This window comes from Chelonia mydas, chromosome 14 (assembly GCF_015237465.2).
Source record: "Chelonia mydas isolate rCheMyd1 chromosome 14, rCheMyd1.pri.v2, whole genome shotgun sequence".
Taxonomy (NCBI): domain Eukaryota; kingdom Metazoa; phylum Chordata; order Testudines; family Cheloniidae; genus Chelonia; species Chelonia mydas.
The window spans coordinates 23999916-24060863 of NC_051254.2; the positions used below are offsets into that span (position 1 = coordinate 23999916).

Genomic DNA, 60948 nt, shown 5'->3' on the forward strand with positions numbered 1-60948 from the left:
ACTTGCGACTGACCTTCCAGTGATGGACTGAGCTGGAATTTAGGAATCCGCAGTGGCTGTGGTAACTGTTCTGAGTTCCAAAACTTTCTGTAGTTGTGTTGTTTTGTGAAGGTTTGTTTCCCTTCACTAATTGATAAGTAGTTACATCCTAATTCCCTTTAACAGAGTTTTCCTTTTGCCTGGGAAGCAGCTGCAGAACACACCCTTGACAGCTTTCCTTTTAACCTCATTTCCAGTGCTGTGCTCTTCTTTACCCATAAAGCGCACACATCATTTACTGTTATTCTGTAAGTAACACTCTGTGAGTCAACTCAGACTTATTCAATTTCATGCTGGAGCAAGCTATTTATTCCCAACTCTATTTTCTTATGCGTATAAATCAAAATTTATCAAGGTTAAGCATTGTTTTAATTTAGAATAAAACACGGGGGGAAACAGTCTGAAAGAAGCATGATCTGGCTTCAGAGAGTTATCCTCTGAGTTTGGGCTCCAAGTATTTTGTATAATTTGAAGTACTATTCACATGGGGACTGGCTGCAAAGGGGATGTCCTACAGCAGCTCAGGCTTCCCTGAAGTAGTGACCTGCGATGCCGTAGCAGGATTTGAGTTGAAACGTTGCAGTTATTATTTACTTTGCTGTGATGACATGGGACTCGAGCTGGGTATGAAAGGCTAAATCCACCAGACCAAGTAACAGGCACAAAGGTCCCTACATGCAGTAGAATAGGTAGCAGGATGCAGGAAGCCTGCAGGTGGAATCTGCAGCCCACTGGAGCCCAGTTCCATCTGCCCTAGCATAGAGGGAAACTCGGAGGCAGGTTGGGGGAAAGCTGGGGCTGGGGGTTCCACTGCTACATGAATTCACCAGCCAACCCCCCACTCCAGCAAATAAAAATACCTCCCAAGTATTTATTTTTAAAATCTCATACTATATTGGGGACGGAGTTATGATTCTTGAACACTTGGTATTGGCAACACTCAATGTATTCCAGGCCCTCAGACTGTACAGATGAGAGAGCACGTGGGGGCTGGGAATGGTTTAGGGTGAGCATTCAGACAGGAGGAGCCGTTTAAGGTGAGCACTTGGGAAAAGTGAGTGGATTAGGTGAGCACTAAGGGGAGTGATATAGGGAGAGCATTTGGGTGGGTGTAATGGGGTTTACAAACCCCATACCGAGCAAAGGCAGAAGAGAGGGGCATTTACAGGCAACCAGACTGACCACACCCCAGCGCAGCTGACAGAACTGTCAATCATGGAGGCATGCACCCATGGCTGTGACCAGAAAGGAACACTTACCGGGTGAGCAGTTCAGGGAGAGCCCACAGGTGGGGGGCATGTTAGGGGGAGCATTTGGGTGGACACGCAGTTCAGGGAGAGTACTCAGATGGGTGGAGTGGGTTAGTGTGAGCAGTAAGGTGAGGCTGTGGTTTAGGGTAAGCACTTGGGTAGAGGAGCATTTTAGGGTGAGCACTGAGTTGGGGGAGCTGTTTAGGGAGCGCACTCAAGCTGGCGTGTTTTGGGGTAGAATTTGGGTAGAGTACGCCGATTAGGGTGAGCATTGGGGTCAGGGGAAGCAGCTGAGATGAGGGAATGGGCCAGGGTGAGAATTCGGATGGGGGGTAGCGGTTTAGAGGGGCACATAAATTGGGGAGTGGCTTTGGGGCAGTGCTCAGGCAAGGAAGTGGTTTAGGGACACCTTTAATGTATGGGGAGTGGTTTAGGTTGAGTACTCAGGTGGGGGAATCTTTCAGGGTGAGAACTCAGCTGGGGAGAGCAGTTCACGGAGAGCATTGGGGGGACGGGAATGATAGGGTCTTCGGGAAAAGGTGGGAGTGGGGTGTGACACACACGGCAGAGGCCTCGTTGCTTTCTGCAGATGAGACCTAGCTGTCCAGGCAGGCAATGGCACCTGCCATTGTCAGCACTGTGCTGTAACCCCAGTGCCAGGCATGTGAACCCAACTACGGGGGTTTGGGGTACTTACATTCCCCTGCATTAGTGCATGAATGGGATGACTGAAGGCAATGCCTGAAGCAGGCAGATTTAATACTTGCATGTGTTATTCTTATTTATCTGTAAAAAGAAAAGGAGTACTTGTGGCACCTTAGAGACTAACAAATTTATTTGAGCATAAGCTTTCGTGAGCTACAGCTCACATCATCGGATGAAGTGAGCTGTAGCTCACGAAAGCTTATGCTCAAATAAATTTGTTAGTCTCTAAGGTGCCACATGTCCTCCTTTTCTTTTTGCAAATACAGACTAACACGGCTGCTACTCTGAAACCTGTCATTATTCATCTGTGTTTTCCCTGCCGTAGGTTGGTTTGATCCTATGCAATAGCTCTGCTGGTCTCTTTGGCACTGGGCACACAGTTTTCTGAATGCGCATGACACTGTGAGAGGGCGTCTGGAGAAGAGAGAAGGAGGCCACAGCCCAGTGGGGTGTAATACGGGAAAGCTGTGAAGGTTAACTGAAGTTTGTTTAATGGAATCTTGCCAAAGAGAGAGATGCCGGAAAACAACTTTATTTACCATGAGACATGCAGCTGCAATACAGAACCAAGGCAAAAAGTGCCTCACAAGGAATGACATGAGTCACAGAGGCTGTAGCGATGGAACATTCATCGCCGGTGGGTTCCTGCTCTCTCGTACAAGGCAAAGGTGGAATATCGTGGGAATGAGGATCCGGGAACAGATGAGAACGGGAAAGTACGATAAGTACTGGTCCTGCCCTGTACCATGCAGGAGCCCATGGATGGGCAAACTACAATTTGCCTATGGTTCTGTGGGTGCTTCCCTGAGGACTTGTGCTCCCGAAGCCTCCTCTCGTTCTCTCATGACCAGCCTTTCCATCATGCTTTTTTTGCCTTCTTCCTGATGGACCCAGCAATAAAACCCAGGGCTCCTGTACTGCAATCCCATGCACTGCCACAAGAGTGCTCCCTCATGGCGACAATCTTTCTCAGAGCTTCACTCTTAACACTTTCTAATGAAGGGCCCAGCCAGCCTCCTTTGTGACTACAATGTGGTGTCCGAAGAGGATTAAAATGCAGACACAGATGCTTATTTGAAGCCAGTTCTCCTGAGAAAAGAATGGAGCTTGATAAGGGAACCTAAGACAGTCCTTTCCTTGTCTCCAACAACAAGAGGAGACAATAGAGTGACGTATAACAGCCCTTGAATCTACTTGTGAAATTTGAAGACGGGGGGACAGTCACAGTATAAAATGCTCACCTATTGCATGGTGCCACATACACCTTTGTTATTTATTAATAACTAATAGCAGTTCTGCTGAAAGACAGGATTGTTTCTGCCATCAATAACAACATTGTGAAGGGGCAGTTGTTAAGAGTTATCCAGTTGTTAAGCCTTAACATTAACTAAAGCTGGAAATATCTGCAGAGCAGCAAATACAAGTCCTGGTAAATCAGGAGGAGAATAGAGAAGCAGCTGGTGTAGAAGTTATTAAAACAACAACTCCTAGAAAGGCTGCATTTCATTAAACATTAGCAGCAATGGTGAGGGAAGGGAAAGATGGGCTTGGCGAGATGTGCTACTGAGCAGCCCGGGCATGTGAGAAATGACAGAGCTGCAAGAGAAAAAGCCCCAGTGTGATGCAATCAGCATGCATGCATTCACAGCAATGGGTGATGCAAGCATTGCTCTTGGCAAGCTGTTTATTAGAACAGGCCCCCAGGTCAAAACTGAGGACATTGAAAAATGAAAAATAACTGGGGAATTGAATGGAGACTCTGTCCCAACTGAATCTGATACAAGAATCCAAGCCAATGTGCTACCAGAAGATACATACCAGAAAAATCAGGAATAAATCGGTGTGCACTCACTGGATGGGGCTTCAGGGGTGAGATGGTGGGGGAACACCTTGTTTGAGTATCCTGCCAGGGCTTAGGTATGAGTGAGGGCTCCGAGCGGCTCGCTAGCTATGGAGTAGCATCAGCACTCAGGCAGCCTCGCATGGGCCCATCAGCGGAACCATAGGCACCAACAGTTAAGGTGGCCGCTGAGCAGAGGTTTTGTGAATGTCAGTCATGCCTAAATGGTGCTTCTGCAAGGCCCTTGGGAACTGAACCAGCATTTGGAGGGTGTAGCCCCACATTGCCTCACCTACTTGGGTTCCACAGCTAAAAGAAGATGTCTCCCGCTGGGATATGGGCACCTCCCCTGAAGGGTATGACCAGGTCATGTCCAGAAGGGAAGCCCCTTGGATTAAATAATGGTCTTGGTAAAGTTTCTGGGTGCAGTCTTCTGGCATCCACTTCCCCACTTCATCAGACAGTGCCCTAATGTATTGCCCTGCATGGCACTGTTTATCTGGGGGGCAGGGGGGTTAAGCTGGGAGGGCCTCTTTCCTACATGTCAATGGAGATGTATTTTTGAGTTTTTATTCTTTTGTGAGTTACAGTGCAAGAGTCGGAGAGAAGCACAACACAAATTGAATGCATAACACTAGGTTTTATAGAGAATATATAAAGCAAGATCCTGTCTCAGTTAAAGAAATGACTGATATTCGGTTGGAATTATTATCTTGCTTTTCAAAGGGGAGATGCGGAAGAGAAGCATAGAGACACGTGGTGTGAGCAGGAGAGCGAGTGGTGACAATGTTCAGTTGCTTGATGGGTAATTCAAGCTCACAATACAGCAGCCTCAGCCAGGACTGGACAGGGACATTAACATGTCCCTTAAGGAAGCCACTTGCTCAGGACCTTGCTTTTATGCCTCCTCTCAAAAGGAGCAGGAGCTTTGGAGTAATGTTTTCCAGCTCCCGCACTGGGCCGGCATTCTCTCTCCCCAGTTCAAAGATCTGCTCCTTCTCTAGAGCTTTAGCTTGGTTCAAGGAGCCGTCACTGTATATCCCTGAGAGATGTTCTAAGGCATGGTTCCCGCATTTGCCGCGGCTCGCATTCAGATGCCATGGTCAGTGAGCACCAGCCCTACACAGCTCCGCTGGCTCAGCCTTCATTCTCAGAATCACGGCTCATAAATGATGCAGGCTGTAAGTAGCAGTGGCTCTGGTAAGGTGTCTGCATATGACCAAAGGGACTGGATTCTGACCCATCCTGCCCCACGGTGGGTTCTGTGCTCCCTGGTCATAATGAAGAACGTGTCCTGCATGCGCTCTCACCCTTGGAGGTTGGCCAGTCAGCTCAGGGTGAGGCAAATTGGCAGGAGGTGAAGAAATGCAGGGTAGCTTGCACTGCCGGCTCCCTGATCTGGGATAAATAAATACATTCAGTTTCCAGAGCTATCCCAATGGAATCTTAAACCAGCACTGAAATCATCTGATGAGTAAAAAGAAAAGGAGTACTTGTGGCACATCTGATGAGTGTGATCGCCGGAAGCTGTGCTCTCCCTTTACACTCAGGGATCAAGTTCCTTTTCCTCTCTGTGGCTCCCTTCCCCCTGTGGAATAAAAATGGGACAGTAATCTCTGTCTGCCTCATAGTAACTGGTGTATGGTCTTCTCCATGGCTAGATTAATGAGTGCCAGCTGGCCTGGGGTGGGATGGAACCCAGGCCCTACCTCTGTGCTCCTTCCTCAGTGAAAAGGGGGCACTTTGGAGGGACGACAATATTGACAAAGGGGATGTGTTCTACCAGCTCCTGGATTTCCAGAGCTGTACTTAGAGTTGTCATGCCTGGTTCAGGGCAATTCAGTAGCCTGAACCTGGAGAACTACACACCTAAAATAGCTTCACGGTACAGACCTTAGCAGTGTTTTCTATTGCACACACCCAGGTAAATGTTCGTATAGTCATAACACCTCTTTTACAGAACAGGACCCTGAAACACAGCAAAGAGGGTTTTTACCTAACAGACTGTGTTCATGGCAGATTTCAGATTCATGAGCTCAGCAAGTCTTGATCTCATTCTCTGACATGCACCACCCGCAAAAATTGAAAAGGCCAAAACGTTGAACAGCTCAAGGGTCTTTATTTTTCAGCCTGATAGATTACACCATTGTTGGAGGAGATTTTGCTCAAACTTTCGAGATAGAATCACCGTAGCACAGAGACTAAAGGTAGAAAAATTCAGCCCCCAGGTGAGGGTTTTAGAAACTTGTACGTGTAAGAAAAAAAGCAGTTATAATGGAAGCTAGTTTTGGAATCTCAGTTCTAGAGGGCACTGCTATCAGCCAAGAAATCGCAATGTAATTTGTAGGAACAGTTGCTCACAATCTTTTTGTTTGCTTTAAAGGCACACAACCAATGTAGGGACAACATTTTTGGCCTTTTTTTCCAGACAAAACTTTTGCAAAATGTTGTCAGTTTTCTTAAAAATATTCCCGTTTTCACTGAAACAATTTTTTTTTAAATGTTGTCATTCTGTTTTTTTCCCTTTTGCCTCATTTTTTCTCCTCCAACCCTCTCTTTGCCCCTGAATGTGATGGAATGAACCATGTCTAGTTTTAGGGGAAGGGGATTTACTGATATTTTTCCTTTTTCCTTTTCATTCTCTGTAGCTTTCCCCATAGTGACAGAGCGCTGAAAGGAACCATGAAGCCTTGTAACTCTGATACCTTTCCAAAGTTGGAGAAGCTTTCAAAATTAAAAAAAAGGAAAAATTAAAAAGTGGAGAACCCCCCTAACCCCAAACTGTTGACATTCTTAATTTTATTGTACTTGGAGGGGGACAAAGGGAGAAAATCAAAAATTAAAATGTTGGGGCTTTTCTGGGGGGAGAAAATCATGAAAAGTTTTGGAAAAAATAATATTTTGTTCCATTTTGAAACCTGCAAAAGGGAATCAAATTAAAAAAATGTTCACAACATTGTTTTTCCACTTTTTGAAATATCTCTGCATCATATCCTGCAGTGCTTTGTCTGCCGGCAGAATACAAGAACTCCTGTTGGAGTCAGTGGGAGATACCCAATGTATTCTGGGTGTGGAATTGTTGCACTGCAGAATGCCTGGGAAAATCAGCCATGTGGTTAATGTGGTTTATTTGTGAATGACTGAAATCACTGGATGTGTCCCAATAGCTAATCTAGTAGCAATGATGCATCAGCAGAGGGTTTCTGAAAGACAGGTTTGGCAGGGAGCTATGGTTTAAAAGGTCACTGTTTTCAATCAATCTGGTTTAAAGCTTAAAATGGACATTGAAGAAGCACAGATGGATGGAGAGATCTTTGTTTAGCACTACTGCCTGGCAAGTCAGTATTTTTCTTCAGCTGCCATGAGACTAGTAGAGACTTCCCCGCCAGGTGCCACCTTGCTCAAAGCTGTTCCAGCCGGCTGTGGGGTGGGGATGCTGGCATTGGATAGGTAAGCAGCAGGCTCCAGGGCTACCAAGCCGGTGCCTTTCTCCAGCACTCGATCCACACCATTTTAACAGCTGAAGTTTGTGGCTACAAGCCATTTGGAAATATGAAAATGAGCTAATTAAATTATTTGCCTAAAATATCTATGTGGTGGTGCACAAAGCTTGGCAGCACCACGCCTTTGGAGCCCTCACCTTGCCCTTTCCCTTAGTGCTGAGTTGGGAATATTCACCCTGCCCCACTGGGGAAACTCGAACTGACTGGGAGAGTTCTCTCTTCATCAGTGACATGATAGTGACCATGTGCAGATTGCAGTTTCTTTTACCTATGCAGAATAATACCCTGGCCTAGTGTGTGAGAGCAGCTCCCAACACCTGTCCAGGTTGTTAGTTTCCCAGTCCTTAGCGCAGGTGGCCAGGGCTTGGGGCTTTGCTTCTGAAGGTCCTAGGTTCAAATCTTGCTGAGAAGCATAGTGTCTATTTGCCTGAAGTTTGTTTGGAAAGCTGGCCTGGGACCTGTTTGGATTCTGACATTCTAACTAGTCAGGTCACCTAGCCGGAGTTCATTGCTGCTGAAAATTAGGGTACTTATTGAGATGATAAATGTGGCTTTAGGCACCTTGCTGGAGCCCCCAAGTTCTGAACAGCTTTGTCTCTGTGTTCAGGTCCACAGTGGAAAACGCTTGACATTTGGCGAAAAGCCTATGTGGGACAGAGGCCCAACATTGTGACATACTGCACCACAAATGGGTAGTAGGGACTTGCCTTCAGACAACCAGATTCCTGCTCCCTAATTCAGTCTTATCATGAAACCAACCCCCTTCCCTCACCCAAGTGAACTGAGTGAAACCACTGGGAAGAAATCAAAGAGCCCAGGATGACGGCAGGCGTCAGAGTTATTTTAAAAGTTGAAAGGGGTGTTTGCGGCTCCCTCAGCGAGGTTATGTTTCTGCTCTAGCACCATACATTCATCTTCATTACTCTCATCTCCCGCAATTAAATTTGTTCCTTTTTGATCCACACTTTCAATGGGATCAAAACAAAAGAGGCAAGTCTAAGTGATCCAGAAGTATTTAGTCAGCACCCTGTTCAAAGACTTCGCTTCCTCACTGAACCGGTGCTAAGGGAGCCAATAAAACGTGCACAGCAATTAAGAAGAAGAAAAAAAGAAGAGCTTAAAACAGCAACAGAATCATGGATGCAGCTCTTGTGCTTAGGGTCTGGCCTGACACCCGTTAGTGTTGAAATGCTGAGAAGATTTAAGCCCCAGAAATGGCAGAATTCGTAACTTTAAACAACTACAGAAATCAAGTACGTTCTCCTTTGAGCCAGAAGAAATGCTGAGCCCCATCAGCTTCCCCACTTTCTGTGTTCAGCCAGAGAAGTTGATATTGCCTGCATCCTGCCATCCCCACTGCACCCAACCGGGAGGCAAGACTGGGATAGTGGGAGACATACAGGTCCTCAGGGAATTCATTTTGAAGCACTTGGAGGAGAGGAAGGTGATCAGGAACAGTCAACATGGATTCACCAAGGGCAAGTCATGCCTGACCAACCTGATTGCCTTCTATGATGAGATTACTGGCTCCGTGGATATGGGGATAGTGGTGGATGTGATATACATTGACTTTAGCAAAGCTTTTGACACAGTCTCCCACAGTATTCTTGCCAGCAAGTTAAAGAAGTATGGATTGGATAAATGGACTATAAGGTGGATAGAAAGCTGGCTAGATCGTCGGGCTCAATAGATAGTGATCAACAGCTCGATGTCTAGTTGGCAGCCAGTATCAAGTGGAGTGCCCCTGGGGTCGGTCCTTGGGACGGTTTTGTTTAACATTTTCATTAATTATCTGAATGATGGGATGAGCTGCACCCTCCGCAAGTTTGCAGATGACACTGAGCTGAGGGGAGAGGCAGATACACTGGAGGTTAGGGATAGGGTCCAGAGTGACCTAAACAAATTGGAGGAAAAGAAATCTCATGAGGTTCAACAAGGACAAGTCCAGAGTCCTGCACTTAGGATGGAAGAATCCCACGCACTGCTACAGACTGGCTAAGCGGCAGTTCTGCAGAAAAGGACCTGGGGATTACAGTGGACGAGATGCTTGATACAAGTCAATACTGTACCCTTGTTGCCAAGAAGGCATATTGGGCTGTATTAGTAGGAACACTGTCAGCAGATTGAGGGAAGTGATTATTCCTCTCTATTCAACACTGGTGAGGCCACATCTGGAGTATTGCATCCAGTTTTGGGCCCCCCCACTACAGAAAGAATGTGGACAAATTGGAGAGTCCAGCGGAGGGCAACAAAAATGATTAGGGGGCTGGGGCACATGACTTACGAGGAGAGACTGAGGAAACTGGGATTATTTAGTCTGCAGAAGAGAAGAGTGAGGGGGGATTTGATAGCAGCCTTCAACTACCTGAAGGGGGGTTCCAAAGAGGATGGAGCTAGGCTGTTCTCAGTGGTGGCAGATGACAGAACAAGGAGCAAGGTCTCAAGTTGCAGTGGGGGACGTCTAGGTTGGATATTAGGAAAAAGTGTTTAACTAGGAGGGTGGTGAAGCACTGGAATGGGTTACCTAGGGAGGTGGTGGAATCTCCATCCTTAGAGGTTTTTAAGGCCCGGCTTGACAAAGCCCCGGCTGGGATGATTTAGTTGGGGTTGGTCCTGCTTTGAGCAGGGGCTTGGACTAGATGACCTACCAAGGTCTCTTCCAACCCTAATCTTCTATGATTCTCTGAAATCACAAGTGACATAAATGTATTTGTTAAATTGCTGTTCAGTCCTATGGATGGTTTTACTGAAAACCACAGAGGAAAGGTTTGTCTACACTGCATCTGGAGGAGTGCGATCCAGGTGGGGTAGACACACCATGCTAGTTCCGATTGACCTAGCCTGCTAATAACACAGTGCAGTTGCAGCTGCACTGGTGGCAGGAAGGGCTGGGCTCCCGAGGAGAGTCCTGTGTGAAATCCTAGGTACCTACTCAGGGCAGCTAGCCCCTCCAGTTGCTTGTGCCACCATGGCTACACTTTCATTTTGAGCAGCTCGATCAGAGCTGGTGCATGCCCACCTGAGGTGGAAATTACATTTACAGCTCCATGGCAGACATTCCCTTTGTGACAATTAGCCATGCTATGTTTTCCCCTGCAGCTGGGCTCAAATGGTCCGTGTTACTTGTGATCTGGCCAGCACCCCCAGAAAAGAACAACTACGGAAAATGCTAGCTCTGCCCGGTATGGTCTTGGCATTCCCAGGGCTCAAAGGCCAGCCAAAGATGGGGCTGCTGTGAAACATACTATCAAACATACGTATGAGTCTGTTACAATGTCTGTTCAAAGGTGCATGAACTAGGGGAAACCAGTGAGAAAAACTAGCTGCTATATTACAACGTGTGAAGAGCACGGTCCTGAGGGAATGATGGGAGCATTCTGGGCACCTCTCAGGAATGAGAGGTCACGGCCGGGAGGTATAATCTACAGAGAAGAGGTGGAAAGGTAGTAAGGGGTTTACAAAGCTGGGGAGCTAGAGGATGGCGGAGAACTTTGAATCAGGATAAAAGGAATGAAGGAAGAGAGGAACAGCCATGGGCATTACTGTGGAGCACAGATCTGGGGTGAGGTGCCTGTGTTACACTGAATGAAGCCACATATGGGCCACCTAAGAGTACCTGGGTGGTAACTTTGTGTCCCAGACAGTTGAGACTCCAATGAGAGGAGGAGCCATCCCAGACCTACTTCATTTTGCTAAGAGAGGACTGACTGAGATGTGAGACCCAGGGGAGGGCTTAGGCTCAGTGACTGTCAGCTACTCATATTCAGAACAGAAAGGGACACAGCAGTGCAAGGGCATGAGATTCCAGGGAATCAAGTATCAAAGGAGCTAAGAAATCTAGTGAGTCCCAGACAATGGGTGAGTAAATTAAGACCCATCAGCAACAAAGAAGGGAGGGGAATCCTGAGAGATGCTATAATTAAGACCTTGATCCTGCGAAAAAGGAGCACCCAGGAAATAAGAAATGACCAACGTGACTGCTGAAAAGACCAGAGGGTGGAACCTCTGAGCTGGAGATGGAAAATGGGGAGACAGACAGAATATCGGTCACTCCCTCCTTGCAGGGAAAAGAGAATGGCCACAAGCCCGCAGTCTGGCCATGCCGCATGGAAATGTGGGCACGACAATCTAAATAACTATCCAGTGGGCACACACTCCAAGCAGGGAGAGGGAATACCTGTTAGGGCAACAGGGCATCATTCACACCAATGCACTGAAGTTCAGAAAGGGAAATCTCAGGCTGAATCTGGGGTGTTCAGTACTAGACTGGCCAAAGCACTCGGTGGTATCCCAGAGGGATCAATCCGCAATTGGCGAGGAGAGGCCCTGGAGGAGCTAATTGGTCAGAGAGCTCTAGCTTCTCTGGGCTCCACCCCGGTGAGGCTGGAACTGGGAGCACTGGCTGTGCAGTCCGGCAGAGCGTCGACAGTGCAGTGCCTGGGAGGGAGGAGAGGAGTGCGTATGCAGTCCCAGGGGATCCTAGGAGAGCCCGCACTGTGAACAACCACCAGGCCGAGCATTTGACAATCAGCCCTTCTTGGCTAGTGAGTTACAAGGGGAAGGGCTCACAGTGACACTCACAGGGCTCAAACACAGTCAGATGGGCCAGTGGGCTCATTGCCCAGGAGCCATCAGTTCAGTATTTCGGCTCAGGAGGAAGCAAGAGGCGAGTGTATCTCCTGGGGAGCCCCAGGAGTCCCTGTATTAAGCAGGCTGTTTGTTGGGTGACTAGCAGCCGCTGTGCATAAACAGGAGGGAAGGTTTGATTGTAGCAGGAAGAGGGCAGGCTGCTGGAGGGAAGAGGCTCGTGTGAGATGCTCAGGCATCTGCAGCATGTCTGGGACCAGGCCGGTGATAATTGCCACATGCAGCAGGCTTCGGACCCTATCCAGAGCCAAGGCACAGAGGTTGCTCGGGCAAAGCCCATTAGTTAGTTGCCCCCCCGGCACAGAGGGGCAGGAGCCAGAGCACATTAATAACACGCAGGGCGGGGACCTGGCACCAGTGGCAGTAGCTGAAGTTGCAGAAGAGCTTTCGCTGTAGCCCCGTCCTCAGCCATGCTGCACTTTTGGAGCAATGTTGTTCTGAGGTGAGATGTGCCACCTTTGGTCTCTGCCCAGAGGGGAACTTGTGTGGAAGGTCTGACCAAGAAGGGCTCCACTGGCGGGGAGTGAGAGGAGGGGGGGAGAAGGCATCCTGCCCAGTCTCCCAGCATCCTTGGGACATCCCGTGAGCAGGTTCCTGACACAGCTGAGAGCTGACAGTCGCAATGTGGCCTGGGAGGAGCCCTTGCTGTGAAGTGGCTCCTCCTTCGGAGCAGACAGAGCCGGGTTGGAATAGGCCGTGACCAGCAGGGTGGTGATCCCATGCAGAGGCCAGCACAAGGCGGAGGCAGTGCATAGGCCCTCAAGCAGAGGGTAAATGGGAGCCAAGCAGTGCCTAGGCTGCATGCTGCCCCGTGCCCTGGGAATGGTGAAAGTACCCCAAGCTACATACAGTGGCTTCTGGAGCACACCCGCTAGGGTCTGAATGTCAGTTACCGGCTGCAAAGCTCGGGTCCGACAGGGCTGCTATAGCTATGCATTAGCAGACTCCCTGTGGAAGGAAAGGCCAGTGTTCAAGCCCCGCTCCCTGCATGTCCGGGAAGTACCACAGGCTAAGATTTGCTAGCAGCAGGGCTCAGCTAACAGAAATGCTTCTCTGCCATTTTCTTTTCTCTGAGTTGTTTGCGGTTTGTGGAGTCAGCTCCCTTCTCCCCTCTCTCCTGTCGCAGCAGGAGTGTTCCAGAGAGGGAATGGGCGTCAGGAGAAGGAGAGTTGAAACGGTGCTAACTGTGACCCGTTAGAAAGGAAAGGTTCAAAATTTGTCCCTCGTCAGACAGCCGCATGTGATTATGGAGTTTATCCGCCTCTGCCACGGCACCGAGCTGTTGCCGCTTATAAAGAGTGACACACACAGCGCACAAAATAACAGGCTTGCCAGACAGATCTGTGGAAGCAATACTCCGAGGCAGCTTGACAAGTGGATGAGAACACACAAGGAGCCCAGGCAGCTGGAGTCCAGTATAATTACTATGGCAGCATCTGCAAAAGCGTGCTCATTGGTGTGCCAAGCCACTCGCTGAATGACGGCTTCCCGTGAGATCGGCAACCCCCACAATAGTGTGAACGGCACTTAGACAGCTTTTAATGATTGAATGTGTTGTGGGCAGGGCTGGAGTCTTACCCCATCTACCGGAGGTTGACCTTGCTGAAGAACACACAGCCAAGATTCCTCGCGGTTAGTGGTAAGTCCCAGGGACACAGTGTATAATCCCCAACCCCCTTCGCTTTCCTCATGTTTCATAGCGTATAAGGCCGGAAAGAGCCATCTGGTCTGACCTGCTGCCCGCCACAGGCCACCACCGCTGCCTAGATACCCCTGTATTAGGCCCCAAAACTTTAGTTAAAGCAGAACATTTCAGTCCTCAGGAAACTAAGCTGCGCGTCCTGGGCAGAGCACGGGAGGTTCCCTGTGATGGCAGGGAACTGACCATGTGAGTCATGCCCAGCTGATCCCAGCAGGTGCCCCAGTCCCCTGCTGCAGAGGAAGGTAAAAAAAACCCCAAAAAACAGCCAAGGTCCCTGCTAATCTGACCTGTGGGCAGATAGGTTGGGGGGTGGGATTCCTTCCCAATGAGCTAACGTTGGGAAAGGCCCTGAATGGAACCAGAGCACTCAGCAGAGATGCCCACCGGCCGCGCGGCAGGTGACACAGGGCGGATCTCTTGCCTATTCTGCAGTCTGTGCCCACCCTATCTGAAGATCTGCTGCTCAATGAGCCAACGCCAGCCTGCTCCCGGCAGGCAGCCCATGTTCTCCAGGGTCAGCCCTGAGACCCCCAGTGACGTGACCGTGTAATGGTGATGCTCTGGGAGAACACTGTCTCCACTCCCATCTAGCACAGCCGCTCTCCCTTAAGCCTTGGGATGGGAGATGGTCTGAGGCAGACGCCACATCTCACACTCCACCCGCATGCCCCAAAAAAGTGGGAGCTTACCCTTAGGCCTGAGAACCATCACTCTAGTTTCACTTGCTTTCCCAGGCGTCTCTGCACTGCACAGCCTGATTCTGGCTGGGGCCAGCAAACCAAAACCTCCCCAGAAAGGCTGCTCCCCCTGAGCGAAAGGGACCAGTACTCCTGGAGATCCCCTGGCTCCCTGTTCTGTCTGCAGTCTGCAGGTGCAGTCTGACTGCAGCCACACAGCGATATGGGAAGGAGTAAGAGGCCCACACCTCCTGCACGACCTCTGGGCCTCTAACCACAGGTGCATGGGGGAAGCTGGGGCTGGGGTAGGCTACCAAGAGCAGGCTGGCTGGGGCCGTAGCGCCATGGGCCATGGCAGGAGCAGGTTACCGCCAGCAGGAAGGCAGGGCAGGGATTGTGCCTGCTCCAGGCCCCACGCTGCTGGTGCACAGGCCCCTCTGGCACCACCTGCCAGCCGCGCTCACACTCAGCTGCTCTTAACTCCCCCTTGCCATGGGCCCGGAGGTGGGCTTTGAGTATGAGCAGGGGGAGCTGCACCACTCTATGTGCAGCCCAGGGCCAGACTGGCCTCAGGGACCACCATTTCCCTCTTCCCCATCCCCACTAATCCCTGGGGTAAGACTCTACCACCCTCCCCTGTCCCTAGCTCAGCTGTACTGCCCGGCCTGCTGGGGAAACTGAGCTTGGAAGGGGCATGGGGTGTTGTCACAGACCCACTCGCTGTAGGCCGATGGGCAATCGGCTGGTCTCTGGGCTGAGGAGATTAGGGGATTAGCCTGGGGAGTAACCCTTGCCCCAGCTGCAGAATCAGTTTAGCGCCATCTCCATGGTGGGGCATGGCCTGGGTCCCACTGATCGGAACGGGCCCATCCAGAGGGCTGTTCACAGGTCTGAGCCGCATTGGCTGGCTGTGTGGTAGGCTAGGCTCCCCCAACATAGATCTCTGATTCAACCGGGAACTCCTGCACCAGCTCCGCTGCCCGCCTGCCACCTTTGCCAGCCCTGAAATGTTCGGCTGGATTAGAGAGTTCTGCGAGCATGGCTGAGATCAGGCCTCTGGCCTGGCCACACTGCCGGCGCTGCCGTAAGAACTGCAAGCTCGCTAGTTCTTTAACCACTACGAGGTTCCTCCCAGACTCCAAGGAGCACAACATGCCTTTTGGAGGCCAGAGAAACAGCATTAATGATACGTAACCAGGCACAAATGCAGAACCCAACTGAGTCAAACCCTCGGCCTTCACCATAGTTGGGCCACGTGTATTATGCTGTTGGGTTTGTCAAGCTGTCCTGCAGTGGCTTAGCAGTGTGAATACAACTTCAGCACAGACTGTTAAGCGGGGCACCAGCCCCAATTTGGCTGTGAGTTCTCTACTTAGATTTCACCAACCAATTATCAAGTGTAAACTTTCCAAGTTCTATAACAACCTAACAATGGAGTCACAGAACATCCCGTTGAGTACTCCATATCTCGCCACCCAGGGGAGTCTACCTTGTGATAGATGATCCTTTACACCAAGGATCACAGCAATATTCAGATTACTGCCAGTACCAAAGCACCAGGTACTTACCCCAGGGTATTTGCACCTTAAATCTCACAGCAAAGACAATGCTTTAAACCAATCCTACAATAAACTATCTAAAGATTTATTAATTAGGAAAAGGAAACAAGAGAGTTATTTACAAGGTTAAACATATATACACATAAATGAGTTCCAATCTTCAGTTTCAAGAAGTAATAGAAGCTTCTGTGATAAGTAAGCTTTCTATGTCCCTTAGGGCTAACCCAGGCCAAGCACTGGGGATCTTTTGCTTATGCCTACTAATCCTTGCTCCTCAGAGTCCAAGTAGCATAAAGCTACAGTTCCTTCTTGTTAGAGCTTTTTATTTCCTTCCCCCCTTGCGTTCTGAGCTGCAAACTCAGCCGCTGGAAGGAACTCACTTGCAGAACTCCTCTGCATGGTGCCATGGAAAGCAATCCACAAAGTCTTTTGTCCTCTTTGATGTTCCACAATAGTTCATCTGGTGTCAATGGGCCTTCTTTGTGGGGCAGGACATAATACCTTCTCTTGGGGATCAGCCCTTCACACTAATTAATGTCTCTGTCCTGTCTGATTATTTGCAGATGGTTATAATACAAATACTTAAATATCACCTTACAATATAGGATACAGATGTGATAAGTGGGATTCATGCATGTAGCAGTTTACAAGCATTCAGTAAAGTCTAAATGCTAAGCACATTTTTATAATTCCGACACCTATTTTAACAATACTAACACACAGGCGAGCCAGACTGGTTCCAGCTGTGTATTTGTCAGTGTTCCCCTGAAGCATGGGGACCTTGGCATGAGCTGGCATCTGGTCTGCCAGCATCACAGGGTTGTCGGGCCAGCTGGATTGCAAGCATGTCACGGCTCAGAACAGTGTAGCATGACATGGCATGGCACGGCTTGGCACGGCACAGTATGGCATGGTGCTATTTCTTAGAAGGTCAAAACAAATGACCTGCTTCTTCCCAGTTAGAAAGTGTTGTGTTCTCTCCATCGCCCTGTGTCCCGCAGCCTGGTCATACTCGGGGCGTAAGACCCTCACTGGAAAGCTAGTCGCTGCTGGCACTGCCCATTGGCACTTTCTGGCTTGTCACACTAAACACCCTGGAGGAGCCTTGTCAAATTGCCTCTCTCCACTGGTCAGCAGCTGCTCCTGGAAGGGCAGATTAAAGACAGTAACAGGGCTGGAAATGGAGCCAGCCCGAAACCACCAGACTCCCCCAGCTCCCAAGAGCATCTCACTGGAGCAGACATGAAAAGTCACTGCATTCCGCTCAGCACTGCCCACGATCCCCACCCACAACAGAGCCAGACCCCTCCCTGCTAAGAGTCCCCCTAACTGCCTGTACCACAGAGCCACATAACACCCTGTCTTGTTTCTCTTCCCTTGTTGGATTATTTTCTGCCCCATTGTCTCTTTCCTCCTACCCTATCTCCCTCTCTTGGCTTCTCCTCGAGTCCTGAAATCAACTATACTGCAGCCAACCAAGTCTGCCTTGGCTAAAGAGAAAGGGTCCAACCAGATGATGTCCCAGACCAGATTGTGACCCCCAAAACTGAGCCCACAGACAGGCCATGCAGCTCGGCCCCTTCTCTGACACAGACACCCTAGGGGAGTGCATATCCGGAAGCACCCACGACCACTGCAGGGGCCAGCCCAGGGGTCAATGTCACAGAGAGCATTTTGCACAAAGGCTAGTGGAGCACAGGGTCGGGAAAGGTCGCAAGACCTTGGCCACAGCATTACTGGCTGGGCACTGGGATCTGAGTCCTTTCCATTAATCAGCATCAAATCCCCTCCAAATGTAACGGATAAATAAACAACAAAATCTGATCCCTGATTTGGTGACAGTAACTCTCGCCCCACCTCCAGCCCCACCCCTTGCTCTGGTATTTGGGAAAGAGAAACAGGTTTTTTCCAAACTCTGAGAACCACCAAGTGCCTCCCCCCAGCTGCTGAGTACAGTGTAGAGACTCCCCAGTAAACTCCACCTGCAGAGGCAGAGCAGTGGGTCCAGGATTGCTCTGGCAGCCTCTCTGTACCCAGCACCCTTGGGCCCAATCTGCTGCCATGGGGAAATGTGCATCCAGTACTGCTGGGACAGTCCCAAGAAATGACCTCGTCTCTTCAACATGCATCAGCTCGAGGAACCCATGGCTGACGTTCTGGAAGGCCTCTGAGCACCCCCCCCCGGCAATCTGCTGTTTCTCACAGGCCCATGTAGGGATGAGGAACTGCTCCAGGGCAAAGAAGCTCTTCTGAGCACAGGGCCTGTCCTGTTAATCCCCATCCCTGCCCTAAGGTTGCCAATTTTGGTTGGATATATTCCTGGAGATTTCATCACATGACATAATCTTTAATGAAAGATTAATCTTTAATTCCTGGAGACTCCAGGCCAATCCTGGAGGCTTGGCAACCCTATCCTGCCCTGTGGTTTCTGGAGGTTTGAATCAGCAGCTGGGACAGGCCTGAGCAGTTACTCCCTACCCCCACCGCCAGACAGGCCCGGAACTTTGATTTGGATTGTAGCAGGATAAATGGGTCTGGAGACAGAGGGCCAGGTCTCAGGAAGGACTTAATCTGGTGTCACACGGAAACAGTTCCCCAGCTTTCCCGGTGGTGCAGCAGCACTGTACGTCACAGGGAGCCATGGTGCCCCAGCCCTTCTACTGGCCTGGGAATGGGTTTCACAGAACTGCCCCTGCTGAGTAAAGCGTAGCTTCTTCTGAGCTGAATCCCACCCGGCGGAGTATGCATAGCTCCCCATGAGGTCAGCGGCCATGCATGGGGCACGTACACCACAGGCTGGGAGGTTCAGCAACTTAGGAGAATCAGGCCCTCAGCTCCCACTGAGCTGTGCCCTCACTCCCTTCACTCCTTTGAAAAGGCCAGCCTTAGGCCTCGTCCACAGCTCCCTGCTCCAAAGTCCCCAAAGGCCAGCTCCCCTGGGGCCCAGCCTAGTGTGGACGCTCTGCTTTCAGTCTGGGAGAGGCTTACAGTAATGTAGCTCCGATCGATTTCTTACCAATTGGAGGAAACTGAAAGAAGCTGGCTCAGGCCGAAAGGCGAGTATGCACACAGGCCTTTGCACTGGTTTCCTCGTACTGTTTGCAGTAAACCCTTTTTAAAAAAATCCATTGAAGTAAAATTTAAAAAGGAAAAGCTGTTCTGAATAAAAAAAATCTGACGTTTTCCAGATTTTCTCTGATTTTTTTTTTCTGTCTCCACTGATTCAGCGAATTCGAAATGAATTCAGTCAGTTCGAATCTGCATGTTTTGGTGAAAAGAAGTTTTGACCAAAAGAGTTTGCCCAGATCTATTGACTGGTTAAAGGTGAATTTATGAAGCCAGTCTATCCCCAGGCCAGTTTCCTGTAGCTCTCAGGAAGGCAGCTGAGGCCAAACACTTGACTGAGGAAATTAGTAACAGTTCAGAGACGTAAGCCACGCCTGCTCTGTGGGGCAGTCTGTCCTCCGCTAGGGGGGGCTGGGCTACACACAGGCTAATGAGCCTGCTACAGCTCGGCTAACAGAGCAGGATATTTTAGCTCAGGTGGTAGCAGCTCCTGCTTTAAGATTCAGAGGTCCCAGGTTTGCTCCCCACAGCCGACAGCACACCCAGTGGCGTTACACAGAGTTTAAGGCCAGACAGGACAATTAGATCATCTAGTCTGACGTGGGCCTCTGTACTTCAGTCTAAAAACCACAGAGAAAAACGTGCAGAAATACAGTTGTGGCCATATTTATGACTCCTCAAATCACGCAACTGCTGAAAGCTCCCCTGTCGCCTCCTTTCTGTGGAAATTGAAATGCAAGCCGCTGCCCGTTTCCACAGCCTGAGCTGGCATCCAGTGCAGCAAACACAGCAGCAGGCCACACTGCCCGGAGGAACGGCAGTGTGAGCTGCAAGGGACGCAGATATGCACAGGTCTGGCTGTGACTGGTGCTGTGCCCTGTAATTCTTGGGGCTGTTCAGTGCTGGAGAACACCAAGGCCCTAGGGTGCCAGCCAGTAGCATGCCACGTGCACCACAACTCAGACACAAGCACTGTGGATGTTTCAGCAGTTAGTTCTTGTAGGCACTAGTCCTGGTGGGTCCCACACCCGCTCAGACACCTGGCTAAACGGAAGGGTATTTATTAGGGCTGGTAGGAAGGCGAAAGGTGCAGGTACCCTGGCTCCGGAGGCTTAAAGAGTTCCAGTTCCAGGTGAGCAATAGTGGCTCCTGTTTGGTCTCTGGGTCGGTCCAAGTGAGAGTCAGGGCTAGTGCCTGGGCACCCTCTCCAGGCCAGTCTCTATTCAAGCAACCAGGCGCTTGCAGGTTTCCAGGCCAGGCTCAGCTGGTTTTCAGAGTAACAGCCGTGTTAGTCTGTATTCGCAAAAAGAAAAGGAGTACTTGTGGCACCTTAGAGACTAACCAATTTACCTGAGCATAAGCTTTCATGAGCTACAGCTCACTTCATCGGATGCATACTGTGGAAAGTACAGAAGATCTTTTTATACACACAAACCGTGAAAAGATGGGTGTTTACCACTACAAAAGGTTTTCTCTCTCCCCACCCCACTCTCCTGCTGGTAATAGCTTATCTAAAGTGATCACTCTCCTTACAATGTGTATCAAGGTGGGCCATTTCCAGCACAAATCCAGGGTTTAACAAGAACGTCTGGGGCGGGGGGGGGGGGGGGGAGGGTAGGAAAAAAACAAGGGGAAATAGGTTACCTTGCATAATGACTTAGCCACTCCCAGTCTCTATTCAAGCCTAAGTTAATTGTATCCAATTTGCAAATGAATTCCAATTCAACAGTCTCTCGCTGGAGTCTGGATTTGAAGTTTTTCTGTTGTAATATCACAACTTTCATGTCTGTAATCGCATTACCAGAGAGATTGAAGTGTTCTCTGACTGGTTTATGAATGTTATAATTCTTGACATCTGATTTGTGTCCATTTATTCTTTTACGTAGAGACTGTCCAGTTTGACCAATGTACATGGCAGAGGGGCATTGCTGGCACATGATGGCATATATCACATATATCACCTGGATGTGCAGGTGAACGAGCCTCTGATAGTGTGGCTGATGTTATTAGGCCCTGTGATGGTGTCGCCTGAATAGATATGTGGGCACAGTTGGCAACGGGCTTTGTTGCAAGGATAGGTTCCTGGGTTAGTGGTTCTGTTGTGTGGTATGTGGTTGTTGGTGAGTATTTGCTTCAGGTTGGGGGGCTGTCTGTAGGCAAGGACTGGCCTGTCTCCCAAGATTTGTGAGAGTGTTGGGTCATCCTTCAGGATAGGTTGTAGATCCTTAATAATGCGTTGGAGGGGTTTTAGTTGGGGGGCTGAAGGTGACGGCTAGTGGCGTTCTGTTATTTTCTTTGTTAGGCCTGTCCTGTAGTAGGTGACTTCTGGGAACTCTTCTGGCTCTATCAATCTGTTTCTTCACTTCCACAGGTGGGTACTGTAGTTGTAAGAACGCTTGATAGAGATCTTGTAGGTTGTTTGTCTCTGTCTGAGGGGTTGAAGCAAATGCGGTTGTATCACAGAACTTGGCTGTAGACAATGGATTGTGTGGTGTGGTCAGGGTGAACGCTGGAGGCATGTAGGTAAGAATAGCGATCAGTAGGTTTCCGGTATAGGTTGGTGTTTATGTGACCATCGTTTATTAGCACTGTAGTGTCCAGGAAGTGGATCTCTTGTGTGGACTGGACCAGGCTGAGGTTGATGGTGGGATGGAAATTGTTAAAATCATGGTGGAATTCCTCAAGTGCTTCTTTTCCATGGGTCCAGATGATGAAGATATCATCAATATAGCGCAAGTAGTTGTTCTAAGTCAGCCAGTTAGTTGTCTTTCATTGGGCCCCTCTGCACCGGCTCCCTGTCCAGCCGTGCTCACACAGACCCGCCCCCAGCTGTAGTGTCCGGCAATCACAGCCTGTTGCATACACGGATCTGCAGACAGTTCCTGGGCATTCAATCCTGCACCAGACTTCCCTGCAGCTCCTAGCTAGCCAGGCAGCTGCTGCTTCCCACCATAAGCCGGCCACTTTCTGGTTCAGGACCCTTCTTACTTGGCCAGGGGAAAGGGGTGTGCTGTGGGGAGGGGACTGATGGGAGTTGTAGTTCCCTGCTTAGCAGATCCATCACAGTCCACTCAGATCTCAGCGTGTATAGGGCAGTTTACAAAATGGTGCATGTGCCATCCCCAGAGGCTTTGCAATAGACACTCGACTAGGCAGGAACGGACTGGGAGCCAAAGATGAGACCCTCTCAGGGGGCAGTGTGGGACTCCCACTTCTGCTGCACAGCTCGGAGCCATCAGAGCGAACTCCAGGGTGGCAGCCCCTTCCCATGGCCACCTTCCCCGGACATGTACATCTCACACAGCAAGTTTGGCTTCACCAGAAGGCCCAGGCTGCTCTTCATGACCCCAGGGGACCAGCACAGCACCCCTGGATCAGGAAGAGGAAGCCCCTTTAACAAGCTCCATCTCACAAGCTGCTTCAGATGCAAAAAATCTGGATTGTGCCCAGTGCAGCATGTGGCCACATTAATGTCACTGCAGGCTCAGACTTGAATTCCCTGGCTTTGGTGTGTTTAATGCAACAGAAAGATTGACCGTTTGCAGCTGGGTTTGGCATTCAGTGAGTTTTATTTATTTATAGAGGAAAAACAGAAGCAAAAAATTTCAGTCTAAAAGGAACATCAATCTCATCCATCCACCCATGTCCACGCACACCTCTCTATCTGCCGTCTCTATGGTATCTCAGTGCCAAAGTGTTCAGAGCCCAGAAAAGAGGAACCTAGAATGGAAACGTTTACCTGATCCAGGGCAGTTTGCAAAGCCAGCAGTTCTGCTTTCCACTCCCTGGACACCACCCACACACGTCCTCTGCAGTCTTTAAACAGCCAGTGCTGAACCCCCGCAATGCACTGCATCCCGCACACAGCACAGTGAAAACAATTCGTTAAAGAGTGCTCAGCACAGCACCACCTAATGAGCCATTTAAAAATATGTATTCGGAGTTCTCCCCGATTAGGTGGTGTTGGTAGTAAATAGTGACACTTGTGTAATTAACATACCATTAGTGCAACTAATGGTTCATTTCGTCTGCTGGATTCTGACATATCTCAAGATAAAATATGCCCCGTGGTTCTGGAATAACAAACACCCAGTACCTGATCCTCCCCTTGTGTACTGCATGATGACACTGGGGAAACTGTCAGTGACCCCAAGGGAAATGCAGGGTGTGACACTGGCAGACCAGGTGCCAGATCATGCTAAGGCCCCGGGCCTCACTGAACACTGACAAATGCATAGCTGGAAACCAGTCCGGCTCACCTGTGGGTTAGTATAGTTAAAACAGATATTAGTGTGATAAGAGTGGGTTCAGTGTTTAGACTTGATGGAATGCTTGTAGGATGCTGCATGAATTAATTGTATTTATAATATTTGTATACCATGGTATGAAGTTATATTGAGCATTTGCATTGTAAACCACAATAACTATGTAACTCATCAAACGGGAAAAGCAGCATTAATTAAGGTAAAGTGCTCGTCCTGCACACAAGGTGGCCCACTGAAGGCAAATGAGGCATTGTGCAGCATCAAAGGACAGAGACCTTGTTGACTGCATTCTTGGCTCCCTCCGGAAACGGGAGCCCTACACATGACCTCATCCCATCAGATGGATTCTGGGGGCAAGGGGATAACAATCCATGCAAAGGAGAAACTGTGTCTCTTTATGCCATCTGGACTCTGAGGGGCAAAGATTCCTAACCATAAGCAGGAGATCCCCATGCTGCTTGGCATGGGTCAGCCCTAAAGGACATACACAGCGGCTTATTGGAGAAGCGTCTACTACCTTTTAAATCTGAAACCATAACTCATTTGCATGTGTACGTTTCCTGTTTTAACCTTGTAAATAATGATCATTTCTTTTCTTGGTTAATAAATCTTTAGTTAATTACAGGATTAGCTACGGCATTGTCTTTGGTTTGAGATCTGAGTACAATTGATCTGGGAAAAGGGATCTGAATATTGTTGTGATTTTTGGTGTAAAGTGACCATCTATCACAGGGGCAGGCAACCTATGGCATGCGTGCCAAAGGCGGCATGTGAGCTGATTTTCAGTGGCACTCACATTGCCCGGGTCCTGGCCACCGGTCCGGGGGGCTCTGCATTTTAATTTAATTTTAAATGAAGCTTCTTAAACATTTTAAAAACCTTATTTACTTTACATAAAACAAATAGTTTAGTTATATATTATAGACTTATAGAAAGAGACCTTCTAAAAACGTTAAAATGTATTACTGGCACATAAAACCTTAAATCAGAGTGAATAAATGAAGACTCGGCACACCACTTCTGAAAGGTTGCCGACCCCTGATCTGTCACATAGTCCCGCTTGTCTGGATGGCAAGTGAGACTGGAGAGCTCAAAGGGACTGTCTGTGATTCCATGGTAAGACTGTTAAAGTGCTTTAGAAGTTCACACTTGTCATAAATATAAAGGGAAGGGTAACCACCTTTCTGTATACAGTGCTATAAAATCCCTCCTGGCCAGAGGCAAAACCCTTTCACCTGTAAAGGGTTAAGAAGCTAAGATAACTGACCAAAATGACCAATGAGGAGACAAGATACTTTCAAAGATGGAGGGGAGGGGAACAAAGGGTCTGTCTGTCTGGGTGATGCTTTTGCCAGGAACAGATCAGGAATGCTCTTCAGAACTCCTGTAAAGAGTTAGTAAGCAATCTGGCTAGAAATGCGTTAGATTTTCTTTTGTTAAATGGCTGGTAAAATAGGTTGTGCTGAATGGAATGTATATTCCTGTTTTTGTGTCTTTTTGTAACTTAAGGTTTTGCCTAGAGGGATTCTCTATGTTTTGAATCTGATTACCCTGTAAGGTATTTGCTATCCTGATTTTACAGAGGTGATTCTTTTACTTTTTCTTTAATTAAAATTCTTCTTTTAAGAACCTGATTGCTTTTTCATTGTTCTTAAGATCCAAGGGTTTGGGTCTGTGTTCACCTATGCAAATTGGTGAGGATTTTTATCAAGCCTTGCCCAGGAAAGGGGGTGTAGGGTTTGGGGGGATATTTTGGGGGAAGACGTCTCCAAGTGGGCTCTTTCCCTGTTCTTTGTTTAAGACGCTTGGTGGTGGCAGCGTAGGGTTCAAGGACAAGGCAAAGTTTGTACCTTGGGGAAGTTTTTAAGCTAAGCTGGTAAGAATAAGCTTAGAGGGTCTTTCATGCAGGTCCCCACCTCTGTACCCTAGAGTTGAGAGTGGGGAAGGAACCTTGAGAGCGTCGATGAAATCTAACTGTAGAACACACCACCAGTTTGGGATATCTGCCCTGTGTTTGACAGTCTGCCCTGAGGCTGGCTCGCAGAGTCATGCATCGCTTCAGACAATGGGACACAGGGTAATTCCATTGCCTCAGATGGGTTACACCAGGGGAAGGAAGAGCAGAATTTGTCCCTAGGGCTTGTCACTCCTGCTTCCATGCCCTCTCCGCTGCCCCATGCCCCTCCCTGAAATTTGCAGCCATGTGTGAAAGACAGACAGACTTTATCTCTGGGCCTAGCTGCTCATCATCACAATAAACTTGAGCAAGAACCCCTGGGCTCACTCTGCCCCCAGTCTCAGGGTCACTGTCTGAACACTGGCACTGGCACTGTCTGTTAATGGGGTAGGGGAGGCGTTCCTGGATGGAGCTAGGCAGGGACAGGCACTGCCAACTGGGACATGTCTGGTAGGTGTAAGTCTCACCACCTGCAGCACAGCAAGGAGAGTCATTCCCTGTCCAGCCCATACATCCGCTTGGTGCTTGCATGCCAGCTGGCCCCTCTTCCTGGTGTGTGCCTGGTCTGCTCTGAGAATCCCACCTGGGTGTCTCAGCACTTCAGCTGGGCACTGATTGGGAAGGCAAGAGCAAAGTGGTGACCTGAACTGGGCGTGAATTGATGCATTAGGAATGGCCCCCTCCTCAGATAGATAAATACCAAATTTACAAGAGGCAATTTAGCCTATGGGGGAGGTCTAGTTCTGGCTCTGCCACTGGCCTACCGGATGGCCTTGGACAAGTCAGTTTAACCACTCTGTGCCTCAGTTTCCCCATCTGTAAAATAGCAATAATGATCCTGACCTCCTTTGTGAAGAGCTTGGAGCTCTGTGTGTGAACTGTGCTGGATCAAAGCTTGGTATTATTAATAAGCAAAGTCCAGCTCAGTATTTCTGATGTGGTCACAGATCATGCATGAGCAAAACTGTAATGTTCCCTCCAAGAGATCATTCCTCTTTGCTGAGCAGAGGAAGAATTCAGGGCCTTGCAGCTCAGCTTCACATGTGGGCTCCAAAGCCAGGTTTTTCCTTACTGCTGTTCCTGTATTAACACGATGTGCACGTGCCCTGTTCCTTGGACAGCCATGGGAACAGACTGCATGCAGGCATCTCCCTCACACAGACACCTCAGGTCAGACATCACTGCCCCGGACCCAGAAGCAGCTACCGTGGGCCTCTCTCTCTCTGTCTCCAGGGTCATACCCATTACTCATACAAATGATAAATCCAACCTCTTGTCAACTCTGCCCTCAGTTCCACCTGTGCAAATGAGGCCAGATTCTGATCTCGGTGACAGCCCTGCACATTCACCGTGACCCCACTGAGTTCGATGGATGGGTACCGCTGTACAGTAATGTAGGGCAGAGTCAGGGCCTGAGCCACTCCAGTGTTTTACCAGAGCAGAGTTGTGATGAATCAGACCTTTGATTTGTACTTCTAAAACCATTTCTCAGAGAGCAGCGGATGTCAGAGACTCCCCATCAGGCAGAAATTCTGTTTGGATACTGACTTGGGAATGGATTTATTTCAGCTGAGAAACAACAGGGAACTATGCAGACACCTGAAAATATAGTCAATAACAACAGGTGGGTTATATATTCTGAAGGCTCTTTTCCTCTGCTAGGTAATCTCTGTAGAACTAGAGAGAAAAAAGATTTGTTTGTTTTTGTTGACATTTTAAGCAGAAAATTTTGACTTTTCTTTAAAAAGAAAATGACGCCCCCCCCTCCAGCCTGAAACATGTTCAATTTTCAGAAAGCTAAAATTTGTCATCCAAAAAACTGCCCTCCCCAAAACTCAGGTTTTGGCCAAATATTTTTGGTTCTTTGGTTTTCTGGTGAAAAATCAAATATTTCTGAGGAAAACTTCAGTAAAAATTTTCGTTTTGTCAAAATCCCAGTATTCCATGGGAAAAAAACTTCCAACAGAAAACACTGGAGCAGCCCTAGAGCAGGGTTTGGATTTCCCTGACCCAGGAGAGATTGGCAGAATATACCTCACTACTATTCAAAACAATATTTGGAGACCAGCAGTGTCTAGGTCTAAATGAACTATGTGATTCACCATGCAGGCTTTTGCTCCTGTGCTCAGGATTGTACCAATCACTATATTTGGGGTCACAAAGGGCTTATTTTCTTCCAACATGAAATGAACCATGTGGGGTGGCGATATCCTCTCTAATCAGTTTCCTTCCATTGCAAGGAGGGCCTGGCATGCTGGTGGAATTCAGCCCATGCTTTCTTTAATTCTCTGTGCAGTCCAGTGAGCTTTTAAACCAGACTCGTGGATGGTTAATGATGGACTCAATAATCCTGACGTGGAAGATAATTTGCAGGATAATGGGAATTTGAGTGGCAGGCCTAATAGAACCCCTTCAAAGTCTTTGAAATGCCCACCATGCAGCCCTTAAACCTGAAATAGCATTCCAGTGTAATATAAAGAGCTGTTCTCCAGAATATGTTGTTTGTTAATGACTTGTCTGTATTATAGCTCTGGTCTCCTTTATACTCCTCTGTTAGCTTTGGCTCCAAGAGAAACATGCATCACTTGTACTAATACTGTGCAGAATATTAGAACAGTTAACTTTGCTTTCTGTTGACTCACGGTCAACATTTTGATTTATGCCAGCAAGCCTGTTCCATTCGGAGAATGGAATTATAGGACAGATCGGAATTGGTTTAACATAAGTATTTGCTAGGCAGCTTCAGAAACTATCGAGCTGGTAGCTGAGCTTCATGCTAATTTTTGTTTTAATAAAGAACAAATGTGTGAGAGTACTGCAAAAAAAGCAAGCAGTCACTCTGAATTGAGCAGGAACAGGGCTACTAGCCACACAGCCCTGCTGTGTTATTATGTTCCAGGGGAGAATAACTCCTACAAATCATGTGTATACATTGGCTAAAGAGAATGCTCAGGGGATAATCTGGAGCAGGCAAGAATTAGGGAAGTGAAGGGTGTAGTGCAGAGCTCATTCAGCACAGTTTAGGCTCCTTGCCTTTGTTTGCTGCTCATGTTAGAGAAACTTTGCTTTGGTTAAATTTAAAATATGTGAGTAATTATAAAACCTAAATATAAACCAGCACAGAATAGGAACCACTGTTCGGAGCCGCCCATAGCGGGAGCTTTCCATAATTTCTACAGCCTGCCATGCATTTCTAGGAAGGAGCACAGGGACTTAGAAGGAAACAGCTGATTGGCAAATCATTCTGCTCTGCACCTGGTAGTTTTTCAATGAAGCTGATGTTGTTGGAGAAAATGAGCCGTGGGGGCAGATTACCCAGGTATTTGGGCACCTCCTGGTGCAGAGAGGCACCACCTGGGGAGGGGAGGGGGGTGGTGGTCCATAAAAGTGCCACACTGGGACAAAAAGTCAAAATTGTTGAAGTTTTTCATAGGAATGAAATTCAAAAAGTTCTGTTTCAGGAGAACTGAAATGAGCTCTTTGGATTGCCGGCTGCCTACCTGGCACTGAGCTGCCCTGCTCCCTAGGCGGCCCAGCAGGGGGAACTGCTTTTCCACCCCACCCTCCTGACTGCCTGGACTGCACCATTCCCTGGATGCCGGCCTCCCGGGCAGCCCAGTAGGCAGATGAGAAGGACGCAGCCCATGGAACTCCAGGGAACAGGGAAGCCCAGTAGATGGTACAGGGGGTGACAGGGAACCCAGAAGGCAGGCAGATGGGGAGCTGGGGAGAAGGGGGATCCAGGGAGCAGGGCGGCCCAGTAGCTAGGTAGATGGGGGAGACGGGGAGCAGGGAAGCCCTGGGTACAGGGGAGCAGAGGAGAAGAGGGACCCAGGGAGCAGGACAGTCCAACAGATCTGCAGATGTACAGCTGGGCAGACTGCTACCAGCTGGCTAGAAAGCAGGAGGGCTGGCAGGGCACCAGGCTGGCAGTCTGGCCTGGTTTCTCTTGGAAGTTTTAGTGGAATCGACATATGCCCATTCAGCATTCCAATGTCATCCAATCAGCACTTTCCACCGGAAAATTTCTGCCCAGCTCTAACTCCTCCCTGGGAACTGTATCTTTGCTCTCCTTGAGTTGCTGCACAGGAAACCCCATTCATTGAAATGGTCATAGAAATCAAAACCACAAGGGGCTGAAGCAAATCCTCTTGTAATTTTGAGCCTATCCTCCCACCTGGCTGTGTCAGAGCCCTCGGGACTGGGAGCTCTGGTCTGGAGCATCTCAGCTCAGCACGTGCTGTACTGCAGATGTTGTGTTAGTGACACAACCAGAGACACGGGTGAGGAACTAGCCCTCCGGGTTACTACTGGGGCTACATTGGTGGTGGGCATGTTCCAGGGCTGGGCACAGCGGGCAGGAGGATGTAAGGCCTGTCGTTCACCCTACTGCTTCTCAGGAGGACTTGGAGGCACAAGGAGAGCCAGGAGTGTCTGGGTGATGGAAGTCCAGAGTCTGACTCTTATGGCTCTGAATGTTTTATTCCCGACAGTGATTTATTAAAGGCTCACTGAGTCAATGCCTTGCTTTGGCATTTTATTTCACATTTATTTCTTAACTTCCAGACTGGAAGTTTTACGTACAATTATAATAATAATGCTAATGGTTCCAGAGTAAATATATATTGTCCCCTTTGGTGATTATAAAAAATAATGTCTCAGGCCTGACCATGTTATAACAGACTCGGCTTCAGGGGGGCGCTATGCTCTAGCCAGTCCCCAAGGCCTGACCATGTTCTAACAGACCTGGCTCTGGGCGGCAGTGTGCTGTAGCCAGTCCCAAAGGCCTGACTGTGTTATAACGTACCCCGCTCTAGAGGCACTATGCTCTAGCCGATCCCCAAGCCTGACAGTGTTATAATGGACCCAGCTGTAGAGGGTGGTTTACCTGTCCAGCCCCAGGGCTGACAAGGTGGGCGTAAGACGCTAAACTGGTGTAAAGGTAGCTGATGAGCTGAGCTTATAGGGACTGCACCAGCTGGGAGCTGCTTAGCAGCCAACATTGAGATATGTGTTCAAAACATGGTGTGGGGGCAATTTATCAACCCCAGCAGGGACTGGAAAGTTTTCATGAGTTATAAATAATTCAAGGAGAATGGGGGAGAGAAGAGGGAGGGGTGGATTTTCCCCTGCAGTGTTGGAAATTCAGACAAAACTCTGTCCCGGGAAGCAGCAAATGAAACTTCTCAGCCTGCCCCCGGAGATTCACTCAGGTCACAGATCCATGGGTTGTATGGCCAGAAGGGACCATTCTGATCATCTAGCCTGGCCTCCTGTGGCACGCAGGGAAGAGAACCTCTCCAGGGATCCCTGAGCTCGGAGCAGCTCGCAGCAGGAATCACAGCTGCTGCACTTGTAACGCTCAGTTCATCCAATAGCTGAATGAGAAATGGGGGTTGGGTTGGTTTTGGTTTTTATGAGGGAGCTCTGGGTTGATACTGTCCCTTTAAGCAGTTTAAAGGCTGGTGGCTGTAGAGTTCTCATGGCTTTCATTAATTAATTCACTGATGTTCCAAACTCCTCCCTAGAAGCTGGGCAGTATATTGCACTGAATTCACACCTAGTCTCCCTGCTTAGTTTTGCTTTTTTCTCTGGGAAACATTCCTTTGCTTTTCTCTGGGGCGTGGATGGAGCTGAACTTAACGCAGCTGCTTGTGTTTAACAGCCACATAAAGCTCAGGGATGTTTTACCTGCTAGAGCCCTAGTATTCTGTCCCTGCATTGCTGAGGCTGCCTGCACACAGCTGGCAAGGGGCCTTGTTAGACAACCGCAGAACCCGTATAAATAATTGTGTGCGAGTTGGTCCAGGCTTTGCAAAAATACACACATGTGGCTTCCAAGGGGGAGTAGTGAATAAGGCTAAGCATGTGCATGTATGCAGAAGCAGGGCCCTGGGGGAGATGCTATCTGTTCTCAGGTCCTGCTCCTGCACTGTGTGGTGTGGCAGTCAATAGGGCTCTGCTTGGGCACCAGGGTAGTCTGCCCTAGGATGTTGCTGGATCTGGGCCTGATTCTTTCTCGCTGCTGGAGATATTTTGATTAGCACAGCCCAGTTAATAACTGTGATCAATAATTTTTTTTCCTACAAACCCCCCCCAAGACGTTCTGGTTAAACTTGGATTATTGCTGTGCACATTGTAAGATGAGCTATTGCCAGCAGGAGAGTGAGTTTGTGTGTGTGGTTTTTGGAGGGGGGGGTGGGGGGGGTGAGAAAACCTGGATTAGTGCTGGAAATGACCCACCTTGATTATCATGCGCATTATAAAGAGAGGTTTCAAAGAGGGATGGGCTATTACCAGCAGGAGAGTGAGTTTGTATGTGGGGGGGGGGGGGGGAAGGGTGAGAAAACCTGGATTTGTGCTGGAAATGGCTCTACTTGATGATCACTTTAGATAAGCTGTTACCAGCAGGAGAGTGGGGTGGGAGGAAGTTTTGTTTCATGGTCTCTGTGTGTATATAATGTCTTCTGCAGTTTCCACGATATGCTATGCATCCGATGAAGTGAGCTGTAGCTCACGAAAGCTCATGCTCAAATAAACTGGTTAGTCTCTAAGGTGCCACAAGTACTCCTTTTCTTTTTGTGATCAATAATAAAGCTCATCCCCTCAGCGCTCATAGCACTTTACAGCAGGAATGTCGGTCTACAAACCGATGCCTCCCTGTGATTAAAATGCACATGTACCCTCCCTTCCAGAGGCCCATTACTGCAGAAGGAGGAGCAATGAGTGAAATGCTAAGAGAATTCCAGCCGCTGGCATCATCTGGAGGACTATCAGTCCTTTACGTTAATCCCATGCAGAGACCAAAGATGCTGATCTCATGCAATAACTGGAACAGTTCTGAGGCCTCAGAGCAGAATTAACAGTCCATCCACACAGCTCTGTCTTCCGGGGGCAGGTGGAGCTTGTCCTGCAGCTTTTTCCTTTCACTGATTCCTGCAAGTCCTGACTCCAGTAACAATTTCTTGACTTGCCAAGGTCATATGAGCTACAGTTCCAAGGTCAGACTCCAGCTGGAATCACGTTCAAGCCCTGTTCTATCACATAGGGCCCATCACCGGCGCAGGTGAGCACCTCACAACCTGTCATGTATTTTTCCTCTGTGATGGAGGCAGTGCTGCTACCCCCATAGTACAAACAGGGAACCAAAGCACTGCTCCTCAGAGGTAACTGGGTTCCAGTGGAGGTTAGGAGCCTAAATAGCTTTAAGGAGCTGGACCTATGAGATTTGTCTCAGGTGCACAGGGAGTTTGTAGCAGAGCAGGGAATGAAACCCAGGTCTCCCCAGTCCCGGGTTTGTACCGTATCCACTAGGATATCCTTCCTCTCTCACTTCCCTCCTCCAGCTCAGCACTCTGGGTGGCTGAACCTACAAAGGTGCTCAGAAAGCTGAGTGCACACAGAGAGCTGAGCTCTTTAGAAGATCTGGTCAGAACTGTGGGCATGGAGCACTTGGAAATCTGGGCCCAATGGGGCTAAGAAAGAGACATTGCAAGAGATGTTCCCTACCCTGGAGCGGAGGCACATCGTACCCATAAACTATGCCCTGCGTGGGGTGGGGCAGGCTGAGGGACTAGCTGAAGAGCCTACCCTTTTCCTGCCTGAGACCCATTAACCATGGGTCCTTCCACAGCCAACCCAAATCCCACAATCCTCTGGGGCTCCAAAAGCCTTTGGGGTTGGGATCTGGACAAGACACCAGGACTGGTTTTGGGTCCTGAGAGGGAAACTAGATTGTTCCTTCCCCTCTCAGAGCCTAGTGCAGACAAAGGAATCAGGGGTCCTAGAGCCTGTGGGACCCCTTCATGACTCACATGTGGGCCATGTTCTGGGACTAGCTGGGATTACAGTGCACCCCTGCAGGGGGTGTTATGGCAGGACTCAAGTCTGGCACCACTGATTCTACAAACACAGTCTACATAATCTCAAAGCCCCCCCTCTACGAGCCAAGCCTGCAGCGGGCTTATCAACCTCTATGTGTCCCAGCCACCAGTAGAGGGAGAGAAAGCTCCACATGGAGAGGGTGAGGGTTACAATAACAGGGGTTGTAACGTGCCCGCTGGTGCATTCCTGGTACCTTCCCTGCCCCAGATGGGCTCAGCTCTACAGGGATGATCCAGGCAGTAGAGGGCACTGTGTTACCAATTCAGCATCCAGCAAGTATGCAGCTCCACAGTCCCCCAGCGTACACAACCTGAGCCCAGAGGGGACCAGGCTGGGGAGGGAGCCAGAGACAGCATGAGAGCAGCAGGGCAGGAGCTGGGGAGCTGAGGCTGGAAGCTGAGAGCAGGGCAGATGCACCATGCTGCTGGCAGGGCTGCAGTAGCTGAAGTGGAAGGACCAAGGGCAGTGGCTGCTGGCAGGAGGACAATGCAGAGGCACAGGGACCCCCGTAACCTCTGCTGGGCTCCCCAGGGGCTGGGCAGGTACATTTTGCTGTAACCGGTGAAACTGCTGTGTTGAGGGTCTTTGATCCTTTGTTTCTGGCAGCCCTGGTGAAGCAGCCGGGTGTTACCCAGAGTGTGCGAGTGCTAATGGCGCCCCCCCGAGGGCCGGAGCCCATAGAGCCCTGGGCTGGGGGTGCCCGCAGCGCTGGCCTCCGAGCTCATGATGCAGAGAGCAGCTCCCACTGCCCCAAGGAATCTGGCCTACCCCCGGGGCTCTCAGCTGCACTCTGCAGGACAGTGGATTACAATATTTTCCATCTCTGCTTCTCTCATTAGCAAGGTCTGTGCAGCCCCAGTATACATACTAAAAAGAAAAGGAGTACTTGTGGCACCTTAGAGACTAACCAGTTTATTTGAGCATGAGCTTTCGTGAGCTACAGCTCACTTCATCGGATGCATAGCTATGCATAGGTATGCTATGCATCCGATGAAGTGAGCTGTAGCTCACGAAAGCTCATGCTCAAATAAACTGGTTAGTCTCTAAGGTGCCACAAGTACTCCTTTTCTTTTTACGAATACAGACTAACACGGCTGTTACTCTGAAACCTGTCAGTATACATACTGACATACCATATATGCACATTGTGCCTATGTCTCCAGTTATCAAGCTCCTGCTGGCTCTGACAAGCCAGGGCTAGAAGGCAGCGATATTGTATCTCCATGGAAGTCACTTTTCCTTTTCTTTAATGGTTGATGTCTCACCTGCGGGCAGCTGGCACTCGTGGGGCTGCGTGGGCAAAACTAAGGTTGTGATTTGGCCCCTAATCTTTGTGGGTTCCTTGCAGGACGCTACCCCCCTCTGATTCCCGTTGCAGCGGATGTTCCTGGCTTTCATGGCCTGTGCACATTAATTTCCAGCTGAGCCTTCTCCACGTTACAAGATAACCCTAGTATCCCAGGAGAACAAACGCTGCTCCAGCTGAATCATCATTCTCACCACCACAATACACTGAGTTGTGACTTACCCCACATGCCCGGGTGGTTTCAATCAAACTCATAACCAGCTGCTAAATGCAGAAGGTCCCAGGGGGACCACATTACCCTCCTGCCTCCCAAACAAGTGACCTTCTTCTGTCTGAGACAGAAGCTTTTGCATTCAGTGTCTGGTGAGATTTCACATTAGGTTAATAAAAGCTGTATTTAATTATAAAGAGTAATATTAAATAGCTGTGCTCTTCTTGTTTGTGTTACGGGATACAGATGATGGAGTGTTCAAATACCTGTCCTCAGCCTCTGCTTGCTTAGTAACACAGAGAGCAAGGCACAGGAAGTGAATCCCCCTAATGATTTGTTACATTTTTAGCAGCTAGTTAAAAAAAACAACAACCCTTTGCTACCAGCAGTCCATTTGAGATCGTCAGATGAAAGGCACGAGAAATGCAAAGTATCATTAATTTTTAAGTCAGCTTTGGAGAAAGATGAAGTCAAGCACTGTAGAAGTTAATTGGATAAAGATACCATTTGATACTGATACAATAAAGGGCTTAACTCGTTCAAATACTTTATCACAAAAAACACACACACATCCTCATATACCCACACATATACACCACTGGAAATGGTACCGAGTAACTCTGCTGAAGTCATTATACAGGCGTAACTGAGAGCGGAGTGTGGTCTCTGTTGAATACATGTTACACCAGCCTTTGATCTAGGTTACAGCAGTGCAGTTCTGGAGCAACTCCAGTTACTTCAGTGAGGAAATCCTGAATTTACACCAAGGTCTCAAAGACCAGAGTCTAGCCCATGCTGCACATAGAGTATTAAATAGCATGGCCTTCTTTCAGAAAGGAAAAGACTGAATCCCCAGCCAGCCTGCTGGAGGCCAGGCTACTGAGATAAGGAAGATTCACCTCCCACTCCGCATGTGTTGATGGTTAAACAGAAACCTGTGGCTGCCCTGGAGTCACTGTCATTGTGAAGTCCTCATGGAGCTGACGGAGGTAGAGAAACCGCTCTGTCATATTGGATGTCACCAACTCCACCACAGGAATACAAATAAATCCCTTCCTTTCTTCGTGGTAATTTGTTTCTGTGCAGAATAAATTGAATATGTAAGTTCATTTTCTCTCTCAGAGCATTAACAACCTAGGAATTGTTTGGCTTCACAATGAAGACAACAAACAAGTAATTACCGACAAACTGATATTGCCACTGAGAGGAGAATGCAATTGATTTTAATTTCTCGTCAGCCCTGTTTACACTTCTATTGCATTAGACATAATAAAGAGTTACAGTAGATTATGTTCTGTTGTAAAATAGTTCTTATCAGACACCACAAACTGCTTCCCTTATTAGGGAACACAGCTAACCTGTTATACTCCCCGCTCAGCTAGCCACTCAGAGGGAGCGCATTCTGTTTCCAGAGTCAGTGTTCCCACAGTAAATCTGCTCTGATACTCTGGGCAGGCGGCTCAGCTGGGGGAGACTCAGGCCCAGACTTATCTCACTGGGGTGCCTCTGCCTCCCAGGGGTAAGCGGTTAGGTCTTGAATAATGGCTGGTCAATGGGGCTCTTTCTCCAGCAGGCTGCACAGGAGAGCAAAATACACGATCTTGGCCAGGCAAGTTGCCTGCATCACACTGGAAATGACTAGAATGAGCCCTGATATATTTGGAAACCAGGTCATTCCATCCAGCTTGTTTATGGGGAACTTTGCATGCAGGGTCATCTGGTGCAGTTCTCTTGAGACAAGTAATGGATAGAGAGATGGGGCCAAAAAGTGCTCTCAGTTGGACCCAGGCTACCTCGATGAAGTTACTGAGGGCAGAATTTAGGACACAGTGGCAGGTTCCAATAAGATATTCTCGGGAGAGCTGATCAAACACTTTGTCAAAACTTTTTTGACTGAAAATGGCTTTTTGGCGCAACAAAAAGTGCCTGATGAACATGTTGCTTTTCTTGCCATGATTTGGAGGGGGGGGGGGCGTTTTCAACCATTGAAAAACAACAACAAAAATCAGTTTTCAGCAACAACACCCCAAATTCCATGACAAATCTGGACAAAAAAAATCACTTCCTTTGAAATATTTTTATGGAAAATAGAATCCATTTTTCTACCAGCTCTGGTGTATTCTGGGCGTTAGAAAGGTGCTGTACCCACAGCTCTGGAACTTGGAGCCGTCAGTTATCTGCAGACCAGGGAGGCTCAGTGTAACCTTGCTGTGTCCCCTAACCCTCGACTTCCCCACTACTAGACCCTCTCTAAGCATGAGCTGGGAGTCTGGTCTCCATGCCAGGGCCAGCCTGAGCCTCTCTGCTGAGAATAAGGGGTGTCAGCTTGTCCTAGCTGTGGTGCTGGTTTCCTTGGGGCAAGCACCTGTTCCTGGCGAATGGGACTGAAAGCTCCACATGCATGTCACATAGACCCCCAGGCAACTGTAGGATGGTAACAGCTTTTGGTTCTCATCTGGGCCGGATTGGAATGAGGAATTGAGGGGAGAAAGACTGGACAGCCTGCTACCAGTTCCACGAAACCCCGGTCCCTCTGCTGGGGATTTAAAGTATACTGTTCTGTACCCCACTGCACCTCCAGCAGCTGGGCTTCAAATGCCAGAGCACAGCAGACAGTCTAGGAGGGAGTTTAACAGGGCTTCACGAAGCTCTGTCAGAGAGTAGAAACCACAACAAGGGGAGCAAAGCTACATAGGTGTTACTGTCCCATCTAGCAAGCAAAGAGGTCTGAGTAGCACAACAAGCACATGCAAGCCCAGCACCCTCCCTCCCTCCCCCAGCAGCACAGAAGAAGCTGTTTGCAGACATGTTAAGCATCCTCTCCTGTAACACTCCTGCGGGTCACTGCTGCTGCCAGAGAGTCCTGGCTGGATGTCTTGCCTTTGTCTGGGCTCTGGGAAGCAGGAGGGCTGGGGCTGTGAGATCTCCCCGCACACTTTGCACCTGCTGAGTGGGTGACCTCTCTGCTCCCCTTGCTGGTTTCCAGCAGCAGAGGGGTACGGAGGATGTGGTGCACCTCCCCCAATGAGGGGTGTGGGAACAGTGAGGCAGCCCACAGCATCCCCTTTAGACTGGCTCTGCCCTGCCATAAACCACACCCCTTAGATTCTCATGGTTCCCCTAGGTTCTCCCTCTATAAAGCTGCCTCCACCCCCCTCCAAGCTCTCCCACTGCACTGCTGTGAAGGAGCCAAGGAACAAGGTCCTGCCTCCCCACAACGACTCGGGGGACCCTCTCTGAACAATCAGTTCAGGGTTTATTAGAGTTGCACTGCAGAGTCATTGTCTGGAGCAACATTAATCCCCTCAGGGGGTTCTGACAGGAGCTCCCCAGGGCTGCGGGGAGGATTCGGTGGAATTTGGGTGTTTCCCTGCTCCAAGCCCAGTCCTGCCATTGTCATGCTGCGGAGTGGAGATGAAAAGCTTCTGGGCTCAGAGACCTCTTAGTGCCAACTGGCAGAGGTGACAGGGGTGCATAAGGTTCCAGGGATCCCCTGGGTCTGGCATCTACCTACTAGTTTGCCAAAGGGTAAGTTTGCCATGTAAGGTCTCTACTGAAAGCCTGTGCCTCACTGATCCTCATAATCATTGTGAGATGTCCGTATGGATAGTGTGGTAGGAGTTATGTACAGACACTGAAAGTTATGTTCTTAAAGTGTGTGAGCTGGGGCTGGTCACCAGAAAGTGATAAACAAGTTTCTTCCAGGCAGGAGATGTATTGGCTGCCACTGGCTATGGTGCGAGGAACACCAGGAGTTGGGAGTCCTGGTTTCACAGGTGAAGAACATGGACAACACCGTCATCACTCGGAGAGCTAGAACCATGCTGGAGAGGACCCTGAAGGATGCCATCCACTGCCAATACGTGGAAAACCTGAAACGGAAGCTGGATCAGGGCAAGGCGTTCAAGGTAATGTGCAAATGGGACACCAGCAACCACTTCGTCCTCGGGGGCAGCTTCACCCAATTTGCCAAATGGAGCCATCTGCCACAGGAATTCGGACAAGTGATGCAGGAAGTGTGGCTACGCCAACGAGACGCTGCCCCACGTCCTGTGTAGCTCCAAGTCCCATTCGAGAGCTTGGCAGCTGTGACACAATGCCATCCAAAATTGCCTGTCCAGAGCCATCCCACCACCTCTGGGGAAGGTTCCCGTAAACTCTGCCATCCCTGGAACCAACAGCCAACTGCAACCGGACATTGTCATCACCAACGAGGACCGGAAGAAGATCATCATGGTGGATGTCACAGTGCCCTTCAAGAACAGGACCCCGGCCTTCCACGATGCCTGAGCTCGAAAGGTAGAGAAATACGCCCCTCTGGCTGTTACCTTGTTACCAGGTCCAGACACACACACTGATTGTCAGAGCCTTGGGCACATGGGACCCCAGTAATGAGCGAGTGCTGAGAGAATGCGGAATTGGTGGACGCTATGCTCAGTTGATGCGGCAACTCACGGTGTCAGACACCATCAGGTGGTCGAGGGCCATCTACATAGAATACATCAGCAGACATCAGCACTACCAAGAAGGATGAGCTGGAGTGCCGATGAGAAGTGCAGTCAGGAAAGCAACTGAAATACTTTCCTCATGGATTGTATTCTCCTAAATGGACGCCTACTGAGGAACAATTCTCAATTACTGAGGAATAATCTCCACTCATTGATATATGTTGTTTTCCACAACCAAATCTCTGTAAAACTTTTCATGGGTGATGTACCTGAGTATTTGGATTCTAATATCTAAACGGTATTGTTAAATCTATACACCTAAATTTGGGTTATTGCTGATTATGTACTCTATGTATCAGATGACTTTGAAAAACAAACTTGGTATTTGTGGATTATCTAAGCACTATACCCAGATGTACAGACTCCAGACTAAAAATATTATATAATACTTAGGATGAGAAAAGTATTTTTCTCAACCTAAGTATTATATATTTTTTTTAATATTAGCTTTAATAAAATTTTTACATCTGAGTGCTTCACAAACATCAATGAAATTAGCTTCACCCCTGTGAGGCAAGGGATGGTATTATCCCCATCTGACAAATCAGGAGTTGAGGCACAAAGAGAATAAGGTCAAAAGTACCCACTAATTTGGGGTGCACCATTTCAGATGTCTAGGACCTGATTTGCCATTATATCACACTTTAAATGTTCGAAGCACAGTTCCCATTGACTTCAGTTGCAGCTGTGAGTGCTCAGATCCCAAGGCACTCAGAAAATGTGGAGCACACAATTAGTGACCACCTGGGAAATGTTTGGTTTAAGCAGCATGCCCAGCATCATACAGAAGTTCTGTGGCAGAGGCAGGGATAGAATCCTGTTCTCCAGGGCTGCAATGAACTGCCCTCACCTGGAGATCATCTTTTTTCTTTCTACAGCTCCCTGTCGCATTCACTGCACACCTTCCAGCTTCTAAAACAAATGAGGCAGGGATCCTACGGAGAACACCTTCCTTCACTACACAGCCCCTTTCCCTCTGCAGAGCAGGTGCTTGTGTCATAATGTGTGTGCACAAGGGAGTCGAATTAAGGTTTCACAGACAACCTTAATTCTGGCATTTCCTAACTTCTGAGCGCTTGACTTGGCAACCTTGCTAATGTTCTTCCGTTGCAGTTTTTTGTGTGTGCAATAACAAACAGCAGCAGCGTGAGGGAGACATTAACTCGGTTACACCATTTATGGCCATTACTTACAGGAGGTTTATACAGGCTCTAGGAGATCACGAGTGTACCAGATGAATTGTGCTTTCCACTGTGCTTTGTCAATTGTAAACCTACTTTTGGGTTATGTATTTACCTTGGGGGGAGGAGAGTTTTAGATTTGTTTTGCTTTATAATAACTTTCCCCAGCGTCTCCACAGAATGGATGGAGGTCAAGTGGCAGCTGGCAATCTCATTCTGTTCCAACAGGGAAGTATTCATTAATTAGTCCAAAGTTCCCTCCTTGTCCTGCTTTGTAAATGGCATTTATTTCTGGAGTCTCTATTGAAGCTGATCTTTTATTCTAGTTAATTTCCTTGCCCCTCACCATGGCCTGCTCCAGGCAGCAGGCATCTATTTGCATACCATTGCTGGGAGAGAGCGAGAGATCACAGCTCTCCTGCTGTGACTTCTGTGCAGAAAATGAAAACTCTGTGACTCTCCATCCCTCGCCAACAGCAGACATACTATGAATTGATCTGATTCACTTTCCAGAAGCCCCAGGAGAGCTCTCCTTTGTTCTGGAAAGGATTAGAGGTGGTTGGTGTTAATATGCCAGTGATGAGGCAGTGGGAGAAGCAAGCTCAGAGAGAAGACAGATCTATACAAGGTTCTATTTCGACACGAGCGACTACTGCAGAATAACAGAGCAATGCAAATACCATCAAAGCCAGCAGACTCAATGCTAGCAGGTACAGCACTGGATGTGTCTAAGTGCTACCTGAAAATGCACAAGTCAGATGCTTCCTAGAGACATTTTTTAATGACTGTACCTACCCTGTTCCTGACCAAATTAGCTCCTGGATATACAATAATAATAACCCCAAGCTCTTTTCATCCATACATCTCAAAGCATTGTACAAAGGAGATTAGTGTCATTATCCTCATTTTACATATGGGGAAACTGAGGCACAGAGTGGACTTGCCCTAGGTCACCCAGCAGAGCCAGGAATAAAACCAAGGCCTTCTAACACCTACTCAGTTACTTTACCCACTAGGTAACACTACCTCATATACAACATCTCAGCAACAGTTAACACCATTATAATGAAGATGAAGATGAAAAGCACAGAAATATGATAGGAGATGAAAGGAGAGAGATGAATGTTCTTCCTTTAAAAGATCCAAACTCCCTGAATCAAACAACTGGTACCTATTTTACGGTCTGCAGATGAACCATCTGCAACACACACAGAGCTCTATATCTCTCTGACACACAGCTCTGTTGGTTTATGTTTGATGGATAGCTAGAATGGTTTTCTTTAACAGGTTGCGAAAGGTAATCTCCCACAAAGTTTGCACACTAGAAGAAAGAGAAAAAGCAACTTTTAAATCAGCTAGAAAGCAGGAGGGAGCTGTGCAAAGAATAGTTTTGTAAATATAGCCACCATTCTTCACCGCACTATGCAGTATACTTAGTTAAGTAACTGGTACATCTTTGTTTTCTGTACCTTTAACTCTCTAAGGACTCTATTGTGATACTTGTGTATTTGGGAACATGGTGATCCCTGCACAGCTGGTAAAGTGTGAGAAGGAGAACCTCCCACAAGATGCCTTCTTGCTAGGGTTACACCCTCATAGACCACAAGTTCTCTGCTCAGCTCTTCCTCATCTTCATAGTTTTGTACCCTCCATAATCCTTATGATGACCCCTGCTGCTGGGGGAAACAATTATCCATCTGTTTTACAAGTGTAATAACTGAGTAGTTGCACAAGGTCACCTGAGACAGAACAGGGATTAGAACTTGTCTCTCAAACATAACAGACTCACTTCATATCCACCTTGCCACACTGCCTTTCAGAAGGAGGGTGCCAAATTATGTACTTGGCTATGCTGCCTGTAGCCACTGCTCTAACATTCGACCACATTCTGCTTCCAGAGCCAGGAGCAAACCTCCGGATGGCCTGATACCTAACATCTCTGTGCTGTCTCACAAACGGTTGCGTAACCAGCTAGCACAGTGCATGTTGTGTTCCCTCTCCAAGAGGCTGCTCCTACCATATAGGCTAAGCACCTACTTCTACCGGCTGCTTCTTTGACTCAAAAAAGAAGAGGTTTGTGCCTCAGATCTGAAGATCTTCTGCTGGCAATCCATGTAGGGAAAAAATAGTATCTGATCATGCAATTAAAGATTACATCCTAATGCATAAGAGGACGTAACTGGACATGTAAAATCACCTTAATTCTGCAATTTCCCAACTTTCAAGTGCTTGCGTTTGCAACTTTAAAGTTCTTTTAATAGCCTTTTTGTATAAAATTGTTTACAGACACGGCTGGTAGCGCTGGCTGTTATTAAGGTTGCCTGAGACTTCCCATTATAAGACCTTGTTGTCAGTAGCTTGTAACTTCCCACACTTTAAATGCTTCGGTAAAATTTTCCACGCTAGGTGTCTCCCTCAGGCTGATAGTTTGTTGTGTTTTTTTTTTTTTTTTTTTTTTTTTTTGCGGGGAGGGGGGAATTCATCCATTTCCATGATTAAGTGCTTGTCTATACAGTGGGGTAATGAGCTCTATGGGGGTGTGATTTCTTAAGCACACCAACATGTTGTGCATTAATTGGTCCATGCAGACGGTACTGGTGTGCACTAAAAGTTCCCTAGTGCTCTTTGATGTAGTGCTGTTTCAAACAGTACTACGTTAAAGCATGCTAGGGAACCTTTAGGGTGCACCAACAGGATCTACACAGACCAATGAATGCGCAACCCATTAGTGAGTTTTAGAAATCTGCAATGTGCACTTGTTGCTCATGTAGACAAACTCTGAGACTAGGGAAAAATACTTTGTTTTGCTCATGTCAGAACATTCTGATGACTGTTTCTTTGAACAGCTCTAGCTCACCCATGCTTTGGAGGAGGGACTTGAAATTTGGCAGGGGGGTACCCTTTGCATCCGGACTGTGCCTTTTGCCATCCTTGTGAAAATTCACCCAAATTTGGCCAAGTTATAAGCCTTTGAAAAATCTCAGTTTGCATATACTCAGTAGAGACTTCTTCAATTTTAGCAGCTACATTTTCTGAAGATTCCATCTGCATTGAGCATGCTCCAACTGGGTTCAAGCTGGGTCATCCCTGCAAATTGCAGTGCTGGTCAGCTGTGAGCCAGGGCGGGTCCAGCAACCTGAGGAAGCTGTCTGATCTGAATACACAGGAGACAGGAGGAGCAGGCCCTGCAGGGCTGGGGGAGAGTAGATTGGGACAAACAGCCTCAGGGTAGTGGAGGCTGATTGGGAGGACAGGGACACTGGGAATGGGAGTTGGGTGGAAGGTAGACTGGGACTGACTGCGCAAGGAGACAGGGACTGGGAATTGCAGGCAGAGACTGAGCCTGGAAGCCGAGGAGAGAATGTGACTGACTGAGAAAGGAGGCCAACTGGGAGCCAGTGGAGACTAAATCTGGGACTGGGAGCTGGGTAGGGAAATGGGAGTGAGGGGACTGGGAGCCTGCAGGTGTGCGGGGAGGGAGACAGATTGAATGAGGAGCCAGGGGAGACTGGGACCTGCTGGGAAGAAGACTGGGACTGAGAAGCCGTGGGGCAGAGGAAGGAGGAGAGCCGGGAGTGGAGACAGATGTGATAAGGAGTTGGGATGCGGGGGGAGAAATGAGACTGGGTTAATGAACTGAGAATGGAGGTGGATGAGTATCCCAGCATGGAACATGGAACTGGGAGCCAGAGGGGATGGGGGCGGGGGTCACTGGAGGCCAAGGAATAGGAGAGAGACTTTGGGGGTGGGGGGAGGGACTGGACAATGAAAGTGGGGGAAGACTGGGAATGGCTCAAGGCTATGAGGTGAAGGAAGTTGATCTCTGTAGGCTGCTGCTTCATTTGTGGCAGAAGCTCGAAGATGTGTACCATCAGCTCCATTTTACAGATGGTGGCCTTAGCAAAGTGTCTTGCTCAAGGTCCCAGATGAGACAGAACTGGAGCCAGAACCCAAAATTTCTGACTTCTAATCCTGTGGGATCACTCTTACCCCCGAGCTGGAAGGCGTGCACCTCTGGTAGTGATGGGGAAGGGAGGCCTGGGCCCGCCCTTAGCTAAAGACTCACCCCCTCAGCTAAGGGAAGGGACCACTGGGCTCAGGCTCCAATTGATTTCTGGGGACGATAAATGAAAAAACAGATGCAGGATTGAGGTCAAAGGTTGAAAATCAGGGATCCGGAGCGGGACACAGAGCAGAGAACCATGGCAGCATCCACTGCCCCTCAAAGGCACTCAAGGCGTCAATGGGTGCTGACCAGAGGAGCTCTGCCCAGAGTCGTGGCTTCACCTGGGATCAGAAATAGCCCCACAGTCATTGAGCACCTCCCCTGGCCAGCTTCTTCCTCCTGGAGTGATGGATGGCTGCCCTGGCCTGCACCAGGAGGAGGATGACGAGGAGGTCCCATGTCTTTGTGGGGCCACAGATGGGGTGTGCCAGGATCAGGAGGTGCAGGGAGATGTGCTGCCAGAACCTCAGTAAGAAATTCTGGAGGAGCAGGGAGAGGGCCTTCAACCTGACACACCCTACACAGGGGTCTCCTTCTCGCCACACAAGGGACAGGAAGATGTGTAGCGAATGAGGCAGGGGATTGCAGGAAGAGGAAAGAAGGTCTCATCATGCTTAAGACCTTTGAGCTACTGTGTTCTATAGGCTGCTGGGTAAGTCATTTAAACAAAACTTGTCACAAGTTTTGGAAGATTTGGTGGCACACAGGGGCTTCCTAGAGAGTTGTTGGCTCCATGCCAATGCACAGGGGCTCATGGAAATGGGAGAAGCATGGAGATGATCCCACGTTTTTCCTATGCCCGGCACAGGGATGGGGCAGAAAATTGGACAGGATGACTCAAACTCCATCCCTGACTGTTCTGAGTCCCAGCTCTGTGCTGGCATCCCCAGGAGATCATCTGGTCCTTCTCCGCTTGCAGCTGGTCCCTCCCCACTAACTAGATATTTCTTCGAGGCTGCATCCAATGCCCCCAGAGCTGCCTGGCCTGCTTATCAAAACAATAATCTCTGCATCTACCTGAGCCCCTGCAGTGCCTCAGGGGAGCTGTAGTTCTGGATCCTGCAGGCCTCCATCTTCTCTGACAGGCCTTTCTCCCTTGCCAGACTACAGCCCCCAGCAGGCATTGTGGCAGCTCAGCTGGACGCAGATATTAATAGCAACCTGACCCTACTTGAAACATCTCATCTGGATTTTCCTAATGGAAGATTCTGCCCAAATTGATGTTTTCCTGCAGAAAAAGCTTGTCTTTTGACAAAGCCAAATCCAGTGTCTGAATCTCAGAAAAAAATATTTCATTCAAAAGTTCTGTGACCAGCCCTCCTGGCAGTGAATGTGCTCCTTCCCTGTGTGGCTCAGGGCACTCCTCAGTGCAGACCATATGGCCTGAGTGAGGGTGCTGGCAGAGAGTGAAGACATTTTAGGGAGAGCAGGGGTTTTGGTCTCCCAGGGCAATTTCTGAAAAATACCTGGTGCCATCTGTCCCATTCCATAAACAAAAGGTCCAACACTCCAGAACAGGAATCCACCACAGAAGGCATCCCCAGAGCAGCCTCTTTCCCTGTACCCCACAGTGAAAGCTGCTGCCTGCAGGGCAGCGGCTCAAACAGATCTTCAGCTTCCCCTGGGAAATACATCCACGTGGAAACCCCTTGGCACTGAAGGGTTGTTCCAGCTCCACACACCCCTGCCTCACCTGGACGTCTGTGGTTTCCTCTGCACAGACTCTTCATCTGCTGCCAGATGTTCCCTTTAACACCTCTAGCTTCCCCAGGCTGCACTCCGGTGCTTCTCAGCTGTTGGGGGCAGAACATTGTGACAGGTTTCCCCAGGGTGCAACCTGGAACTGGGATACCACTGAGCCATCTGGCATACCAATCTAGGCCCCCTTTCACACTGTGAGGCTGTGACAAGCAGCAGACCCCTCCAGTCCTACACTCACACAAACATTCAGGCAGAGACACACCGAACTGCTGTTATATGAATGCTTCTCCTCAGCCACTCATGAACTAACAATAGAGAGGCTCCAGCCAGCTTCCTCACTCCACAGCCTAGGACCCCAGAACTGTACTGTGTTGCCCTGGTCAAAAGCCTGACCAGTGTACATTTATTACCCAGTCCACCCCTCCCTCAATGTGGAGAGGACATGCACCAGTTTTTGTTCACTGAATAGATTTCTCATGCACTTCAAGAAGCACACATCTTTATGGGGAAAATACGTAAAAAATTTATTAATGACAGAAAGATAGATTTTAAGTGATTATAAGTGACAGCATATAGAACAAAGTTGGTTACGTACGAAATAAACAGAATCACAATCTAAATCCTATAAACTAGACAGGATTTGAATCAAGCAGTGTCTCACCCTGATGGTACAAACAGTCTACCAATCTTCCATAAACAGGCAGAGCTTTCTTCTTTCCTGCCTGGGACCACCTTCCTCAATTCAGTCTGTTCCTCAGGTGTTATGTAGTAGGGGAAGTGAGGCCAATTGGTGATGTCACTTCCCCCTTTTATAGCTTCTTTCATGTGGAGGGAACTTCATTGTCCAAAGCAAAGTCCCCAGCACACTTTGTAGAAAAATACAGGCACAAGATGGAGTCTAGAATCACATGATCTGGTCACCTGCCCTTGCATGATTCAATGAGTCATAGCAGCCATTACCCAGAGATTGGCTGAAGCATCCACAGGAAAGCTCCTCCGGTGAGGATAAGCTTTTCCCATGCCCCATGGTTTTTGTTGATGGGCCATTACCTGTGAATAGTCCATTCACAGTATGCTGGATAGACTGGATGTAAACTAACTTGTGGGAGTTACTGAGGAGCAAGCCCATTTGAAATACAGATGCAAAGTCAATATTCATAACTCCAGATACAAAAATGATACATGCACACAAATAGGATAATCATAGTCCACAAACCACAAGTTTTCCATTGACACCTCACCTGACATGTTTCATAATCATATTGCTATGGAGAATATGGGGTGCAGAGTGTCACTTTGGAGCACAAGTGTCACAAACATAAGCTAGAGCAGCCCCAAGGCTGCTGCACTGAGGCCACAATGTTCCCTGAACAGTCCCAGATACAGCTACTGTCCCATGCCACATACCTGCACTCGGGACAGGGACAGACTAACAGAACTTGGGGGCCTGCACATGTGGCTGAGAATCCCTTCAGTAGCACATCGCAAAGGAACTGCATAGGCAGCCCTGGAGCCTCTCTGAAATCTCTCCTTCCCCCTATCTCCTCCTCTTTCCAGCTTCCAAAGATGGCTCGCTACAGCTGCTTGCAATGCATCACTCCAGGCTACCTATATTCCTGTGGTCCAAAGCAGGCTGGGTGGGCTCTGAGCCCAGATCAAGGCCACCTGGAATTACTGCTATTGCAGCCCCACCATCAGTGGCTTTTCTTGCTCAGGATTCTTGAAGCAAGGGAACAAACCAGCAGGCTCCATTGTGCTGACACCGGCAATGTAGAATGAGCTGCAGCCATTCTTTTTCTTGCTGATGCTGCTTCCTATGGAAACAATTTGGTGCTAATAAGCTCCATTTATAATAGTAAGCAATGGTTTGGAAGAATAATTGTCACTAAATACCATTCAGGGCTTTGTTGCTTTTCCTGCAGGCTGCTAATTATTCTGCATCAGAAATAGCACCCAGAAAAACCATTGAATCCCAGTAAATAGGGTTCTCAGCATTTGAGGAGGCTGAGGCAGGGTATGATTAGAAATATCAAGGCCCTAATCCAGTGAACAATTTCTCACTTACTGTACATACTCCTCCAAAATCACAGCCTTTGCAAATGCCAGGGGAAAGCAGCCTCCTTCACTAAAGTTCAGGCTTTCGGCAATTATTCACAAACAAGATACTCTGAGAGGGCTACAGAGCTGTGGGGTGGAAGCGGTTTGAATGAGGCTGCCTGGTGTCTGGAAGCCAGAGCTCCTGGGTCCTCTCATGACTCTGCCTTCAGCTGGGCAAGTCACTTGATGGTGCTGGGCCTCTGTCTCTGCTCTTGCAAGATGGGTGCAATGTGGTGATGCTCAGCTGCCTCCCAGGATGGTGTGATGGTTCCTTTCCTGCATGCATCACAACCCCAGGAGAAGGGAGCTGTGGAAGTGCCATGTGCCATTGTGGTTTGTCCTGGCTAGGGTGTGTACAGAGTCACAGCCAGTAAAGCAGCTGGTCTCCCCATAAAGGCAAACAGACCTGATTTGTGCTTCTTTCTGCATTGCTCCAGCACGAGTTTCAGGGTCACCTGGGGAGCTCCATAGAAAGCCCCTAGAACAGTGCTACTCAAAGTGGTGGTCCGCGGACCGGTGCCGGTCCGCGAGCCATCGGCTGCCGGTCTGCGCGCACATTGGAAAAAAAATTGCCGGTCCCCCACATCAGATAGCTTGAGAAGCACTGCCCTAGAACACAGTACACTAGAGAGCTGCAGCATGCTATCATGACCCTCAGGGAGTGTGAGGAAAGGCATTGCCCAAAGCAGCTCTCCTTGGCCACTAGCTGTCTGGGAACCATGCTGGAGCTGGGCTGTCTCTCTTCCACATTCTGCCATTCTCTGTTACTCCCTGCCCCTCTCTTTCACCTGCACTCTCACAGTGTCTCTGTTCCTCCCTTGGCCATTTTCACTCTCCGCCTCCCCCACTTCTAGTCATCATTCTTGGAGTCCTTTGTTTTCCCTTTCTCCCCCCATCACTCAGCCCTTCTCTCCTCAGGATGGAGAAGGGGCAGATTCCCTATGGTTCCCTCTCAGACCAGGGGAGAGAGGGGGACTGTCAGGCTGTCCAGCCCAGGTGGCAGGAGGTGAGGTGTTAAGGAGCAGGCCATGGATGGTCTTACCTAATGGTCAGGGTGGGAGGCAGGCCTAGTGATTGGAGCAGCGGTGACCAGGCCTAGGGGTCAGAACCTGAATCAGCAGCCAAGTTACTAAGTTCAGGGAGCGAGCCAGAGCTGAGAGCCAGGAATCAGGAGCTGAGGGTCAGAGCCTAAGTATCAGCCAGAGCAGAGGTGGGAGCCAGGAGCCTAAACCAGGAGCCAGGGGAAGGAAATCAGGAGGCAGAAGGGGTCAGGGGTGAGGGCTAGGGGTCAGGAAGGAGCTGCGCACAGGAGCAGGAGGCAGGACCAGAAACACCGCTGCGACGTGGGACGGTGTTGAGCAGCCAGGGACCCAGGACTGTTGCAGGGTTTACGAATGGGCCAGCTGGAGTCTTCAGCCAGTCAGGAGGCTGGGTTCATTAGCTGAGTCAGCTGAGGGCAATGAGCTGGGTCTGGGTTAAGCTGTGGGTCCATGACAGGATGCAGAGACAGGGAGAGACCCACAGGTAGAGGCAGGGCTGCCACCTGTCCAGGTTGTCCCAAGAACATCCCTTTGTTGAGGTTGCTGTCCCAGGAAATCTATAAGGGTGCTAGGTACACACTGCCAACTGGCCAGATCTGTGGACTTGGGATTGTCCCGGATGTCTCAGTTTTTGCACCTTGGAGGTGGCAACCTGCTGCTCATGGGGCATTGCTAGCAGCTGCTAATGGATACATAGTGCTCCCGGCATAATGACTTTGTACTGATGAGACATGTCCTAGGAGTCACCCCATCCCCTTGACATGGGGCAGGCACAGCACCAGGGGAACACAGGGGCCCGCTGAGCATATCTGCCAGGAGCAAGGTGAGTCCTGCTGGGGAGGGAATGTCTCACCGCAGGAGATGCCATTTGACAGAGCTGGGCTCGGGGGCTGGTGGGAGGGATGGCTGTGAGAGCACCCTGGGTCACAGACATTGGCTCAAAGCTGGCACGGGCCAGTTTGGCTAGAAGGTTTTACTATCAGCAGTGAGATTGGTGTCCTGCATAGAAGGAGCGGGAGGACTCAGGGCAGCTGCACATCTTGGGTCTGTGGGGAAAGCTCAGCCATGCTCGATCTGAACTCCCACCGACCTTGGATTTACCTGCTTCAGTCCAATCCAGTCTAAGGTGGGGGTTTCTCGCAGGATGTCCCTTGCAGACCGCGAGTCTGGGAGCAGAGGCCGTTGAAAGCTGAGGGGCAAAACACAGCACACTTAGCAAAGTCCAGTCCTACAGAGGCTGAGGCACTTTGCAGGGCCTGGGCTCCATGTCATCTCACTGAACAGCCACCCTGGGCTCTCGGCTGGAAGCGCTGGGAAATGAGACAGGTACAACAAAAATGGAGGCCAGAGAGTCTGAATTCATCTGTTCTGGCTAGTTCAACACAGACTTTGGAAACCCATACAGAAGAGCTGTGGAGTGATGGGAGGGAGACAGAGCAGGACCTGGTTAATAGGAGACTCAATATAAAATGCAAGCTGTCAGTTAGAGATTAGGGGCTGGTGTAACCCATTGGGACAGTCCCCCTATGTGCTGGATCCGCAGAGGATATGAGTCTGTTACAGAGCCCTCTGTTATTTTCTGTCTCTTCAGCTCAAGCTGTAACAGCTCACACTTTTAGCTCTGCAGGTCCCCGGTTCAATCCCTGACGTATCAGCTAAGATGGTGGCCATTGCAGTGTCACGAGAATATCAGCGCGGGCTCCAGGGTGGAGGAGAAAGACCTGGTCAGTTTCTTAGAAGGTCATCTCCCAAAACCATGGCCCCTGAAAGGCAATTCAGAGTGGTCAGTATGGTGCTGATACGTCATCTGCTTCCACAGTCTAACCAACAACGAACACTCACAGCAGCTCAAATGTGCAAAGGATTTTAAAAAACTGGAAACCAGAGGCAAATGTTTCAGAGTGAGTGTAACTGGCCATTGGAACAGATTAGTGAGGGCTGTAGTGAGACTCCCTTGGAGTCTGTAAATCACGACTGGACACCTTTCAGAGTAACAGCCGTGTTAGTCTGTATTCGCAAAAAGAAAAGGAGTACTTGTGGCACCTTAGAGACTAACCAATTTATTTGAGCATAAGCTTTCGTGAGCTACAGCTCACTTCATCGGACACCTCTAGCTCAACCACAGGTTACTGGGTTTGATGCAGGATCCCCTGGCCAGGGGAAGTTCTCAGCCCTGTGTTATGCAGGAGGACAGGTTAGATGTTCATAATGGACCTGCCTGGCTTTCCACACTATAAAAAGGAAGGTTTCCACATGTGCCAACACTTCTTAGTGGGTGCACACAATGGAAGGTCTGGACTCTTGGTCATTCACCAGCAAAGTCTAGCCAAGCAGTGCTGGTTCCCTCCTTTCTGCCTAGTACCCTTGAAAGTGTCTAGCAGTTGGAAGCAGGAGGTGTTTACTGCACCCACAGAGACCCAAGCTTTCTGGGAAGAGTCCTATACCTGAGGACTGAGATGAGCTTCTGCCAAGTTCATCACAAGAGGGATATGCCCCATTCCCTGCTCTTAACCCTCCTTCTCCTTCCACTGTTCCCTCTGCCTGGCCGCTGCCCGTTACAAATCCTGCCATGTATTTTAAGCTCATTGTTAAGTTTGCCCTGCCTGGCTTGCCCGGCTCTGTGGGTTTATCTGCCGTTCGTCTCCATTCTCCAGTTGCTTCCTACTTGGCTACTTTCTTCTGCCGATGTTCTACTCCAGTAACCCTCTCCTCGGTGTCACCATTCTGCTTTCGGCCAGGTCACTTAGACCCATCCTGGATCCCTCACAGATAGCTGGGTAGCTTTTGGTCCTACCAAGTAGCACAGAAGGAATGAGATGGTGGCTCAGTCAAGCTTTTCCAACATTCCCTTCAGAAGAATCCACCCCTGGTTATCACACACTCGGATCGATCACTGCTCCAGTACAGCAACATCACTTGTGAGACCTGCCAGTGAGTATCTGGGCTGCACCTAGGCACCTTGACCACATTGTAGCTTGGAAGTTTAGGTTTCCATGTAATAGGCATGATTCCCCTCAGACAGAAAGTTACACACTTTGTCCTTTAATCAAACAGCTCCTGGTTTTATGGTGCATTAAAATTCTGCAATGTAAAATACTGAAATAAGTTGGGTAGCCTGCCAATCCATTGAAACTACTGTGCAATCAAAACAAAGACACATAGAATAAAGCAAGATAAGCTTAATAAATTGGATCTATGCTAGGGCAAGGTAAAATGGCCAATTTCTTTCTTAAAATTCCTGCCAGGCAGCTGTATGCTGAAGCCACCTGACTGTGTATGGAAAAATGGGGAAATACCATTCTGTATTATAGTCAGCTGCACATGAAATATGAAATCCCAGGGGATGTGTGTGTGATTATCTCATAGGTTCAGCACAACATCATATCCCATATCTGCAACTCTAGTTATCTGTCACTGTTATGCCCACGATGCTGCAGCTCTGTTTTTAATTCCTCTCCATGGGAGCAGGACTTTACATTTATCAGCATTGAAACCTCCCCTAGTCACGTGCAGCCTAGAGCGGGGTGAAAAATGGGAGCTTTCCCCACACAGACAATTTCAACAAAATTGAAAACTTTTCTTGGAAAAACCCAAATCCCCCAAACTGAACATTTTTCAATTTGTGTCAACCAACCCCATGAAAAAAAAATGGCTGAAAATTGCAAAAACTTCTTTTTTTTTTCTTTTTTCTTTTCTTTTTTTTTCAGTTTTGGGTTCTCAGTTTTCTAACAAAAAAAATCTGTTATTTTTTTTAGGAAGACACTGCCTTGCCTGCAGGCTCATGTTCTGAGGACATACATGTGCCCAAGGGCTTTATGTGCAGCTGGTAGAGGAGGGTTGAGTTTAAACCTGTGTCAGAGCCCATGGCAGACCTGCACTGGAGACATACCCTTACTCTTCAGGGTCAAGTCTGTTTCCTACTCTGTTTGTACAGAGCTTAACACAATGAAGCCCTGATCTCAGTTCGTCTAAAGGTGTTTGTGACCCAAAGACCTCTTGATGCCCACTGGCAGAGGGCACTGGGACACATAGGGGTACCAGGATCCCCTGGGTTCAACAAAAGGGGACAGGTGAGGTCTGTACTGAAAGGTCACCTAATCATTGTGAGATGTAAATGTGGATATTGTGTAAGGCGTTATGTGTGTCCACTGAAATATTATGTTCTCAGAGTATATAAATTAAGACAGAGGAGCAGAAGATGACACAAAGATTTTCGGCAGGCAGCAGGGAGTAAACACTTATATCTCTGACAGACCATTGCGTACTGAACGCCTCTGGGCCAGCTCAATCAGCATAAAAAGCAATGGACATATCTGGAGAAAGGTTGTTTGGGCCAAGTGCAGGCCCAAGGATTTACAAAGTCAAAGGAACCCAAAGATAAACCTCGGAAGAGGAGGCAAGGGGCCATAGTCTGTAACTGCATAAAGAAGTTGAGAGGAGGTGACATTTTATCCTTCAGGCTGGGGAGACAAGCTGCTAGGTGGCTTTACCTTGTGAAAGGAAGGTCTCTGCCATTCTGGTTGAAAACACTGGGGAAAGGACTTGGGGTAGCTATCCTGTAGGAGACAGGGGAATGTCTTTTGCTGTGTTATTGTAGCTGTGTTGGGCCCAGGATATTAGAGAGACAAGGTGAGGGAGGAAATATCTTTACTGGACCAACTTCTGTTGGTGAAAGAGACAAGTTTTCCAGCTCAGACAGAGAATCTCAAACACTTGTCTCTTTCACCAACAGAAATCAGTCCAATGAAAGATATTACCTCACCCACAGTGCCTCTATTTGAGTTAAGTTTGGTTGTTAGAAAGTGTGTTGTGATTTTGTTTGATATGGAACTATTTGTTTCCAATATTCTTATTTTCTATCACTTGAATCTCTGTTCTTTGATAATAGACCAATTCATGTTTTTACTATGAATATATCTAAGTGCTGTGTGTTAAGCCAAGTGGCGGTCCTGAGTTGAAACTAGTACACAGGTGTGTGCTATTCCCTTGGGAGTAGTGAATCTGAGAGCTCTGTGAGTGTTTCATGGATCAGCGGCTGGGCACTCCAGAGGGCTGCTCGGAAGGCTCAGGATTTGGTGTGCGCCTGTCACTAACTGCTACAGAGAGAGCAAGGCCTGTGGAGACGGGGAGGCAGGGCTTGTGTTGCCAGAGGCCGGTGGAGTCAGAGAGACGATCCACAGCCTGCACAGACAAGACTCCCTATGCTAGAGGCAGGTGGCAGTGAGGTGCCCGACAATCCTGGGAAGGGTCACAGTGCTACCTTAATACAAATAAAAATATTTGTTAATAATTATTATTGGAGCCTCATCTCACTGGATTTACAGTCCCACTTGCAAACCAAAAAGGTAGGAACAGGCTCACATGAGGTGTGAACAGCCACCTTCCCAAACTTTCTGATATTTCTCTGAATTTTCAACCCTTTCACACTAATGAACATTAAACATTTCTCTCGCCCTTATTTTTTTTTAAATTCATCCACCTGCTTGTAAACAAGGAGCACAGGCCATGTGCTGGTTGGTGCTGGGGATGCATCAGTGTCTCACCAGAGAATTCCTTCAAGGTAAGCGTTGGTGTAAGGGATTTATCTAATTACCCCCAACAAAGACACATATGTTATTGAGGGCTGTGATAAGAGGAAATTAGGAAGGTCACTGTGGATTTAATGATGGTGGGAGTTTTGATGGGGGAAGTAATTGTAATTGATCAGAAATAATTTAAAATTGCTAGTAAACTGCATAAATCATCTTCAAATGTTCTTTAAAATGGCCTCTAAAAAAAGAGAATAAAAAGATTTGTTGCCAGAACTCATGACTCTACTGTTCTGCTTTGCTGTGATGATGATGATGATGATGATAATAAAATACTTATTATTTATTATTAATAATTGTTATTATATTTATTTATTTATTTATTTCAGTGCTGTCTAGCGGCCCCAGTCAGGGACCAGGGCCTGTTGTGCTAAGTTACTTATTTGTAATCATTCTCCCCCTTTTCTGCAATTTACTATGCAGGAGTATTGTGCACAGATGACACTTGATAAGAATTCAGACTGATGTAACTAAAACAAAAATACAACATTTTGGTGCATGAATGGTTGGGAAGAACAGGGAATGGAATATCTGATGGACCTGACGACATGAAAGTCATCGTGGTGTGCTTCCTACAAGCACATGGGCAGCTTGTATAAGGAGCTATGGATCTCACTGGCTACGGATCTCACTGGCTATGGCATTTCTACACTGCAGCTGGGGTTGTGAATGGCAGCTTGTGTGGATGTACCCGTGCTATCTATACTGGAAGAGAGGAAGATGGTCCTGGAAGTCAGTCAGTGTCCAGGAGAGGGAAGGTCTGGGGCAATCTCAAACCATTGTTCCTTTAATGGCCTGGTCCCCCATATCAAAAAAGATATATTAGCAACAGAAAAGGTACAGAGAAGGGCAACAAAAATGATGAAGGGTATGAAATATGAGGCGAGATTAAAAAGACTGGGACTATTGATCTTGGAAAAGAGATGACTCATAGGGGATATGACAGAGGTCTATGCAGTCAGGAATGGTGTGGAGAAAGTGAGTAAGGAAGTGTTATTTACCTCTTCATATAACACAAGAACCAGGGGTCTCCCAATGAAATGAATAGGCAGCAGGTTTAAAACAAACAAAAGGCAGTACTTCACACAGTGCACAGTCAACCTGTGGAACTCATTGCCAGCGATGTTCTGAAGGCCAGAACTATAACTGGATTAAAAAAAAAGGAATTAGAAAATTTCATGGAGGATAGGTCCATCCGGATGCAATCCCATGCTCTGGGTGTCCCTAAACCTCTGCCTGGCAGATGCTGGGACTGGACAACCGGGGATGGATCACTCCATTACCTGTTCTGTTCATTCCCTTTGAAGCACCTGGCACTGGCCAATGTTGTAAGACAGGATACTGGGCTGCATGGACCTTTGGTCTGACCCAGCGTGGCCATTTATATGTTCTTATGTGTGGGACCAGAGCCTAGTAGAGTGGCCAGAGCAAGACTTCCCTCTCTCCCAGCCAGCAGGCAGGTATTTGGGGTTATTAGAGCCACTTGGGAAGGATTAGATTAGATGACTAGGCAAGGGAGTCAAAAGGAAACTCCAAGGCCAGTCAGGGGAAGCTGCTGGAGGAAGCTGTGGAGGGAAGAAACCAGCCAGTACATAGCCTCAGGAAGGATGGCTGTGCCACCCCTCAACTTGGTTGGTGAGTTATGGGCCAGGGAAGCCAGGACTTGAAGCTGCCATCCCAAGAAGGAGGATGGTGAAAACCCTGAAGCTAGGGCTGGATGAAAAGGGGGTCACTTTAGGGACTGGCTACAAGCGTTGTCTTTGGTGCCAGATCTAACTGACCTGGGCCAAGTGACTGGTCTACTGGGACGGGAAGCAACTTGAATAGTTTGTGATCTTTGCTGTAAGTGACCATCTATCACATAGTCCAGCTTGCCTGGGTGGTAATTTAGACTGGAGTGCCCAAGGGGACTGTCTGTGACTCCATGGGTGAGACCGTTATAGTGATCCAGGAAGACACATTTGTTACTGGGCTGGTGAAATCTAATTATAGAACACACCACCAGTTTGGGGCATCTGCCCTGCTTTTTGACAGTCTGCCCTGAGGCTGGCACTCATGGTTGGGAACCACTCCAGACAGCGTGACACCTAAACAAAACAAATCAAACCTCACGGGTTCTTCCCCCAAAGTCTGTGCAGCCTGCAAAGTCCCTTCCCCAAGTCTGTCCCTCACAACAACATCTTCAGCAGCCCTAAATACCTGGCTCTTTCCTCAGAGCATCAGTAACCAAGAAGTTCCCACAATCTCCCTTCTGCCCATTTGCTTTCCGGCACAACGTCTTTCTGCAGTGGCTCCGGTAACAGTCCATTGGGAGCACAGCCCCTCCATTGCCTGGTGACCTCTTTTACAAGGATCAGCTGATTAAGTTCCCACTCTCCTCTCAGGTGCAGCGCATGGGGCTAATCAGTCAGGCCGCCAGCTGTAGGCCTCTGATCCCAAAAGAATAGTGTCCCTTATACCTTCACAGAGCTCATCAAGGAGCTGAAGCCGGATGTTCTAGTTGGGAGAGTCAGGGCACTGGCATTGGGTTTCAAACTAAGGGGCTGAACTGCCATTGCCTCCCACACACGAGGGAGCTGAGCCCCAAGTCCATAAGTATCTCCAGAGAAGCTGAATCAGAGGCATGTGATTATCTCCATCCTCCAGGGAACGGTGGCTCCTACTCCTGAAACAGGAATGGACACAAATGAAGGACGAGAGAAGACTAGAAATCTTTCCACAGCTCAGAGAGTCCCTGGGGGTGGGACGCATCAGAAGAGGTGTGAGGATCTTATGAGATTTTCCAGGAGGAGGCCCATATTGTACATTCACTAGGGGCTGATCCAAAGGCCAATGGGAGTCTTTCCATAGACTACCATGGGCTGTGTAGACATTTGGTCTCTCTGAGTCCCTCCCCACTTGGGGGTTTCAGAGCTTGGGTTTCAGCTAGCTCAGACACAGCCCCAGAGCAAGCCCCAGTCAGCGGACAGGGGGAAGCCAGCTTTAATTGCTATGTAGACATGCTCACCCACACAGCTGCTAGCCTAGGTGGCTGTGCAGGCCAGCCCCTCCCTGCAGGAGGTGCACGTAGATTTGTGTGATTTGGGGCGTGTCTCTGTCAGTGTATCCAGGAGCAGTGCACTGGGGCTGGTCCGGCCTCCGCCACTGCAACCCACTCAGTCAGCAGGGCGTATCAGGAGCCATGCCAGCAGCCAGATATCGCTGTGTGCAAAGCCTGGCACTTCGCACTGGTGGATGCCTGCTAGAGTCTGCAAAAGGTAAGTGGGTCATATGGTCTAATGGTGCCAGCACCACAGACAGCACAAAAGGGGCCTGGCAACAGGGAATGCATAGCTTCACTAGCACTGATGTTCCTGAAACAGAAGAGCTAGTCCTTGGCTATGGTAATCTCCCTCACGCCCATATGCAGACCCTTTATATTTCAAATAAAGGACAACTTGGAAATTATAGGAGAAAGTTTATTTTTAAGGGCAGCAGCTCCCCAATATTTTATTTGTGACACATGTGCACATACAAATAACACCTTGTATAACCGTGTACAATCCTTTGCATGATTAGTGGTGTTTACAAGACAATATTTATTGATTTGCTGTGTAATGTGGAACATTGGGCACCAAATGAAGGACAGGTGGTCATGCTGTGTGTCACATTCTAACATATTGCCTCCCAACCTGCTTTGGGACAAATCTGAGACAGGTGAAAAAATTTGAAATGAAGAACACTAGACAATCTATTGGTTAGCAGGATGGTAAAATAGGGAGTTTAAAATAGTAAAATAGTTTCTGCCACACAAATTACATTTTATGAAATCTCACCTTCTTAACACTAAGGAGCTATAATGAATTCATAAAATAACATCAATGCAATATTGAGGTTATATATTTAAACATAAGTGCCATGAAATGTTAACATTAATTTGTCCACATTGCATGTATTGTCTATTAAAGCATACGTTTAAACAATGTAACCAGTCATTAAACATAGAACAGCATCACTTTTGCCCCCTGCCATATGGTTCATTGTCAGGTAGGGAAGGTGTCAGTCATTGGCTGCAGCACTACTGGATCCCCTACCAGGGCAGCGGGGTGAAGGCAAGAAAAATCAAGCTCCTGCAATAGTCTCTTTAGTCTTGCTCATTGCGAGTGAGTGGGACTCTTTTGGGGGGCAATTAATTTTATTATAATGTTTAAAATCTCTCCCTGGTGAGGTGAAGGGTATTTGAATCACACATTCCATCTCCCACATTCAAACTGTGGCAGCTCCTGGCCTTCTCCTGGTGCCTGCTTGGGCCTTGTAATGAAAATAAGTCAGTGACCGAGGGTGGGGTAGAGCGACCTTGGGGAGGGACGAGGCAGGGGTGGGGCCTCAGGGCAGGTGCAGTGCAAAGGTGTTCAGTTTTCTGCAATTAGAAGGTTGGCTACCCTATAAGACAGATAGGCACCACACCATGTACAGGGCAACAAAAATAACTAGGGCGTATGAAACAGCTTCCATATGAACAGAGATTAAAAAGACTGGGATTGTTCATCTTAGAAAAGAGATGACTAAGGAGGAATATGATAGAGGTCTATAAAATCATGATTGGTGTGGAGAAAGTGAATAGGGAAATGGTATTTGCCCCTTCACATAATACAAGAACCATGGATCATCCAATGAAATTAACAGGCAGCAGGTTTAAAACAAACAAAAGGAAGTACTTTTTTACACAGTGCCCCATCAACCTGTGGAACTTGTTGCCAGGGGATGTTGTGAAGGCCAAAATTATAATGGGTTAAAAAAAGAATTAGATAAATTCATGGAGAATAGGTCCATCAGTTGCTATTCTGAATGCCAGAAGCTGGGACTGAAAAATGGATCACTTGATAATTGCCCTGTTCTGTTCATTCCCTCTGAAGCGTCTGGCACTGGCCACTGTCGGAAGACAGGATACTGGGCTAGCTGGACCATTGGTCTGGGCAGGTATGGTCGTTCTTATGTACTTATGTTTGATTTGTCTGGCGAAGTGCTGAGAACAAGGGCTTTCTACAACAATCCTTTACCAGCAAGGATTCACTGTCTAACCAGGAGCTGGCTCTTTCCCATCACATCTGCAGCAATGCAGTCAAAGAATTTCCTAGAAGCAGGGTCTTAGGGGATCTGTAGCTTCCTGGATTTTCACACAAGAGCCGTGCAAAGCTCAGGAGTTTCATTTTGCATGGGTGTGTGTGAATGTTTTATTTGGTCTCCATCCATGTGGATTCTCCTCCCCTTTCCCACAGGTTTTATTATGTGTTTTGGGTTCAAATAAACTCAGAATCTCAAAGCAGAGCACAGTCAACATAGGAGAGTCTCAGCAGGATTCTCTGATGGTGGAACCATGAATCCGGCATGGTTTTAAGGTAAATTCACAAATTATTGTTGTTGTTTATTGGTACTATAGTATCTTGGCTGTAGTGTCTTGGCTTGGCACTTTGTAGACATGAAAGGGAGCAAGAGCCTTCCCTTGAGGGGGATACAGCAAAAACTCCCATCCTGCAAGAACCAGAGCACTCAAAACTCTTCTGCCCTTGGGGGCATCTCACCTCTGGCCCTGCCTTGGACACAGACGTTGGGAAGGTTTGGGTGGAGGAAGGGCGTAAAGAAGGCCAGATCTGGGCTGGGAACCCCAGTAAAATTTGCAACACACTGAGTCTGAGCCTGGGATTTGCAACAATTCATGAAATCAGGTGAGAGTCTCTGAGCTCCACTGGGAACATTCTGTGTAGTGGTGGTGCACATGCACCTTCAGAACATTGGGAAGAACCAGCTCATTGGTATAAAAACACAGGGCTGAGCAGAGGACTGTTTCCAGGTGGCATAGGTTGGTGTAGCCCCTGGGATGCTCGAATCTATGCCAATATCTCTGCAGGTTTAGAAGTGGGCCCAGAATCATGGAGCTGTAGAGCACAGCTGAGAATCTGGCCCCCTTAGAGCTCTCCCCCATTGCCAGGGATTCCTTTTCCAGCTGTCTCTTGAGCACAGCTGGCTTAGTATGCATGATTCACATTGTCAATAAATATTTGGCATTGGGGTTGGAGATGCTCCCCAATTTAAGGAGCTGAACACCAACTAATGATCTCGTCCGTGTCAGTGCATACCTAACAGTGAGGAAAACGATTGTTGAGAAGCTGTAACCATCTATTGCTATGGTAACCTTATAATTGACAGTTCTGGGGTATTATACAGCCTGAAAGTCAT

General features: G+C 48.4%; 1 long non-coding RNA gene across 1 annotated transcript; it reads right to left on the reverse strand.

Moving 5' to 3' along the window:
* Positions 1–34535: 34535 nt before the first annotated feature.
* LOC122462900 lies at positions 34536–46827 on the reverse strand. Its single transcript, XR_006285792.1, has 2 exons — positions 46669–46827; positions 34536–35689 (listed from the first exon to the last, which is right to left on the reverse strand). It is a non-coding gene; the product is annotated as an uncharacterized LOC122462900 (long non-coding RNA).
* Between the last annotated feature and the right edge of the window lie 14121 nt (positions 46828–60948).